General features: G+C 45.1%; 1 protein-coding gene across 1 annotated transcript; it reads left to right on the plus strand.

Annotated features, from left to right (window-relative positions):
* The first annotated feature begins 13,420 nt into the window (after positions 1-13,420).
* JCAD (junctional cadherin 5 associated) lies at positions 13,421-59,879 on the plus strand. The gene is made up of 4 exons (XM_030941218.1): positions 13,421-13,522; positions 25,252-25,591; positions 42,885-46,642; positions 54,759-59,879. Exons 2-4 carry the CDS (start codon positions 25,311-25,313, stop codon positions 54,791-54,793), a joined length of 4,074 nt encoding a protein of 1,357 aa, XP_030797078.1. The 5' UTR covers positions 13,421-13,522; positions 25,252-25,310; the 3' UTR covers positions 54,794-59,879.
* The last annotated feature ends 11,978 nt before the right edge of the window (positions 59,880-71,857 follow it).

Below are 71,857 nucleotides of genomic sequence, written 5' to 3' on the forward strand. Positions count from 1 at the left end.
GATAAATCATGTAATCTGGAAAATAGGGATGTTACGTAAATACAAATTACTGAAGAGCAGAGAGTGTTAATTATGAACTAAAGGAATTTCATGGCCTCTCATCTTTTTCTTTCATTTCTTAGCTTCAGATGGCTTCTAATTTACATGCCTCTAATTTACATCCCTCTCCTCTCCTCCCTTCTTCCCTGCCCTGCCCTGCCCTTCCTTCTTTCCTTCCTTCCGGAATAGTATTACAAACAGCATGTGCCTTTCCAGGTTTCTAAAAAAGCATTTAGACTTAAAACTATTGAAATACCATAAAGTGTTCCGTCAAGATTTCCTGAGGTTAGGATTATAATCTCAGGTGAACAGAGTATTGAATGAATGGAGCTTATAATATTAACCTCTGTTCACCTGCCTTTATGAGGAAGAGGAGCATATTTTGTTTTCCCAAAGCAATAATGTATTAGTGTCAGAATTCCTTTTTATTGTGTTCATATCAATGTAGTTAGTGTTTCAAATCTACACGTAAAATACTTGTCCTTTAACTTTATTTATTTATTTATTTATTTTTGAGACAGAACCTCACTCTGTCTCCCAGGCTGGAGTTCAGCGGCGCGATCTTGGCTCACTGCAACCTCTGCCCCCCAGGTTCAAGCAATTCTCCTGCCTCAGCCTCCAGAGTAGCTGGACTAATTTTTGTATTTTTAGTAGAGACTGGATTTTACCATGTTGTCTAGGCTGGTCGCTAACTCCTGACCTTAGCTGATCTGCCCACCTCAGCCTCCCAAAGTGCTGGGAATACAGCTGTGAGCCACGGCACCTGGCCTTAACTTTTAAGTATATTTTCTTAAACATAGTCATTAAGCCCTTAAAATTGTACATCACGTGGCTTGAAATCAGATTTACCATCCTGCAATGACTTCAACATTAGAAGATTTTTGTCCTCACAGTCCGCAGTCTGTCACCATTTCCAGAGGTTTCCCACGTGCTAGTGCCTCGTTGATACTACTCTTCACTGGGAAGGGAGCCGGGAAAAGTAAAAACAACAATAATGATAATATTAGGACAATTTGTCATGTGAGGTCACAGCAAAGAATTAGAAGAACTAAGAAATGTTCTTCTACATTTTTATTAATACTTTAGGTCGGGGCGTGGTGGTTCATGCCTGTAATTCCAGCACTTTGGGAGGCCGAGGCAAATGGATCACTTGAGGCCAGGAGTTCAAGACTAGCCTGGCCAATTATGGTGAAATCTGATCTCTACTAAAAACACAAAAATTAGCCAGATGTGGTGGCGCATGCCTGTAATCTCAGCTACTCAGGAGGCTGAGGCAGGATAATTGCGTGAACTTGGGAGGGGGAGTGCAGTGATCTGAGATCGCGCCACTGCACTTCAGCCTGGGTGATTTTTTTGAGACTCCGTCTCAAAAAAAAAAGAAACTGTATTAATACTTTAATATATAAAATCCACCATAACCCCATATTTAGTTGTGCCTACTGATATACAGGCCCCTGGAAAATAAATAGGTAGCCCCTGACCCCAAATAAGGTATTGGTTTTGTTTCTGAATAGCGTCTGTTCCAAGATGTATAAAACTATGGCTCCAGCATATGCTGTAGCTGCAGGGAAAAAAGTTGGGGTGGATTTAATGCTACATCTGTGACCAGTTAGTTATAGCAACCTACAGGTATTTGGTGGTTTCAACAAAAGTTCTAATACACATTCCATGCATCCAGAACTATATGGAAGACTGTAAAAAGATGAGGACAAATAATTCATACATCCACTAATTTGAGAAAACTAAAAAGTGCACGTAGTTCCCTGCTGACTTGAAAGTAGTGCTCAATTTATTCTTTTACAAGGAAGTTGCTGTGGGTACCCACGCAAGGATGGAGCCTCTAGGGATGGCAAGTGCAGATGACACAGGACATCCTGCTGGATCTTATCAGCGCCGACTGGGAAAAATGCATTAAATTAGCAGGGCAGGGAGGGAGGGGGTCGGGGAAAGGAAACATTGCAACAGTTACCAGGGCCTCAGAGACACTGACCAATTGTTCCAGCTAGATAAGACACTGGCTTTGGACTTTCACAGTTATTTTTCAACTGTGGCTGATAAGCTGACTTTCATTTGATTTATTTTCTTTTCTCGGACTTATATTTCATGTGTACGGGTGGCTTTCCTACAAACCACTAATTATCCTCTGTAGTCGGTCTTATTTGCACGGTTTGATTGATTTGCTTTAGAAGTTTTGATTTTTGTGAGATTAAACAAAACACACAAATAGCATGCCATCTGCTTGATATACATGTCATTCAGGTCCATAAGAGGCTAACCAATGAGTTTTAGGATGGTTAGCTGGGTTTAAGTTAGAACACAGAAAAAGCAAAAACTCCCAGCAGATTTAAAACAAATTGACAAAGAATTCAAGAGAGCCTAGACATTTTCTAACATTTTCTGGCCATTTTCTTTTTCTTCAGACAGGGTCTCACTCTGTTGCCCAGGTTGGAGTGCATTGGTGCAATCACAGCTCACTGCAACCTTGACGTCCCAGGCTCAAGCAATCCTCCTTCCTTGGCCTCTTGAGTAGCTGGGACTACAGGTGCCTGCCACCACGCCTATAGGCACATCTAAATATGGGGTTGTGGTGGATTTTATATATTAAAGAATTAATACAGTGTTTTTGGGGGGTTTTTCTAGTTGTTGTTTATTTGAGACGGAGTCTCGCTCTGTCGCCCAGGCTGGAGTGCAGTGGTGTGATCTCGGCTCATGGCAACCTCTGACTCCCGGGTTGAAGCCATTCTCCTGCCTCAGAATTAGCAGTGGCTAATTTTTTTTTTTTTTTTTTTTGTAAATTTTCTGTAGAGCTGGGGGTTTTGCTATGTTGCCCAGACTGGTCTCGAACTCCTGGACTCAAGCAATCCTCTTGCCTCATCCTCCCAAAGTGTTGGGATTACATGTATGAGCCACTGCGCCTGGCTGTTCTGGTCATTTTGCCTCATTCCTTTGGTCACCGCCAGTTCTCAGTTAATGCTTTGGCCCCCATTCCTATGGTGAAGAGTCCCCACTCACGATTTCCACAATGTGAGCTGAAGGGACCATTTCCACTTCAGAGGTATTCAAAAATTCTATTCAACAGACATGTTTCATCTACCTGTCCAAAGGTATGGTGCTAGGCTGTGGTCAACGGAGAAGTTGATTTGTGCCTGGGTTGTAGTTTATAAAGCTGACTAAGTGACATCTGAAAGGTCAATGCTACTGAAAGCAAAGATTAAAGTTACTCACAGTTGACCTATAAACAAGAGGCATCTCAGGCCATGCAAAGCCTAGGATAAGCACCAGTACTGGTCAGGAGGCAGAAAGGAGTGAGAAGGCCTTGGCCACAGCCATTACTGGGATTTTCACAGGAAAGGCAAGGAGAGACAAGGGAAAGAGCCTAGAAATGGCCAGTTGGAATAATTCCAGTGGCTTTGGGACACAGTTATCCCTAGTTGTCTGGGACCTGGCCCTGGGTTGATTCAGGGCTGGGAAAATATTGGCTTGCGTGAGAGTCAGATAAGGAGGTGGTTGAGAGAGCAGGCTCTGGATCACAGGGGAGGTGTGAGTAACCTTGGCTGTTAGTTTGGTCCTGTGATTAATGAAGGCCAAATAAACAAACTAAGTCTAAACTAATGAAACACAGTTAAGGCAGGGATGAACAGTGTCTTCTAACAGGTATTCGGAATCCAGTAGCTGAACCAAGTATCATGTAAGCAAATCCAAGATGCATCCTGAGAAATGCAGTACTGCACCAGCAGCTTCAATGTGTGATGGGAGTTTGAGGGAGGCAGGTGACTAATGAAATGGAAAGTTTTCTTTCATGGGAGATTTACATTCTTTTTTTTTCGAGACAGAGTTTTGCTCTTTCACCCAGGCTGGAGTGAAGTGGCATAGTCTTGGCTCACTGCAACCTCCGCTTCCTGGTTTCAAGAGATTCTCCTGCCTCAGTCTCCCAAGTAGCTGGGATTATAGACACTCGCCACCATGCCCGGCTAACGTTTTGTATTTTTAGTAGAGATGGGGTTTTGCCATGTTGGCCAGGCTGGTCTCAAACTCCTGACCTCAAGTGATCCACCTGCCTCGGCCTCCCAAAGTACTAGGATTACAGGCCTGAGCCATCATGCCCAGCCGTACATCCTCTTTTACACTTAACTAGAAGAACCACCATCATGCACTGCATAATACTTCAGCCAACCATGGACCACATCTACGGTGGTGGTCTCATAAGATTATAATATTGTATTTTTACTGTACCTTCTCTATGTTTAGGTACACAGATAACACTGTGTTACAATTGCCTGCAGTATTGAGTAGAGTCACTTGCTGTATGGTTTGCAGCCTAGGAGCAATAGGCTACAGCATGTAGCCTAGGTATGTAGTAGGCTACACCACCTAGGTTTGTGTAAGTGCACTCTAGGATGTTTGCACAACAATAAAATCACCTACCACCACAATTCTCAGAATGTATTCTCATCATTAAGTGTGCGTGACTGTACTTCAAAACCATACAACCCTGCTAATAAGTGCTACCCTTTTGTACATGGAAGGATGTAAGTCAAGGCCTAGCCCAGTGCCTGGTACATAAGAAACGTTAAAACAAAGGTAGTTCTCAGCCAGTTGCGGTGGCTCAGGTCTGTAATCCCAGCACTTTGGGAAGCCAAAGTGTGAGGATCACCTGAGGTCAGGAGTTCGAGACCAGCCTGGCCAATATGGTGAAGCCCTATCTCTACTAAAAATACAAAAAATTAGCTGGGTGTGGTGGCACACGCCTCTAAACCCAGCTACTAGGGAGGCTGAGGCAGGAGGATCGCATGATCCTGGGAGGTGGAGGTTGCAGTGAGCCAAGATTGTGCCACTGCACTCCAGCCTGGGCAACAGAGCAAGACCTTGTTTCAAAAAAAAAAAAAAGTAGTTCTCATCTCTCCCTCCCACCTTGATGTCATGTTTGTATTGCTAGACATCCCTGACTTAATAAAAGCATGATACACCATTCTCTCCCCAAATGGAAGCATTCTTTTCACAATTAATGTAGTTCATAGTTATCTGCATTGTTCTTTTTTTTTTTTTTTTTTTTTTTTTTTTTTTGAGACAGAGTCTTTCTGTTTTGCCCAGGTTGGAGTGCAGTGGCATGATCATGGCTCACTGCAGCCTTGAACTATTAGGCCTAAGCAATCCTCCCACCTCAGCCTCCTGAGTAACCAGAACCATAGGCATGTACCACTATACCTGGCTATTTTTATTTTTTAGTTTTTTGGAAACAGGGTCTCACTCCGTTGCCCAGGCTGGAGTGCAGTGATGCCATCTTGGCTCACTACAACCTCTGCCCCCTGGGTTCAAGTAGTTCTTGTGCCTCAACCTCCTGAGTAGCTGGGACTACAAGCATGTATTTTTTAGTAGAGAAGGGATTTCACCATGTTGGCCAGGCTGCTCTCGGATTCCTGACCACAAGTGATCTGCCTGCCTCGGTCTCTCAAAGTGCTGCAATTACAGGTGTGAGCTACGGAGCTCGGCCTATTTCCCATTTTAAAAACAAAAAGTCATATGGGGTTAAAAAATGCTTGGGTTAATTTTGATTCATTCTTGATTAGCAGGTGTGTAATGGTGGGAGAGGCAGCCCAGGGGGTGCCCACGTCTGGACCACTCTGGTGCTGGCCACACCCCTGTCTGCTTGAAGTCACATTGGCATCCCCCCGGTACCAGCGGGATCCCTGACAGCCACTGCCATTCCTTGGAGGGCACAATGAAATCACCTAACAACACAATTCTCAGAACGTATTCTCATCATTAAGTGATGCATGACTGTGCTTCAAAACCATACAACCCTGCTAATAAGTGCTACCCTTTTGTACATGGACGGACATAAGTCAAGGCTCATTCCAGGGGTTTCCTTATGAATTTGGCAAAAAATTTTATAAACTGCAGGCAGGGGAAAGGTTGGAATGTCTGTCTACCACTAGTAAATAGCAGCTCTTTGCTACGGTGAGCATGACAGAGAAGTTGTTTTCCATTAATAGGTGGCTTTATGTGAGAACAAGCTGACATGAGGAGAGCAATCAATTAGAAATGATTTTTCTCATGCAGTAACTATGCAGATTCAATCTCCTCACAGTGGAGGTATAGGATTGAAAAACTGTCACTCTCTTCTTGGTCCCCAGCGTTGTAGGTTTTGTTTCAGTTAGTGTCAAATCTTCTAAGCCAACAGTAAACATCTAATGCACTTGATTCGTGAAGGACGTTGCTATGTGACTCCCCATCATCATACAATGATGTCAACGGCTGCTGTCTTTGCACTGTATACTATGTGTCAATCAATCCATTCCTCTCTTGACACACATCATTTCTATTTATTGTGCTCCATCCCTGCTTCGCACACTGTACTGTATGTGAGAATCACCTGGGCATTTCCTTAAAGTACACATTCCAGGATCTCAATGGTGGAACTTAGAAATTCTGATTGCACCGGTTTGATGAGGTCCAGGAATTTGGCCTTTAGTCAACTCTCCCTCCCCCAGCTGGTCCTGGTGTAGGTGGTCCATGGAGCAGACTTTGAGAAACAGATTTCTAGTTCTTGGTTAAAAATAATTATGCAGGCCTGGGCATGGTAGCTCCTGCCTCTAATCCCACTACTTTGGGAGGCCAAGGTGGTAACTTTGCTTGAGCCCAGGAGTTCAAGACCAGACTGGGCAACACAGGGCGAGCCCATCTCTACAGAAGATACAAAAATTAGCTGGCATGGTGGTGTGTGTCTATAGTCCCAGTTACTTAGGAGGCTGAGGGAGGAAGATGGCTTGAGCCCAGGAGGTCAAGGCTGCAGTGAGCTGTGATCATACCACTGCCCTCCAGCCTCAATGACAGAGTGAGAGCTCAAGTCAAAAAAAAAAAAAAAAAAAAAATATATATATATATATATATGCAATATAGTCTGTGAATTAATATAAAGCATAGCAATAACTACAAACAAGTTTTATTAGCACTTGTTGACATAAAATCTTTTCTAGATTTTTTTCAGTTTGACATCTTTTTATTTAGTTAGTTAATACATATTAGATGTAGATATTTTCAGGATCCATGTAATAATTTGATAAATTCATATAATCAAATCAGGGTAATAGGGACGTCCATCACTTTAAATATTTATCTTTTCTTTTCCTTATGCTAAGGACATTCAAAGTATTCTCTTCCAGCTATTTTGAAATGAACAATTGGTTAATGTTAACATAGATACCTATTGATGTATCAAATGCCAGGTCTTAATTCTTCTAAGTGTGTATTTCTACCCATTAATCAGTTTCTCTTTATCCAAACCCTTCCTGGCCTCTGGTACCCACCAATCTACTCTCTATCCTCACGAGATCCTTGACAGTTTCCATGTAACCACCATTGCCCGACTTTCTAAAACAAGCCAACAAAAGAGACCTCAAGGTTTTATCAAGAATGTAGGGCTTTGGCTGGGCACGGTGGCTCACGTCTGTGATCCCAGCACCCTGGGAGGATGAGGTGGGTGGATCACGAGGTCAGGAGTTCGAGACCAGCCTGACCAACATGGTGAAACCCCGTCTCTACTAAAAATACAAAAATTATCCGGGTGCGGTGGTGCGTGCCTGTAATTCCAGCTACTCAGGAGGCCAAGGCAGGAGAACTGCTTGAACCCGGGAGATGGAGGTTGCAGTGAGCCGAAATTGCACCACTGCACTCCAGAAGAAAATGTGGGTTTTTTTGGTCAATGGGTACAAAGTTTCATTTAGGAGGAATAAGTTCTGGTGTTCTATCACACAGAAGGGTAACTGCAGCTAAGAAGTGTATTGTATATTTCAAAATTGCTAGAAGAGAGGATTTTGAATGTTCTCAACACAAAGAAATGGTAAATGTATAAGGTGATGGTGTATTAGTCCTTCCATTGTTTATAACAGAATACCCGCAGATGGGTCATTTATAGAGAAAAGAAATTTCTTGCAGTTACAGAAATTTATTTCTTACAGCTGAGAAGTCCAAGGTCAAGGGGCTGCCTCAGGTAAGAGCTTTCTTGCAGGTGGGGGCTCTGCAGAGTCAACCTAAGGTGGCACAGGGCATCATATGGTGAGGGGCTGAGCGTGCTCACGTGCTAGCTCATGTCTCTCTTCTTCTTCTTATAAAGCCACCAGTTCCCCGCCATGATAACCCATTAATCCATTAACCCATTAATCTATTAATCCATGAATAGATTAATCCATTCATGAAGGCAGAACCTTCATGATCCAATGATCTCTTAAAGATCCCATTTCTTGGGCCAGGTGCAGTGGCTCATGCCTGTAATCCCAGCACTTTGGGAGGCTGAGGCAGGCAGATCACGAGGTCAGGAGTTCGAGACCAGCCTGACCAACATGGTGAAAACCCATCTCTACTAAAAATGCAAAACATCTCTGGGCGCGATGGCGCTTGTCTGTAATCCCAGCTATTCAGGAGCCTGAGGCAGGAGAATTGCTTGAACCCTGGGCACAGAGGTTGCAGTGAGCCGAGATGACCACACTGCACTCCAGGCTGGGCGACAGAGCAAGACTCCGTCTTGAAAAAAAAAAAAAGATCCCATCTCTCAGCACTGCCACATTGGGAATTAAGTTTCAACATGAGTTTTGGAGGAAACAAATATTCAAACTATAGCAGATGGATATGCTAAACACCCTGATTTAACTATTACACAATGTATACAAGTATCAAAACATCACACTGTACCCCATAAATATGTACAATTATTATATGTCAATGAAGACAACAAATTAATTTTTTTTTAAAAAAAGAGCATTTATCTTTTTAAAAATGAGAACTGGTAGTGTCTTTACAGACTAAGAAAAACAAAATCAATATCTAAATCAGTTAAAGGAAATCTTACAGTCTACAGAGAAGGGCCCTAAAGTAGGGAGGGAGGAGGGTTGCTCTAGGTCCTTGAACAGGCAGTAAGTTAGAGAAACAAGATCTTGGCTTTTATTTTTTTTCTTTCTTTAAGCAGGCTGTTAAGCATTATTTCTCTGGTTACTGCACATCTGCCCAGTGACTCAGTAATCCAAGTTCCTTCCTGAGTCTGTGAAATCCCTTCTCCAGGACTCAAGAAAGGCGGGGACATTGGGCATCCGGGGCTGGCTCCTGGCACATGCTCCTAGGACTGTGCCAGACTTCTAACAGCTTCATGTTAAATGCTGTTTTCAATCATAGTTTATATTTTACATCACATAAGCGATAGGTATTTTTTTCCTGTGTTTATGTCTCCCAAGATCAAGTAGGCGGAAGCAAGAGACCCAAATTGCAGGAAAGCGGGAGTGGGTAGGGATAAGGGGCAGGAGGTTACGCTGGTTTCTCTCATGTCTTACCCACCATCCCTTGTCCATGTACTGGCGACTGGTGTGGAAACTGGTCCAGTGGAGTTTCCTCACTACCTTTTATCTTTATTATCTTCCTACATTTATAATTAATCACCTGTTCATACTTATGCATCTTTTCAACCTTACTCTCTGATATAGTTTGGCTCTGTGTCCCCACCCAAATCTCACCTTGGGTTGTAATAGTCCTTATGTGTTGTGGGAGAGACTCAGTGGGAGGTAATTGAATCATGGGGGCAGGTTTTTCCCATGCTGTTCTTGTGATAGTGAATAAGTCTCATGAGATCTGATGGTTTTATAAAGGGGAGTTCTGCACATGCCCTCTTGCCTGCTGCCACGAAAGACGTGTGTTTGCTTCTCCGTTGCCTTCCACCATGACTGTGATGCTCCCACCATGATTGTGATGCCTCCCCAGCCATGTGAAACTGTGAGTCCATTAAACCTCTTTCCTTAATGAATTACCCAGTCTTGGGTATGTCTTTATTAGCAGCATGGGAACAGATGAATACACCCTCTTTCCTGTTTGTTAATTCTATTCCCAGATCTTTAGAAAAACTTTCCACCTTTCTGCTTGCCCCTCTCCCCACATCCCCAGCCTCACCACCATCTCCTCTTCCCATCTTTTCATTCTGCTTCTTCATTTGAAATGATTTTAGTCATGCCAGGAAAACATTAGAGCAGGGCTAGGGATACATCAGTACTGAGGAAAGACGGAAGCCAAACATTTTGAAATGAGGATGTTAGGATAAAGAGCAGGGTCAAGAAACCACAAGCATCTTGAAATTGTGAAGTCATCTTCTCTAGAATCTCCAGTATTTCAATCCCATTACATTCCCCTAATCGAATCTGCCTTTGCCAGCCTTTCTGCTAAAATACAATTTCTTATTAAACTTGATTTGGTTTGGTTTAGCTTAGTTCCTAGCATTGAATCAACGTTGTTTTCTGATTTACTGCAACTCTTCTCTGTTTTTTTTTTTTTTTTTGCAACTCTGCAGCACTTAGATACATTATAAAACTTCCATGGGGTTGACCCAGAAACCCAACAATACGATATTGTTCTATGGGAAAACACATCCTAATATCAATTCACTGGCTGATAAATGTTCTAGCAGGAATACTTGGCTCCCTAGGTGTCTGCACCATGCTGGGCACATAGAGGTGCTCCACCCCAGCACAAAGTTATTTCATTGAGTTGGCAAATTGAGGAGAAACAGGAATTCTATAAGTCACTGAAGCAATCCATCATTGAATGATGCTTTTTTGACAAGAAGTAATATCACTGCTGTTAATAACTGTGATTCTCCGGAAAAAAAAAGAAAAAAAAAAAAACTTCTGCATTTCCTTTTTTATCTTTTACATTTTATTGAATCCTATTTCCCCAGTCTTTGTGTCTCCCCCTAGCCACAACCCACTTGTCCTTCAAAGTCTTCCCTGGTGGCTCCAACCCAAATAGCAGTAGCAGTGCAAGTGCTACTGGTAGTAGCTACTATTTTCTCTTTCTTTCTTTCCTTCTTTCTTTCTTTCTTTCTTTCTTTCTTTCTTTCTTTCTTTCTTTCTTTCTTTCTTTCTTTCTTTCTTTCTTTCTTTCTTTCTTTCTTTCTTTCTTCTTTCTTTCTTCTTCCTTCCTTCCTTCCTTCCTTCCTTCCTTCCTTCCTTCCTTCCTTCCTTCCTTCCTTCCTTCCTCCCTCCCTCCCTCCCTCCCTCCCTTCCTCTTTCTCTCTTTCTTTCCCTTTTTTTCTTTTCTTTTTTTTTTTTTTGAGACGCAGTCTTGCTCTGTCACCCAGGCTGGAGTGCAGTGGCCAGATCTCAGCTCACTGCAAGCTCCGCCTCCCGAGTTTATGCCATTCTCCTGCCTCAGCCCCCCCAGAGTAGCTGGGACTGCAGGCGCCCACCACCTCGCCTGGCTAGTTTTTTGTATTGTTTAGTAGAGATGGGGTTTCACAGGGTTAGCCAGGATGGTCTCGATCTCCTGACCTTGTGATCCGCCCGTCTCGGCCTCCCAAAGTGCTGGGATTATAGGCTTGAGCCACCGCGCCCGGCCTTCCTTTTTTTTTCTTGAGACAATCTCACTCTATTGCCCAGGCTAGAGTGCAGTGGCACAATCCTGGCTCACTGCAACCTCCACCTCCTGGGTTCATGTGATTCTCCTGCCTCAGCATCCCTAGTAGCTGGGATTACAGGCACCTGCCACCACTCCCGGCTAATTCTGTATTTTTAGTAGAGATGGGGTTTCACCATCTTACCCAGACTGGTCTCAAACTCCTGACCTCAGGTGATCTGCCTGCCTTGGCCTCCCAAAGTGCTGGGATTACAGGCGTGAGCCACCGTGCCTGGCCACCATTTTCTTCACTGCTACATGTACCTGAACTAAGTGATAAGAAGGCATCATCTCATTGAATTTTCATGACTCTCCTATGAGATGCAAACCATCATTACCCCCACTTTGTTAGAGAGGAAAGTGAGGCTAACAGAAGTAAAGTATCACACCTAGAAAGTAGCAGAGAAGCCAAGCCCAGGACCCGAGCTACCTGGCTCTCGAGTCCCTGATCACGCTGCCTGCTCCCATCACCACCATCTGGTTTCCTCCCATGCACTCCTGATAATGCACAATACAACACTCAATTACATTGTTCATTATTTTCCAGCAATAGTGTGTTTAGCTTTTATGCTCTGTTAGATTATATGTTGCTACTAACCATGAGGAACATATGATTCAAGAGAACAAAGAAACGACCTTGCTCTGGTGGTTCAGAGCAAGGGTCTTGGGCTAGATTCTGCAGCTTGCCATCTGTGTCCTTCCCTGAGCCCGTTCCTCATTTGTAAAGTGGTGCCCACATCATCAAACTGTGATGAGGATTAAAAGAAATAGTGCATAGGAAGGGCTCAGACATGGTGATAGAGCCAAAAACGTTAGTTATTGGTGTTTTGACAGCAAATACAGTCCTAAAATCATGATGTGGCTAAGTAGTTTTCTGAAAACTCATTTGGCAAGGTCACCAGTCCGCTATGCCATCCATGTTTTGTCTAGGTGGACTTAACTAATATTCCCTGTCTCTCCCCAATGCATCAGCAATATTTCACATTTTTTGTCTTCTGTCTGCCTTCCAAAATTATGAAAACGTTTGCCCTGAGCAGACCCAGGCAACAGTCTAATCTTTCTGCCCCTTCCCGCTGTAACAGAAACATGGAGTGGGTTTGGTGTCAGGAAATGTTCATTCTGGTCTGAACTCTCCCACTGACCTCCTCCTATCTCCCCTCCTACCTCTGCCCTGTAGGCAAATCCTACTCCTGGCATTGGTTTCCTCCTCTGCCACAGGAGAGGACGGGCCAGCTGATCTGAAGGTGGCTTCCAGCGCATTAGTTGACTCGAAGACTTTTTTTTAAAAGAAGTAAATCCCAAGCTGTTGTCACCATCACTGTTTCCTTCTCTTCATAATATCAATGTGTTATGTGGGTGCATTTGTGTGTGTGTGTGTGTGTAGCTGTACTGTGTTCCTGCGTATGTATGTATATGTGTCATTGTGTTTGGCTCCATCTGTGTGTGACTGTGTATGGGTGTGTTTGTGTGCACTTGTGTCTGACTGTATATGACTGTGTCTGTGTGCAGTTGTCTGTGACTGTGTGTTTGTGTGCATCTGTGTGTCCTGTATCTGTGTTTGTGTGTGCCTGTTTCCTGTGAGTGTGTTTGTGTGCATCTGTGTGTGGGTGTATATGAGTGTGTTTGCATACATATTTGTGTGTTTGTGTGTAACTGAGAGTGTATATGAATATGTTTGCTTTGTGTGTATCTGTGAGAGTGTGTGTGTCTTTGGACATTTCCACAGGGTTGACGTGGCCCAAACCCAAGTGACAAGAAAAGAGGGGAGGGTGGTCAGCCCACTTACGCTTTCCGCGTGACCCACGCGGGCGGACCCCCGAAAGCCTAGGAAGATCCTGGCCTGGATACAGCCCTCAGCGCAGAGGAGGCAGCCCCGGGCGGTGGGGGGGGGGGGCGGATCCCGGCGGTGGGCGGGGCGGGCCCGGGCGGTGGGCGGGGCGGACGGCGGTGCTCCGGGCATGCTCGGCCTCGGCGGCTGCAGGCGGTGCGGGTCGCGCTGGTCCCCGGCCGGCCGGAGCGGCGGCGGCGGCGCGAGGCGGCTTGAGGGAGCCGCTCGGTAAGTCCCAGCGTCTAACCCTCCTGGCTCCCACCGTCCATTAGGGCCGCTCCCACGGCGCTTCGCTGGCCTCACCCACAGCCTCCCGCACTCCCCCCAACTTCTCAAGCTGGGACGTCGCTCCGGTCCCAGCCACCCCGGCGGTGGGGGGTGTCCGCACCCGCAGTCGCAGCCCAGCCCGGGCCCCCCGCGCGGTGCCTGGCCCCGCAGCCTCGGGGTGGAGGGCGCCTGCCAGCCCGGGAGGGGTGTCCCCTCCCCTCAGGTGCCCTGCTCTGGGCGCGGGAGTCCCGGGGCGGGCACTGCGGGCCGCGGCTGGCGTTAGCGCTCGCGTCGCCCCTCGGCGCGCGGAAGGCCTGGGGGGCCGGGGTCACTCACTTCCCTCTCGAAGTCGCCCTCCCCAGCCTGTGTCCAACCCCTCCCGCGCCCTCGCGCCCCGACCTCGCGGACCTCACCCCGGAGCTGACAGCCGCCGCGCTGGGTCCTCGAGGTCCCAGTTCCCACGCTGCCCGGGCAGTCTGGACTGCCCGGGACGGTGGAGGCTCCTGCGGCGGCCCGGCTCCCGCTCCTGCTCCTGCTCCCGCTCCCGCTCCGGTCTCTGCGCGGTCTGCGCTGGGGATTAGGGTGCTAATCGCGGCTGCCTCCCAGCGAGTGCGGCTCTGGGCTGCGCGTGGGGTGGGAGAAGGGCAGGAGCCCTGCCTAAGAGTGCTGTAAATCCCGTTAATCAGCTCATTTATGGGATCTGGAGCCCGCCCACCCAGGGTCTCTGCGCTCAGATCTCCGCGGGCACCCTCTGTTTCCCCCATCTCCAGTCGGGGTCCGTTCACCCCCAAAACGCCAGGGTTTACCTCGATGCCCTGGCCACAGTGGGGCCCAGCACTAGCAGCTAAAAGGGCCCCTCTCGCTTGCTATCAAGAAGCGGAGCGCCTGGGATTCTTTTGGACGTTTGTAAAGAAGCTGTGATTTCACTACTGAAGAAAAAAATAAAAACGAGAACTTTAGGCCAGCGCTACCTGGGCATGCCCTGGTGTTTGGTTATCCACGCGCTTCAGAAGTAGAGGCCTTGGTGAAATTAGCTTGGGCACATCACCTCCCCACACCCACACCCACTCTCCCACCCCCGCACTCACTCCACCCGCCTCCGGTGTCCTCATTCCCTCCCCAAATCCAGTAGCTTGGTCTTAGTCTTGGGGAGAGGGGTGGGGCGGTGCAGACCACACAACTCCCAGGGTTTCCTGTCCTGACAGTTTAATGTGATGTTTCTCCCACAACTTGTTTTCCTTCTCTGGCCTTTTGTCTTTTCAGATTTACAAGGAATAGACATCCCAGAGATTGAGGACTAGGGTTGCAAAATACAGAGATTTGGGGGAAGGGGCCTGACGGGTAGGATTCAGGCAGCCAGAAATGCTCTGGCAAAGAAAGGCAGTCTGCATGGTGTAAACTGAGGGTCATGGGCTTTACAGGTAAAACTTTGGGAATGTCAGTTCATTTTAGAATTTTAAGACCACCCAGCAAAGCAGGAATGCATACAGGCTTTTTTGGAAATCATATGCAGATTCTATTTCATGGGACTTGTGTTGGTTTTCGTGTGAAATTGGGAGTTTGGTAAAGTCGTTTGGTTTTCCGTAAGGTTCTGTGGATTGGGACTTAATTATTTACCTTGACATTAGGTGTCTGATTCTTAGTCACCAGCTTAACAAGCTTCCTAAAGTCTCTAAGTGTCACTCTGGGCATGCAGCATGTAGGAAACTGTTAGTCCGCCTGGAGTGGGCGAGCAAATATTTGTTGAACAGAGGCCTTTAATCTGCTGGGCCTTCCTCCTGTAAAACTTCACCCTTTGCTGCAGAGACTGGAAGGTCAGGCCCTTGGCAGGCCCAGGAGAATTAGGGGATTTGGGTGGGTGGAGAAAGCCTGTTTCAGGAAAAAAGAAGTTTGGCCTGAGTGTCCACATGCTCTGGACGACTTGGCAAAGTCATCAGGGTTATCTAATAACTCATCTGAGTGGTCACAGATTCCAGAAGCCTGTGGTCTATTGTTCGGCAGCTATAAAATGTAACAGGGTTGGAGGTATACAAGGAAAATAAATAAGGACCAGTTTTTTCACTTAAAAAAAGTAAATATGAAAAGATTATTGTAGACTAATTTTTAACATGCAATTTAAAAATAAATCCTAGAAATGTTATCAGTACAAAAAGCCCAGAAGTCTGTGGCTCCCCCAAGTTCTCACTGGCCAGTTTGGGAGGACAGTAAACACCAATCATCCTTAGGAGTCCGGAGTTTTTCTTTTAATGAGCTTGGCGAAACTCCATGCTAATTAATCTGGAGAGAGTTTAGAACACAGAGCGTTGGAGTGAAACAATTGTTCTATTGTGGTTTTTATTTTGATAAGCAAAGACTCAGTCTCTGAAGTCCTCTGGGCCTATTGCTGAACCCATTACTGCAGTTTACTTGGGTTTTTAACAGATGTTGTTTTTACCCCTTTGGATGAGAAGGGTTATCTCTCTCATTAAAACCTTGCTCTTGTGCTTTGTTTCAAGGGCCTGCTGATTGAAGGAATGTTGGGGTCCACTGACTTACAAATGCCAGCAGCCCAGGAAGGGGAGAGGTTGGGCTTTGATATATTCTTTAAACACTAAATGGTGTTTAGAAAAATACGGGAACCGCTCCCCCAGATACTAAAACCTTAGTTATCTTTATTTGAATTGAAGGTATCTTGTTAAAAATTCGGATTATCTAGAACTAAATATCTTTCCCAACAACTTTCTATACATACGCTTGGGAATAGCCTGGCTAAATAAATAGCCCGGCAGATTTATTATCAGATCGTGAAGTATTCTTATAGTTTTGTGCTTATTGGTTATCTTTATAGTTTACCTGTAAAGCTTGTTTTTTCTGTATGTAAATGAAAGAATTTAGATACTGTTAGGAAGAAGCACCAAGATATATTCCAAAGAAGGAAAGAAAAAAAAAAAAAAAAACAAGCAACTTGTCTGTGTAGGAAGAATAGTTGGAGAAACAGAAACCAGATTGTTGCTACTGGTTATCTCTTGGCACAGTGGGGTTACTAGGAACGTTTCCTTTTTACTTAAGCACTGAATTTTGCAGTGTTTACTTTTGAAATCACTTTACATGGCTTTTGTACATAGAAAATAAATAAAAATGTAAAGATTATATGAAATAATTTAAGTCGAACATTTTGATAAAGACTTGGTTTTTTTTTTATTCTGAAGATACTTAAAAACAAAACCAAAAGTAGGGTAAGTTTAATGGAATATTTAAGGTATCTTTACACGTGGAGCTTGACATCTATGATGATAAGGGAATAAAATTCTATCCTATGATAATGTTTTACAGCTATTTTTGCAAACAGCCAAAAATTCCAAAAGATTTAAAAATCTTACCCAGTTTGAGTCCTTTCTTAATGACGTCTAATCTTTCAGAAATGTTCATGAGGTACTTAGGGTCTCATAAAAAATATTGCTAGCCAAAGCAATAATTGTGTGACACAGAATTTAGAGATGAAAGAGAAGACAGGAGAAAGAGTGTGTGTTTAAGTGCATGTGTATGTGTATTCACATTAGTTGTGGAAAGAAAAGAAAAGAGGAGTCAGAAGAGATAATAGGAAAAAAATTCAGTGCATAATGTTGGGGACATTTTTCTTTTTCTTTCTCTTTTTCTGAACAAATGCCTTAATACCAATCCACCCCAGCGAGATTAACGTTCCGAGATCCTTTTGATCTTAGACCCAAGTTTTCCAACTCATTTGTTTTTTTGTCACCTTAAAGAAAGCTAAGGTTGTCCTTCCTAAAATGATTACTTCACAGATTAAATATGACTTTTTACATCTTGTGAGATTTTAACAACTTGAGTGCCTTGGCAGAATTGGTCATCACACGTGTGGCATGGTAACAGCAGTCTGTGAGAACTTGGTGTCCCAGGACTTCAGCTGGAACTGTTGCGTTATTTAATAATTAAGACTGGAAAGGGAAATAGCAATTCTATTGTTCATAGGAAAATACACAATTCTACCCTTAGGAAAAAATCTGTGGAAAGCATTAAAAACCTACGTGTCAGTTAGCAACATACTCCATTCTGGTTTGTTTTATGTCTTGGTGATTTACCTCTTGTTTAAAGAAAGTACTTTGTTATATATTAATCATAGCATTAGACCTAAATGTTGTCAGTTGAAAAGATATTTACACTGAACTGCCACCAATTTGAAGGACCAATTACATCTTAAGCATGGAATGTCAGTGAATACAACTGAAAAGTTTTAGGTCTTTTAGAGGAGTAACAATGTCTAATTAAGACCTTTTTACAATGCTGGTTGTAACCTTGTATTAGATTTCTTCGGCAGCACATGTGATTTTGGCTTCCTGAAAACAGGTTAAGAGTCTCTCTGGCAGATAAGACACATGTACCATATCCTAGAGCCTTATGTAATTTACTATTCATTTATTCTTTTCTTTTCTTCAATGTTTCTTTTATTGTCATTGAGTCTTCCAATTACATAACATATTTTTAAAGATGCATTTTCCTAATCTAACCTAAGCAGCATTTCGTTTATGAAAGTGTTTTTCGGATGATGAAATAGTTATATATAACTTAAGTTATGTAATATGTTAGTAATATATTAAGTTATGAATAATGATGATTGATGATGAAACAATATTGTTATATTAACATTATATAATAATGTGTATATTATGTATGTTGTTATATATACTTAAGTTAATATTAAGTATATGAAGTTAATATTAAGTATAGTAAGTATATGAAATTGCCAATATTTGACTATTTTTGACATGCAAAATGACAATTTCATATGATTGGACCTAATACATTTCATGACAGAATATCATAAGATTCAGTAAAGTATAAATCAAGAAATTTTTTAAAAACTCAGAGTCCAGCTGGGCGCGGTGGCTCACGCCTGTAATCCCAGCACTTTGGGAGGCCGAGGTGGGCAGATCACGAGGTCAGGAGATTGAGACCATCCTGGCTAACACGGTGAAACCCCGTCTCTAATAAAAATACAAAAAATTTAGCTGGGCGTGGTGGCGGGCACCTGTAGTCCCAACTACTCGGGAGGCTGAGGTAGGAGAATGGCATGAACCCAGGAGGTGGAGCTTGCAGTGAGCCGAGATCGCGCCACTGCACTCCAGCCTGGACGACAAAGCAAGACTCCATCTCAAAAAAAAAAAAAAAAAAAAAAGCAAACAAACAAAACTCAGAGTCCAATACCTCTGCTGATATTTTGGTATGTTTCCTTTCAGTGATTTTTCCCCTTTCAAGTACATATGTATATAAACAAATTTGGTATGACATTGAATATAGGGTTCTGTATCCTGTCTTTATTATTTAGTATGGTATTACAAGCATTTCCCTGTGCTGTTGTATACCTGAAAACATAATTTTATGCATGTGTATACATATTATAGTCCACCATATGAATGCACCAGAATTTTTTTTTTTTTTTTCTGAAATGGAGTCTGATTGTCGCCCAGGATGAGGTGCAATGACAAGATCTCCGCTCACTGCAAGCTCCGCCTCCCAAGTTCGAGCGATTCTCCCACCTCAGCCTACCGAGTAGCTGGGACTACAGGCGCATGCCACCACACCTGACTAAGTTTTCTTGTCTTTTTAGTAGAGACGGAGTTTAACTGCATTGACCAGGCTGGTCTCGAACTCCTGACCTTGGGTGATCTGCCCACCTCAGCCTCCCAAAGTGGTGGGATTACAAGTGTGAGCCACTGCACCTGGCCCAGAAGTTATTTTTCTTCTTTTTTTTTTTTTTACTAAATTAGACATTTAGTCTAATTTTGTTATTATAATTAAAACTTGGATAAACATCCTCATATACAACTATGTGTATCTCTGATTATTTCATTAGGATGAATCCTAAGAAGTGAGATTATTTCATAGGGTTTCAGATGTTTAAATATTTTGTTACATGTTAATAATTTTTCTTCTTTCTTTTTTTTTTTTTTTTTCTTGAGACAGAGTATCTGCTCTGTCACCCAGGCTGGAGTGTGGTGGCACAATCTCTGCTCACTGCAATTTCTGCCTCGGTTTCAAAGGATCCTGCCACCTCAGCCTGCTAGGTACCTAGGACCACAGGTGAGCGCCACCATGCATGGCTAATTTTTTGTATTTTTAGTAGAGATGGGGTTTCACCATGTTGGCCAGGCTGGTCTCGAACTCCTGACCTCAAGTGATACGCCTGCCTCGGCCTCCCAAAGTGCTGGGATCAAAGGTGTGAGACAGCAAATCTGGCTAATCACTTTTAAGAAGGGAAATACTCATTTTCATTTACATAGAGCCTGCACCTCCCACCCCCCCCCCCCCCCCCCGCCATTTATACACACACAAACAGGAGAACCCTTGTAGCTCCTCATGCCCTTACCAACAACAAGCATTGCTTTTTAAAAGCTTTAATCTCGTAAGTGAATGATGGCATTTTGGTTTAATTTGCACTTCTTTGATTACAGGTGAGGATGACCATGCTTTTCATCTTTTTAATAGTATATTTGTCTCTCTTTTTAAAGTTAATTTTTAGTTTGTGTTCTAGGCCAATTTTAAAAAGGAAAAACAGCTCTGGTTGATTTCATGAGTTCCTTAATGTTTTGTTTCCTTTCACTGTCTTGAGCGTTGTAACTGTAAATATGAGAATTAAAATGTTTATTTTCATAAATGGAAAGGGAGAAGATGGTACCTGTTAAATGGCATTCATTCGCCAGTCTCAACCTTTAGTGATGAGAGGATCCATAATTGAAATAATACCATGTAGACCATAGCATTGCAAGAGAGGGTGCTGATGGGGTCTTATTTGTCTTTATATTCTTCAGCCCAGTGCCTGGCACTTCCAATGTAAAACAAGTGCCCTGATGAATTTACATTGGCGTAAGTGTGAAGCACCCGCACTCTGGGATGGAGAATTGCTGGATGTTTCGCTCCTGGCCTGCCTACCCCAACCCACTCCTTTCCTCAGTGGGTGGCTATTTATCTCTGCTCTTTTGGGTGGCCTCTGCATAGGTGCTAATAAGGCCAAGGTCAGAGGTTCTGTCTTCAGATGACCTATTTAGCCCTGCCTGTGTCATGGTCACAAGCTGTACTCTTTTTTCCTGGGGCAGCTGACTTCGATGACTGCTGCTCATCACAGGCAAGAATAGGCTAGAGAAAGGGGGCTGCTCCCTAAAGCTAGAAGGACTCTAAAGAACCTCTAGTTCAGCCTTCTCATTTTACTCTTTCAGGAGAAGACTGAGACCCAAAGGGTTCTCTCCTTTCCTCCTGTGCAGTGACTCAGGCTTGATTCAGCTCACAGATAAATACCATGCACCACTGAGAAACAGACACTCATCCCAACAGCAAAGCGGGAGGTAACCCAGCTCCATGCCCAATGTCAGTGGATGGTTAACAGCAACTTCCTAATTTTATAATCCCTTCCATTTGAATAGACACCATAGAGCTAATATTTAAAGAACTTTGAAAAGGTGCCATGCAATAAGATCGCTGCACAAGTGGTCTTATTCAGGTTCTTTGGAAGGACACAAATTAATCTTTGATGAAAATCCACTTGATGATGATTTGGGGAAAAGAGAATTTTGTGAGACTAGGTTGGTTAAATCAAAATCAAATGAGCTGTCATCTTCTCAAACCAACAATTATTTCCAGTTTCTATATTTCTATTAATGGAATGATCATTATCCTCGTCACTGAGGCTAAAATCCATTGTACTTCTTCTCCTGAAAATTACTCTTATTATTCCTTTTTTTTCTTATCCCCTCTGCCAGCCCCCCGTGCATGTTACAATAGAAAGGACTTGTAACTACAGGTCCCCCATCTGTTCTCGCTCTATCCACTTTAGTCCTCTGCTTTCCTGCCAGATTTCCCTTGCCCAAACCCATTTGTGGTTTGCTGTTGTCTACTCAAATTAAGTCCAAATTCTATTAATGTTGCAGATAAGAATGGCTATTTCTATATAGGACTTTTTTTTTTCTTTAAGAATTTTTTTTTAAAGTTACTCATCTCCCACTTATTATATATGCATTTCAGTTTCATACAGCATGCTTTATGATAGCCCCATGTTATTTATGAAAAGCTCAAAACCCCAAATGATGAAAGAGGTCTGTTAAGGTCACAAGGCAATTGCATGGTGTATTCAAGAATGAATCATATTACTGAGCATTTAAACATTAACACCAGCATTGCCATCAAGACATTATAGTCAAGTGAGGCATCAACTCGTGTGTGTGTGTGTGTGTGCGCGCGCGTGTGTGTATGTGCATTTGTGTGTGGTGTGTGAGAAGAGTCATCTAGAAGAGCCATCCTGCTCCTAGAGAATAAAGGATAATTTTCTTCCTTTTAAATACATGAATTTTAATGCCATTATGCCTTCTATCTTTCCTTATTTATGTTTATGGATTATTTGGTAAATTAGGAAACTTTTTTGATGTTAAGGAAGAAAATATAGATGGGTGAACCTAAATTAGTAGCCTGAACTTTGAAGCTAGACAGATGTAGTTCAAACCTTGGATCTAACACAAGCTGTGTAACCTTGGACTGTCAGCCTCAGTTGTCTTGTGAAAATGGAGACGTTTCTGTCTACATCAAGAAGTTTACTGGAAGCATAGAATGAATGAAAGTGTGCCAGTACAGAATCTAGCACATTATGGATGGTCATTAATAGTTGATGTTATTAGATTTCATGTGTGCTGCAATCCTGGGTTTATAGTTTAGGTTTTTCCTTGGAGTTTGTAGAGGAAGAGTTTATTGGGCTGCGGGGGAGGGAAGAATCAATTAACTACGATTGAAAGATATTCTTACTAAATATAATTACCATGCAAACACATAGCCATATTGGACCAACCTATCCAGCCCCAGGAAGAAAATGCCCCACATCTGTGTTTTGTGAGGGTTATGTCTTCTCTGCCATTCTGACAAATGGACTGTAGCACAACCAGCTGTGTGCTGCACATGCCTGTTCCTCAGTGTGTTTGGTGGCCACTTGGAGTACAGTGCAATTTGCTTTTATTTTAAAGAGCCCAGCAGAGTAAGAGATAGAAACTGAGTGTCATGAGACCTAATGCTAACTTTAACTGTGATGCTGACCCTGTGTGTGATGTTGAACCAGTGAGCCTGGGGACTTTGTTATAGGTTGCCAGGATTCTGTTACTAAGCCATTAATTTCCTTCTTTCTTTCCCTTTCTTTCCTTCCTTCCCTTCCTTCCTTCCTTCCTTCCTTCCTTCCTTCCTTCCTTCCTTCCTTCCTTCCTTCCTTCCTTCCTGACAGCGTCTTGCTTTGTCACTCAAGCTGGAGTACAGTGGCATGATCTTGGCTCATGGCCACCTCCGTCTTCCGGGTTCAAGCGATTGTCCTCCTTCAGGCTCTTGAGTAACTGGGATTACCGGTGTTTGCCATCATGCCTGGCTAGTTTTTGTATTTTTAGTAGAGACAGGGTCTCACCATGTTGTCCAGGCTTGTCTCAAACTCCTGGCCTCAAGTGATTCACCCACCTAGCCTCCTAAAGTGCTGGGATTACAGGCATGAACCACTGTGCCCAGCCTCATTTCTTTACCCTTGGGATAATTCTACTCATAATGTATTTTAAATGCCAGTTCCCCTTCTCATACACATACACATGCTCTTTGCCTAATGAACTCCTAACCATTCTTCAAAACCTAGCTCAAACAGTTCTGTCTCTCATTTGTGCATTTTCTCAACAAGTATTTATTGAGTGCATACTGTGTGCAAGTTGCTGGGGATAAAGCGTCAAACAAACCAAAGACCCTGCCCTAAAGCCTGACTCTGTGTTCCTGAAGCCCTTTGCTTGTGATGGGATCTCATTCCTCTATAATCCCTCACATGGTGGAACTTGCTCTGTTGAGTCGAAGAACAAACTCTTGCTTCTCTGGTCCTTCCTTGTCTGTTGAAGCAAATGACCCAAGTTGTACAACTCCCCGAAAGACATGCAGTAGGAGTGTCAGGAGTGGCAGAGTTGCTATGGAGATTTTTCTACTAGTACAGTAGCTGCCAGAGCTTGTCAGCTTCCATAAAATGTAAGGACATAATGGAAAATTATCAACTTCCAAAGTTTGATACTCTCCATGCTGACAGACGAGACTTTCCCTACTGTAATCTAGCAGGTGATGAAGAGTGAGGACAGGCACAGCAGAATTGTGCAACGGACCCAAGTAAGAGTTCCCAGTGACAGGAAGCACATGCTGCAGGCACCTTCCTTTCACCTGCACATGGACCAGCAGGCGTTTCCTGGCCATTGTTCGCCATGGCTGCAGCAACTCTATTTCCGTCCACCAGCAAAGTGGGGCTGGAGCTGGCTGAGCTTTCTGGTGGGGCTGGCTTTTGTGGCTTTTGTGTGCCTCTCACCCAGGCCAGCATTACCATCAGCCCTCGTGGAAGCAGTGGTGGGTGGATCCGGCTGACCAATCTGCCTTACGCCTTATCATCAAAGGGAAGACTTAGGAAGAAAGATGTTCTCATGTAGGAGTAAGCAGGGCGGCTCTACCTCTTTTGCTCTCAGGTAGCTTTCTGCCCATTTTTATTCTTTGTGGGTCCTGTCATTTTGTGCAGCTTACACTGGAGGAAGTTGCTGCTGTTGATTCAGGTACTATAGCAGGATTTGGGTGTGGACATCCTTGGCTGAGAGATGCAAAAACTTTTCCCCAAGATCTACTAGAAAGAAATTTGATTCATAAAAGTTTAATAAGGAGGCCGGGTGTGGTGGCTCATGCCTGTAATCCCAACACTTTGGAAGGCAGAGGTGGGTGGATTACCTGAGTTCAGGAGTTCGAGACCAGCCTGGCCAACAGGGTGAAACCCTGTCTCTATGAAAAATACAAAAAATTAGCCAGGCGTGGTGGCGCATGCCTGTATTCTCAGCAACTCGAGAGGCTGAGGCAGGAGAATTGCTTGAACCCAGGAGACGGAGGTTGCAGGGTGTCGAGATCATGCCACTGCACTCCAGCCTGGGCAACAAGAGTGAAACTCTATCTCAAAAAAAAAAAAAGAAAAACTTTCATAAGGAAAAGAGAACTTTGGTATTGTGTAGTGAGTTGGGTGTGTATGATTGATCAGTGTGTTGTTTGTTTTCTCATCATGAACCCAAAGAGTTAAAATCTATTTTTGGTTGCTAGTTAACTGCCGTGGAGGGGCTGCCCTGGCAGTTGCTGCTTCAGTCGCTTCCGCTGAAGCATATCATGACTGTGTTGATTAAAGATCTCACTCTCTCGTACAGCAAAGGTATGTCTACAGGATGAAAGCAGGGGCATGTCCTAAGATTAAGCTGAATATTGGTAGTTTCTCTTTTTAGAAACATGAAGGAGTCATTGCAGCTCCCAGATCTGTATTTTTTTTTGTCCACACTCTTTCCGCCTGCTCTTTGTAGGTGAGTGGGACAAGGGGAAGGTGGACAGTGTTGATGTCACTGCTTAAGCGCCATGCCACATGCTCTTCTACCAGAGGCAGCCATCAAAGGGTGAGGTCCTCAGGGTTCCACCACATCCTCTAGAGCCAGAGCCACACCCACTTTCTACGTGAATAGAATGGAGAGCAATTTCAGGCAGAGCCATCCCTGTGTCTCCTCTTTCTGTGCAGGTTCTGTGTTGTGTCCATCGCTGTGGCCTGGTTTGGTGGGGGGACCACGGGAGGAGGAGGTGTAAGACTGACCCCCAGGGAGACCTGGTCACAAATAGAGCTCTCTGTTGTTCTGCAGTGCTGGGTCCTGCCACCACCATGGTTCCAGCGGTTGAGCTTTGCTGAAGCCTGGGCATCATGTACAGTGTAGAAGACCTCCTGATCTCTCATGGATACAAACTGTCCAGAGACCTCCCGGCACCGCGTGAGGATAACCCCAAGGGGCGCCAGGCAGCGAGGACTGGGACACGAGCAGGCCAGGGCCTGCAGAATGGGCATGAGGATGGCCCTGCGGCCCTCGCACCTCATAAGACGTCCGCGGGGAAAGGACACGTGAGTGACTCCGAAAGCCGCCGCAGCACACCGAGAGGCCCTGGGGAGCCCCAGAGCACTTCTGCTTCCAGAACCTCAGAGGCGGGGTAAGTTTCACTGTGAACCCACCATTCTCTTTTGACTCAGGAGTTAGCAGTGGGTGATGTGTAGGCAAACTCTTTCAACTCTATATTCGGCCGGGGCCAATGAGGGATAAATGGTATTAGACACAAGAACACTTTTTGTTTTGTTTTGTTTTGTTTTTGAGACCAAGTCTTGCTCTGTTGCCCAGGTTGGAGTGCAGTGGCACAATCTCGGCTCACTGCAACCACCTCCAGGGTTCAAGTGATTCTCCTGCCTCAGCCTTCTGAGTAGCTGGGATTATAGGCATGTGCCACCATGCCTGGCTAATTTTTGTATTAGTAGAGACAGGGTTTCACCATGTTAGTCAGGCTGATCTCGAACTCCTGACCTTGTGATCTGCCCGCCTTGGCCTCCCAAAGTGCTGGGATTAGTGAGCCACTGTGCCTGGCCACTTCTTTTTGTTTTTTTTAGAGACAAGGTCTCACTGTGTTGCCCAGGCTGGAGTGCAGTGGTGCAGTCATAACTCACTGTAGCCTTGGCCTCCTGGGCTCAAGTGATTCTCCCACCTCAGCCTCTCGAATAGCTGGGCCAGGTACACACAACCACACCTGGCTAATTTTTATTTTTTGTAGAGACACAGTCTCACTGTGTTGCCCAGGCTGATCTCTAACTCCTGGCCTCATGCAATCCTCCCACCTCAGTCTCCCAGAGCACTGGGATTAGAGGCATGAGCCACCACGCCCAGCCCAAGATCACTTGTTTCCACTGAGATATTCAAGGTGTTCCAGCAGTACTTAGCACAGGGCTTTGCCATAATAGGCCTTCAATAAATAGCAGTGAGTAAACACGTTCTATCATGCTAAATGCCATGTGTTAGGACTCTGCTTCTTGGTTCCCTTGTAATCTCTTCATCTTGCCTCAGTTAGGAGTCATTTTAGAACGTTATAAAAGCTAGTTCACAACCACGCACCCATTCACAGTATATTTGGCTTTCTTATTGATACAATTCAATATTTTGCAGGTTACAGGGAGTTGAAAAGGGGTCTGTATTCCCCTCAGTTTGTAAGACAAAACCTTTCTTCTGATATATTCATATCATTCCATTGGCTTCTGACCTATCTTTTCCTTGCACACACACTGGCCCTAATGTGGGATCCCATCTGAATACAGCTGCATCTGTGGGTGTTTCCTTACAACAAAAAGAGAGGGCGGGTTGGCTAGGGGAACAGGATGGTTAGAAAAAGAAGAATTTTGGCAGCTTGCCACAGAGCCAGGCTGGGAGAGGAGCCCTGAAGCCCTCTCCCGGGCAGTTTCCACCTGGAGGAAACCTTTGTCATCCCTTCCTAACACTGCATTTGCCTTTAGTGCTGCACTGGGACCAGGCACAGACTGGGGAGGAAGAGCTGTGAGTCTACAGAGTGTGTTATGTAACTGCATGTCAGCAGTTAGATATGGACGAAGGACAGAGACAGAATCAAGGACCTTCCTTTAAGAGAAACAAACACACAAAATGGGCAAGTCTGATGGGAATGAACTCGCCTCCCATGGTTAGAGGTCACCCTTGCGGAGAAAGGACCTTCTTTGTTGGTTGACAGTTTTCAGGCAAAAATCGGAAGGATTTTGTTTTTAGAGTCAGAGCACTTAACACCTTATTGGAGAAAAGCAAAGGTGAGAGCCCTCGTTTTTTGCCCAGCATAGTGAAAGCAGGTTTAAGTTGCCGAGTCAGATTGCTTCTCCAGCGAGGGGCCAGAGGAGTTAGCACTGATGGAGCCAGGCTCAGGGGGAAAAGTCACAATGAAGAAGGGGCTGGAAGCTGTTTCTGTTTCACCTTGTGCTTCAGAACTCACACTTCAGTCAACTACTGTCAAGGCCTTCACTTTCTTGACCCCCATTTTCCAGCACGGAGCTGGAAGAGGGAGCTTATGGTGAGATGGCTGAGGGTTCAGATAACCTTAATGACTACCACACAAACTGGTGCTTGTTTTTTTTTTTTTTTTTTTTTTTCATTTAGTTTTGTGCTGAGTATATCTGTATCTTCCAACCTGGATTTCAAGGTACTGAGACGGTACCTTGTCTCCTATTTCTTTTGTTTCTTGTACAGAGTCTTACAGTACTGGGCATATATGGTTATTTAATACATGCTCATGAGTTCAATTTATTCTTTCCCCCATTGTAGCAACTGCTGAAAAGCAGAACGGTCGGTTTCTAATGAAGTAAAGACAGGGCTGTGGAATCCCTGCAGATGGACCATGTAGGTTATGTGGGGTCTCCCTCAAATTTGAGGGGCTGGATCAGAGTTGAGCCCCACGGTGGGAGGCAGGAGAACCCCTTTAGAGTTCTGTGTGGGCAGTGTGGCTGCCAACCTCATCCACAACTCGCTCAGTACTTTCTAGCCGTAGCAGGTTCCTGAGGACTATGGTATAATCAGATCTGCAAGCTGCCTTCCTTTCCATCCTGAGTGAAGGGCTCAGATAAGTGGCTTTGTGTAGCCCTGGGATGTTTTCATACAGATGACAGGGTTCTCGACAGATCTGGCCTCTTGTCCATGTTGCTGAGATTGGCCGATTCACTTAGGTGATGTAGAATAGCTTTTGGATTGAAGGTTGGTCCTAGGGTAGAAACAGCAAATGCATACATGTTTGCAAACATCCCTCCCAGTGCCCCAAGCCTCAGAGACTGGCTGCAAGGTTCCCTGGGTTGAAATGACTTTATTTTTTAGGTGCCCAATAGAGAACTGAATATTGGAGGGAAACAGAAAGGTAGGTATGAAGGAGAATTGTTTTTCCCCATCAGAAACAAAGTGCTTTGGGAAGAAGTAAATAGGTGTCAATAGTAAACCGCTTAAATTAAAAACATAATAAGAGAAGCCAATATACTACTATGGCTTTTGTGAATTCTGAATCTGATGGATAAATGGTGCTGTCAGATCCCAGTCTTTGGTTACTCAAAAGCGCAGCTGTGGTCTTGCTGCCTCCTCCATCCCACACAGTGACCTCTGCTGGGCTGGTCTCCCGGTCTAGGGGGTGCCTGGAGCCCAGGAGAGCCCTGTCCAACTTGAAGCCATCAGTATGGTTGGGAAGGGCCACGAGGGTTCCTCTTCTGCAGTTTCTTGGTTGAGGGCTGCCTTAAAGTGTGTCCCCACACTTTGGGCCAGTCCTCAGCACCCCACTGATGTCCTGGGAAAGATGGAGGTCAAGGTCGTTTGGAAGGCCACAGGGACTGATTGAAAATTCGTTTTATTCTGACAGGATAGTGGCGACCTAGGCATGTTGGCAATGTTATTGTCTTATAACTGAAGAACATTGCATTCATCCAATGTGTGCTGCTGTTAACAGGCCAGGTAATTTATGATGAATGGAAATTTATCAGTTCACTGTTCTAGAGGCTGGAAAGTCCAAGGTCAAGGTGCTGGTATCTCATGAGGACCTTCTTGCTGTGTCATCTCATGGTGGAAGGTGAGAGTGTGAGAGTGAGATCAAACAAGAGAGGGCTGAACTCATCCTTTTATAAGGGCACCAGTCCCACCCAGGAGGGTGGAACTCTCATGACCTCATCTCCTCTTAAAGGCCCCGCCTCTTAATACTGTTACAATAGCAATTAAATTTCAACAGGAGTTTTAGATGGAATAAACATTTAAACCATAGCAAACACAAAGTCCAGAGGATGTCTGGCCACTCAGTGCAGCAGTAGAGGGAGCCCAGCTTGGGCCACAACTCCCCCACCCACCCCGGGCTGCCAGAGGCCTTGGGGCTGCCACCCTGCAGCAGCGCTGGGCCTGGCTGAGCTCTCTCCAGGTGAGGCCTGTTTTCGTTTGAAAGGAGCACTTGATTCTGTGAGCTCCTGGGGTTACCATCACTGGATGGTCTTTTCTCAGTCCCTTGTCCTCCACCCTCTCCCTGGCATGCATGGACGTGTGACAGCTCCCAGAGCCCAGCTGTGTCCCTTTCCTGTCTGGAGAGGCCTATAAAGACTGCATCCTGACCTGTCTACATGAGATAATGCACATAACACTGCTCTTCTGTGGATGTTGTAAAGGGAGCATACATGGAAGGCAGGATTATCCATCATCTGGAGCTTAGCTGGAATATCAGCATTGTCTAGTAAGAATGGTCAGGACTGTTCCTTACCCTCTAATGATTAGTATTAGTTTAGAACAGAGTTTCTGATTTAAGGACCAGCTCTATCTAGTAAAACTTTTTTTTTGTCTTTTTCCCTTTCTACTCGAGGGACATCTAGTAAAACTTAAAAAAAGAAAAGAAAAAAAACCACAAATATGAAGCTTTGATGAGCTTTTCGAGCATTCAGGATACTTGTTTCCTAATGTGCTGAGGGCGCTGTTGCTTTGAGCTTTCACTATTAGCAGATCAAGTAGTATTGAGCATCTAGGACAGGAGAAGAATGACAATTCTGTTGTGAAGAAAGGCAAAGGAGCATGTGAACTTGCTAAAAATCTCTTAGGTGTAAGTAGTGGAGAAGGACCAAGAGTTGGTTCTCCTTGTACATAGTTTATCTAAATTGATGAGTAGACAGTAATTGTTTTTGGAAGCTACATGTTAATGTGTTGGGCCATTGTTCGTATGACTGGTAATTTTACCAGCGTTTAAAGCACAGCAGATGGATTGTGAAGCCTGACTGTGGGACTCCTGGCTCAGGGGCCTTCCTTGCCCCTGGGCTGAAGACTTCCTAGCAGTAGAGTTTCCCTCCTTGGTAGATCCTTTGGGAGGTAAGAAGTGGAACCTACCTGAAAGGAAAGGGAGGGGTTGTTGTAAGGATTCGTGGAGAGATTCAGGACCATTCATAGGAAATGGAGAAAGACTGGCTGGCCTCATTATACGTGGAATGAGAAGGCGTCCCCCTGGACTGTGGGTTGTTCCCCTGGGGACTCATTCATCTCTGTCCCCCATTGCCACCCATCTCTGCGTCTCCAGGTACTTGTTTATGCTCCTCTTCCCTTCCCTGACAGCTTCTGCTTCCCCCTACCTCTGGCTGGCAGACTTAGACTCCACCCTTGCTCCTCTTGATGGCTTAGCTTCAGAACCCACTGCTGACAACTACCCACATCCCTTAGTTGAAACTTTTGAAAAAATTGAGTTTTGGACAGCCAGTGGATGCTTGAGTCTGGGTTAGGGTGTCTGCCCCCTCAGATCAGAGGGGAGGGGCTGGACAAGGGAGTGGGAGGTTGGATGGGGAGGAGGGAATGACCAGGCATGGATGCCTGAGCTTTCCCCGCTGCAGGGGCTGCGGGTGAGGACAGTTTCCAGGCCACAGAGACTGCCTGTGTACCCCAAAACATGTTCTCTTCACAGACCATTTGACAAGTAACACTAAAGACTTGGCATTTCCCCCTTTTTAAGTCATTGACTCCACGGAGAGCTCATCTAGATGCTAGCCCACTCCTAAATGGTCTCAGTTAACAGAGTGTAGTGATGAAACTGGCTGTAGGCTTTGCATGAAAGTCGCTTACGTGGTCCAGGAAAAGACCCACAGGCCATGTCCAAAGCTTGCCTGCTGACACACACACACACACACACACAGATTAAGAGGAAGTGGGCAAAGAGGAAAAACTGTGTTATCTGCACATGGAGGAAACTGCATGCTTAAAATACAAGTAGCCAAAACTAAATAATACTTAACGATCATTAAAATATGTAAAAGGCTGTTATCAGGCACTCAGGGTTTCCTTAATGTGTTTCCTTTGAAATATTATAATCAGAGGAAGCTGTAAAATACTCTTAACATAGCAGAGGTTTGAAGCTGAAAGTTATACCATAATTGGCTCTTCTCTGCATAGCCCCAGGAATTCGGGTAAGATTTTTTTGTTAGTTACCCATGAGAATAACTTGTAATTATCTCCTGTCATCAGCGGCAGTCGTAACTAATGAGAGACTTAGCAACCTAGGGAGAGTCTCTGATGTGGTGGTCTGGGGCCCTCATCTTGGGAGGTTTCTATTTGATCAGTAAACATCCATTCTAGATAGTGCTACTGGATATGGTAAACAGTTCATTTTCAGGGTCTTTTAAAGCTTCTCTTAAATCATATCCTGCTTATAAGGGTTTTCCAAAAACAGAGAATGCTTCAAGTTTAACATCTGTTTCTATGTTCCTCTTTCTTTTACAAACTTATAAATCCACAAACACGATTTGCCTTTTCACCGCTTGTTTCCCATCCTAAGCATTAGCCATTGGTATTTTGACCTTGTTATGGGGCAAAGCCTGTTTTTTCTTGAGGGCTTGCATGCTCATGAACACCAGGAAGAGGCAGGCCGCCTCTTCCCCTACTGTCTTCTGTATGCCCTTCTCCTTGGTCTCACTCGTAAGTGTGGAAACTTCCAGAAGGGCCTGGAAACTGGTCCTCTCTCCCACATGCGCCCCATGTGGCTTTTACCAGCACCAGTTTCCCCACTAAAAAGCAGGTTGTGTCCCTTGAACGTGAGGCTTCTGGAAGTGCAGTGGTGTGGAGGCGCAGGCTTCTGGAATGACAAGGAAGATCCAGCGGCAGCACCACCGAGGGTCTCATGCGTCTTGGTGGTTATGCCATCCCCAAGAGGACAGTTGTTCATGTGGAATTCTGCCTTCAGCTAGAGAACCGGATGAGTCCAAGAGCTAGGAAATGCCCCACGGAGAGACACTGAGAGTGGGAATGTGAGACGGGGTCCAAAAGAGACCCGAGTGGGTCTTCCAGTCCAGCCCCTTTGCCTCAAAGATGACTGTGCCTCTGCATTCTCGATAAAGGACAGGGTGTGGACTGGGGGTGTCACTGGCGGGCCACTGTGCACCAGCTCTGGGCCTAGGGGCCTTTAGGCAGCCTCCCTAGGGTGTCATCACCAGAGACCCAGCTGCAGGGTCCTTCAGGCTCTCAGGAACCCACGCATAGTGACTGCCTTTTCTGCCTCTCATAGCCCTCATCTTGCCTTCTGAAGAACCGTGGGTCAGAGGCACCGTAAATACTCCATAAATATTTGTTGAATAAACGAATAAATAAATGAAAGCGAGAGTGGTGCTAGAAAAAGGCAAAGGAGAAACGAGGCTGGTCTTTCTCTGTGTCAGTGATGGCATTGTGGGGTTCACACTGGTGTACGTGGTAAAAATCTGACATGCCCTTATTAAAGAGAAAATATGAAAATACTGAAATAATCTGCCTTACCTATTAGATATGCATGAGAGAGAATGGATTAGAGCTTCTCTTCCTGCCTTGTTTTAATAAATGAAATACTGGTTTGTTCTACATCCATATTGTGGAAATGGGTGTAGCTTCTTCGTCAGAGACCAGCCATCCCAAGGAGGAGCAGCGTCTCGTGATGACAGTCGGCTCTGTCACTCTTTCCTGGCATTGTGAAGGCCTGTTGATTACAACTTAGACAAAGACAATGCCGATCTGAAATAATCATCACCTTCAGACAGACACTTGGTTCTTCACCCTTTCCTGTGTGCCACCCGCACCCCTTCCCCAGGAGATCAAGCAAACAGAGCTTCAAGATAACCTGCTCCATTGAGAATGTATTTTAATTGAGTTAATACTAAATGAAACAGGGCTTCTTACGTGTCAGGCACTGTGCTAAACACTCTGAATGTATCATCTCATTTAATTCCTCCCAGAATACAAAAAGGAAGGCTTAGTCCATCCCTGCAGTACAGATGAGACATCAGAGGCAGGGGCAGTTAAGGACGCTGCTGACAGCGTTCTGCTGGACAGCCGTGGTATTGGCCTTTAAACCCACACTGCCCCTCCAGTGCCCAGGGCAGCTGCTCACACTCTCCTGGCAATGTTCCAACACTGCTCCCTGATGGTGTGGTGAGAAGCCAGAAACCACCCATCTGCAGGTACCCTAAGCCTGGACTATTCCATTGACCCCGGGCAGCTGTCTTTGGGTGTCAACTGCAGGTTCATCGGGCTCCCCAAGGCTGGGCCACAGACATTGTCTTCTCAGCCTACTTTTCTCCATCTGTACCTTTTCTTCCTCAAGTTAGGGAATCCACAAGAAAGTGATGAATAACACTTTGAAGGTATTATCTCATTTCATCCCTCCCAGAAAACTCAAAAGGAAGGCTTCTGTCCCTGCAGTACAGATGAGGCATCAGAAGCCGAGGCCGGTCCGGCTACCCAGCCATCAGGTGGGAAGGGCCTCACATTGTGGGAGGGAACAGTGTCTGTGCTGCGTGCAGTCACCAGGACTTCTCCTAGTCACTCGGGTGGGGAACCATATCTCTAGTGCTTCCTGTCCCTGCCTGTGAAGACACCCTCAGGGGTGGCTTCCAGTAGGCCCTGGGATGCTCCCAGGGTGATCATTGATGTGGAGGGACAGGGTCCTCTATCAGTGGGACCCTAGTGTGGGAGGAGCGTCAGCGTATGGCCCTGTAGGGAGTCTGCCGCTGACTAAGGGCCACCCAGTGTGGCTTCTTGCCTTTACATTGATTAGAAGGCATCCGTGTGTCCTTGCCATGTTAATCAGTAAAAGGAGTGGGCTCATTTGAATAGCTGGTGTGAGTCAGAGGTTAGGGGTTCGTGACCCAGCTTTTTTCCCTCAGAAGTGCAGTTGCAGGAAGGATGTTGTTCAGAGATGCCCCGACTCACAGTGAGAGGTTCTAGCACCTTCATCAGGGACATGTTACTGCACACAGCTGGCGGCTGCCCCAGGAACCCTCACCAGCTCCACCTACCTTTTCTCCAGGGTATTGTTTTCCTTCTTCCACGTGGACCTATGCCCTTCTTTCTTCATTTGCATCCCTTTGCTCCATCCTGCTTCTCTCTTCTCTCTTTTCTTCTCTCTTTCTCTTTTCTTTTCTTTTCTTTTTTTTGAGACAGGGTCTCTCTCTGTCACCCAGGCTAGAGTGCAGTGGTGCCATCTCAGTTCACTGTAGCCTTGACCTCCCAGGCTCAAGCAATCCTCCCGCCTCATCTTGAGTAGCTAGGACTACAGGCACTCACCATCACATCTAGCTAATTTTTCTTTTTAAATTTTTTTGTTGAGATGGGGTCTCCTTATGTTTCCCAGGCTGGTCTCTAACTCCTGGGCTCAAGCGATGCTCCTACCTCAGCCCCTCAAAGTGCTGGGATTACAGGCGTGAACCTCCATGCCTGGTCTCTCTTTGTCTTCTCTACCTGTAGGTTGGTCAGTGGTCCACATCAACGAGGCACCCCCTTCCACGAGCGATCTCCCAGCCCCTGATTTTGTTACGTGCATTAAAAAGATATACTACTAGAATTACCATGACAGTTTCCAAGCTGGCTCCATCCTTCACATCAGCACCCGCTGTGAATTTACTCATTTATGAAAAGGAAGCAACAACCCAAACCCCAGTCCCAGGGGCGGGGCCCGTGGACCGTGGTCTCCGACTTACCTTGCGTGTATAAAAGTTCTTTACTAGACCTTGCAAAATCAAAAGTCTGCTGAAGCCCTAACCCAAAGATGATTCCGAAACCTGCTGGCAACCACAGAAGAGCAATTTGTGTCCATTTCTAGCCATCAGAGTTTAAAAAATATTATGGTCTTGTGGCTGACCAGGTTGGCACTGTAGTGGCGATGGCTTCCAACTTCTTTTTTTTTTCTTTTTTTTAATTTTTCCATTCTGAGCTCATATTTGTGGAAGCCAGACCCAAGCACAGGAGTTCAAAGCCCATGCAGTGGAGGAACTGTGACTTCAAGGGCTTCCATCCAGGTCGATATCAGTGGGTGCCTTTCCAAAATGCCTCCTACTTAATTTCCTCTGTGCACGTTGATAACTCAAGTGCCTTTGAATTGCTTTCCTGTGCCCCTTCTTCAAATGTCCAAATTTAGCATCACTTCTAAGTCCTCAAATTTATCATGCTTCCTCTTCCAGACCCATTATTTGTGTATGTTTTTTTTTTTTTTTTTTTTTAAATAAAAAAACTGTAACCTCCGGAAATAGTCTGCCAGGTACTTTATGTTTTAACTGAATCTGCACTGTCTGTCATCTAGAGTCATTCATTGTGACATCATAAAAAGCAGGCCTGACAATGCATTAGCAGTCCGACTCGGCATTTGTGGATTTTCTGGTTACAATTCTGCCAGTGCAACCTACAATTCTTGTTCAAATTGAACTTTGCTGAAGACTGATATTTATCCATTATATTTTCAGAGCAGTTTTCTCTTTTCTGACTGACCTTTAATTTTATGCTAACCTCTATACTTCAGTCTTCATCTTCTCTGGACCCCAGATTTCCCCTTTCCAAAATTAGCCCATTCGTTACCCTGCGTCAGAGGGACGTTTGCGCAGGGTGGTACTGAGTAGACCAAGGCATGCCGAAAAATGAAATTGCAGGCTTGCAGACCCAGACAGCTTTCAGAGCAAATTCTGGAATGGAACATGGCTGAGGCCATCGCAGAAGCATGTTAGGCACCTGACACTGGGGTTGGTGAATATGAGTCACTCTAAAGAGATGCCCAAAGCCCCTTCTGCCAACCAGAAGAGAACGCTGCTCCTGGCTCTTTCAGTGAGACCTACAGCCTTGGTGCTCGGTTTCTGCATCTAGATACCAATGGCTAGATACAGATGCCTGTGGAAGGGGAGTGGCTTTTGAAGGAACAGGCTAGGCCAACATGCCATGACCATCCACTGGTCCAGAACATGACACTAGGGTTGGAAAGCAATGGAAAGCAGTAGGCATCTGCTAGACTGCAGATTTGGGAACCAGGAAGGGATCGTTGGATAAAGGCATGGCTTTAGTGGGGCCTCCCCAGCCCCACCCCAATGACCACAGCAAAGCACAGCTGACTGGACTTTGAGGGCCCCCATGGGAGGACAAGGCTCAGGATTTTGTTCATGCAGGAGGGAAGGGTAACTGTCTGTCTCACTTCCCACAGAACCCCCAGTTCATCAGGCGGGCAGCAAGCCTCTAGCTGATTTTTTAAGTTAATCCACACATCTATCCCGTGCTGCTGGGTATCAGGCCCAGTGCCAGGCTGTAGCTGCCCCAGTGATAACAAGTCAGTGTGGCTCATGAAGGACCTTGGAGGCCCCTGAGAAGATGGAGAATGTAAGCCAATGGTTACAGGCATTCCAAATGTTGCTATTTTTTTCTTTTCTTTTTTTTTGTTTGAGACGGAGTCTTGCTCTCTACTGCCCAGGCTGGAGTGCAGTGGCACGATCTCGGCTCACTGCAACCTCTACCTCCTGGGTTCAAGCCATTCTTCTGCCTCAGTCTCCCAAGTAGCTGAGAGTACAGGCGCCTGCTACCGCGCCCGGCTAATTTTTTGTATTTTTAGTAGAGACAGGGTTTCATTCACGATGTTGGTCAGGCTGCTCTCGAACTGCTGACCTCGGGTGATCCGCCCGCATCAACCTCCCAGAGTGCTGGGATTACAGGTGTGAGCCACTGTGCCCGGTGCAAATGTTGCTATTCTAAGGAGACTTTCACTTTTTAAAAGAAGGGTATCATTTTCCATTGTGGTTGAGAAGGAGTTGTGTGAACGAACAGAACTGTCTCCTAATTTTTCTCATAATTAGCTGCTGCATATGCAGTGAGTAGATTTGCTCATTTTCCGTTAAACATGTTGTTTTCCACATGCTCATATTTCAGATATTTCCCAAGCAGTTGCTAGCGGTTGTTTCGTTGGTCTCATCTCTCCTGAGATGAGAGATGGGGCTGTTGGCAAGAGTAACTTCTGTTTCACCTCCGTCCTCTTCGCTCGGGAATTCTGTGTAAAGACCCTGCCTGTCCCATTGAACTCGTGGACACAATTTGTCTGGGCGATCACATTCCACTTTGCTTTCCTTATCTTTTTCCCACCCTGTGTTAATGTGTTCAGCATGTTTTCTTAAAAGTGCCATTGTTAATGTCTTTTAAAATGTAAGATAATTAGTTTCATTTTTCTAAAAAGAAAAATTTGATCTCATTTCCTTAAACATATCAGAAAATATATTTTTGGCTTTGAAACCATATGCAGCAGTGCACATTTTAACTGGTAATGGGCATCTTATAGCGAAGCTACTACAAGAGCCATTCTTGCTAACTTGTCTGAAGGAGAAATCTACCAGAGCAATTCCCATGGTGAGTGCGCTTGCACCTGTCAGAGCCTGGCCCTTGCTAGGTACAAAATAGATGTTTATTAATTAAATGGTTTATAGTTTTCTATGATATGTGGACTGCGTTGTAAAGTGGATAATTTAAAATTTCCCAGATGACCTGGGTTTTTATTAAATTGGAATTTTGGCACCTTGTGCAAACAGAAGGAAGTTTAACCCAAAATTCTTAGTTATTTTGGTTTGTTATATATGGCAGTTTTGACAAAGTTAAAGTGATAATGTAACATTTTTGGGTGGAGAAGAAAACCAACCACGCTCCCTCTGTAGGAAGTGACGAGCTGTTTGTATTCTTGTCCTATTTCTGTCATTTTTTATCTGTCTTCTGATTATGCTTGTGGCATGTACTTGCACAAGTAGCACCTTAGGATTTTAGCCCCTTCTCTAAGCACACTGTGAAACCCAAATATCAATTGAGAAAATGCATCAAAGCCATACGGTATGGTTTCCTCCCTAAAGTCAGGCAATCCAGGAAAGCGTTCACAGGACTGTCAGGAATGAGAATGGTGCTTAATACAAGCCCACTCACCATCAGCCTAAGAGCAGAGGTAAGAGGGTAGATTGTTTCTGGTGCAAAGCACCAACCACGTACTTCCTAATGATTTCTTTTCGCCTTTCACAGTGGGGTGTAACAATTGTAATGCCTTCTTACATTGTAGTTTTTAAGTCTTGACCTTGGATTTTCTATAGAGTCTGAGAGCCTAGAGACAGTAGGTGCTGAAGACTTTTCAGTGGTTCATGTTCTACAGCATTTCACAGGCTACTGATGGGCGGTCACACGGGAGTCCCCAAGGGCGGACTCTGCAGCTTCTGGAGCTGCAAGCCTGGCTCAGCTAAAGTGGGGAGAGAGGGAGGAAAGGGATGTGGAGGGGGGCCAGTGGTGATGGCTTTCAAAATGAATAATCTGCATAGAACCTGACCAGGAAGCCCCCTTCTCAGCACTCAAAACTCAAATGCTCAAAACATAATTTCAGTGCCAACAAAAGAAAATGATCTCCTACTACTGTGCCCGGTGTTAAGACAGCTTATACCACGTACAGGTTGTTAACACAGAAGCATTGAGGCTGTTCAGTGGCAAATGCCTTACCTCAGATTGATTTTGGATATTTTCTGGTTTGCCAGCCCATAATTAAGCTTTGCTGTAAGTGGCTGCCTAACAAGTTATCAGGGGGTAGAAGCAGATACAGAATTATATTATTATTATTATTATTATTATTGAGGTTCAGTCTTGCTCTGTCGCCTAGGCTAGAGTGCAGTGGCATGGTCTCAGCTCACTGCAACCTCCGCCTCCCAGGTTCAAGCGATTCTCCCACCTCAGCCTCCCGGGTAGCTGGTAGCTAGGATTACAGGCGCCCACCACCACACCCGGCTGATTTTTATATTTTTAGTAGAGACGGGGTTTCACTGTGTTGGCCAGGCTGGTCTCGAACTTCTGACCTCAGGTGATCCACCCACCTCAGCCTCCCAGAGTGCTGGGATTACAGGCATGAGCCACTGCACCCGGCCTTGGATAGAGTTTGAGGGTCTGTCTTTACCTTTTAAGGCAGAGAGGTAATTCCAAAATAAGAATAGTAGCAATAAAAATAGAAGTTTTTACCAGGGCTCCTGCCCACAGCCTTCTGCTTCTGTGATTGGAAGGGCTCTCCTGCAGCCCAGTCCCCAGCAGGGACTCTTCCCAGGCTTCATGCACTGTTGCTGCATAGAACTGGTGGCCTTGCACCTCCCGGTTTCATGTTGTGTTCGCTCGCTGTGCCACCAGCTGAAAAGCAGACTGTGTTGCCGGAATCATTTGAAACCACAAAATGTATAATAACACCTAAGCACACGGGGAAAAAGAAATTGACCTCACTAGTAATCAAAGAAATGCAAATTAAAGTAGTGAGAAGTTATGGGGAAAAATAGCTGTAATAACTGGGGATGAAAAGGTTCAACAAGACCGGCTGTCCTCTGCACGACAGGAGGGCCTATAAATTGGGTAGTTTATCTAAGGTCATTTTGACAATATGTGTCACACAACACCCCATGATCTACTCACTTCTTTTCTAAGGACTTACTCTAAATGATCTGAGATCTGCATCCCGTGTTTGTGAACAATGGTGTGTCTCAAAGTGTTTTAGAATAGAATCCGTATCAATGTCCAACATTGGTGAAGGGTTAAGTAACTCCCGTGTGTGTGAGGGAATACAACTCATCCACGAACATTAAGCACCTGAGGGGGTTTGCATGACACTAGAAGAAGTGAAACGTGGGGTTAATTGAGCACTTTAGGTTCCCATTTCTTGGCTTAGAACTCTTTCCCAAATCCTTGCAAGCTGTGCAACTTGGGGAAATCATTTAACCTACCTGTGCCTCAGTTTTCTTATCTGTAAAAGTGGGGAATAGTGGTAATTATAACGTTGAAATGAAATAATTTACTTGGCATGCTTAGCACCATGCATGGTACAGCATGAGTGCCCAGTAAATGTTAGTACTAAGCAAGTTACTGAACACTTGTGCCTCAGTTTCCTCCTCTGTAAAATGGTAATGACTGTAGCTCCTACCTCAGAAGGATGTTGGTGAAGCTTAAATGAGTAGGCAGAAAGCATGTGGCATGTACCTAGCACACAGCAACCACTGTGTAAGTGGCTTCTGTTGTTTGTGCTACAAGTGTCAGGAAATGTTGAAATGTTCACATAATGCCAGATACCTAGTAGAATACTCAGGCTGTTCAAAAATTCACATCCTCATACACACAGGCGAGAAGATACGTATCAAAGTAACCATGTCTGAGTAGAAAGAATATAAGCAATTTTTGTTTTTTGTACTTTTTTATATTCTTCCAACATTCATTTTCAACAATGAATCCATTACTGTAATAATTTAAAAAGCAAACAGCTATCTCAGACTTGAAACATTTTTCAGTGTCAGCCCAGCCCATGGTTAATCGAAACTATTGAGTCCCCTGAACTTCCTTCCAGTTAATGGTTTTTGCCTATTATATGGCCCTAATCTCTGATCATTCATGGGTAGTAGCTTAATATTTCTGCACATTATGTTCTTCAGATACTTTCCTTTGGTTGCATTAGAACTGTGATTCTGAACTCTCCAGGCATGCTGGAGTCAGTTGGGAGATTTTGAAATATACTGGCTTCTCATTAGACCAATTAAATCCAAATATTTGGAGACGGGCCCTGAGCATTGGTATTTTTTAAAGGCTCACAAGGAAATCCTAATGTGTGGCCCAGTGGTGAACAACACCCTGCATTTGATACTACCATTTCCTGCCTTGCAGAGAGTTTCACCCCATGAACAGGGCTCCCCTCTTCCTCTAGTCAATCTCAATGTGAGCCCTAGCAGTGTTTCCCAAAATTCAGGGGATAAGAATCCTCTGAAGTGCTTGTTAAAAATACAGATGGGGCCGGGTGCAGTGGCTCACTCCTATAATCCCAGCACTTTGGGAGGCCGAGGTGGGCAGAAGACTTGAGGTCAGGAGTTGGAGACCAGCCTGGCCAACATGGAGAAACCTCGTCTCTACTAAAAATACAAAAATTAGCGGGGTGTGGCGGCAGGCGCCTGTAATCCCAGCTACTCGGGAGGCTGAGGCACAAGAATTGCTTACACCCAGGAGGTGGAGGTTGCAGTGAGCTGAGATTGTGCCACTGCACTCTAGCCTGGGCGAAAGAGCGAGACTCAGTCTCAAAAAAACAAAACAAAACAAAACAAAAAACAAACAGATGGGCCAGGTGTGATGCTTCATGTCTGTAATCCCAATGCATGAGGAGGCTGAGGTGGGAGGATTTCTTGAGGCCAGGAGATCAAGGCCAAACTGGACAACACAGCAAAACCCCATGTCTACAAAAACATCTTAAAAATTAGCAAGGCATGGTGAAGTATGTGTAGTCAGTCCCAGCTACTTGGGAGGCTGAAGTGGAAGGATTGCTTGAGCCCAGGAGTTTGAGGCTGCAGTGAGCCATGATTACACCACTGCACCCAGCCTGGGTGATAGAGTAAGACCCTGTCTCAAAAATAAAAATATAAATACAAATGCCTGGGCCCTAACCCAGACCTACCAAGTCTGAACTTTCAGAGGGAGAGACTTGGTAATGTGTATATTTTACAAGCTCACTGGGTGATGCTTACCATCAGAGAGATGAGGGGACTCTGCTAGAGACATCTTTCTTAGTCTTGGCTGCACACTGGGAATCCCTGGGGACACTTGGAGAATATCAGATGCCTGGTTGCCTCCCCCTGCATTTACCACCCACACGTCTTAAGATTGTAATGTAATGTGTCTAGGATACAGCCTGGCATCTGGATTTTTGAAGTCCTCCTGGATTCTAATGTGCAGTCAGAGTGAACAACCACCAGCAATGATGATTCTCAAAGTAAGGCCCTGGGACCAGCAGCATCAGCATCACCTGGGAACTTGTAGATTATAGAGCCCCTCTCCAGCCCCTTTCCAGATGAGAAGCTGGGGATGGGACCCAGCAATCTGTGTGTTAGCAATTCCAGTACTCAGTGATTCTGATTCTCACTAAAAGTTTCAGAACCCCTGCTGAAAAGCAGTGTTTTTAAAAGCAGGTTCCCAGATTCCCTCCCAGAGATTGCACAGAATGTCTGGACTGAGCCAGCAATATGCTGCAAGTGGTCCAAGACCACACCTTGAAAAATGCTGCTGTATGGTTAACCCTCATTCCCTTGGGCATTTTTTTGGTCTTCTTATGAGGCAGGGTCTCACTGTTGCCCAGGATGGAGTGCAGTGATGCCATCACAGCTCACTGCAGCCTCCATCTCCTGGGCTCTAGCAATTCTTCTACCTCATCCTCTGGAGTTGCTGAGATAGGTGGGCACTACCATACCTGGCTGATTTTTAAATTTTGTGTAGAGACAGGGTCTTACTATGTTGCACAGGCTGGTCTCGAACTCCTGGCCTCAAGAGATTCTCCCACCTTGGCCTCCCAAAGTGTTGGGATTACAAGCATGAACCATGGTGCCCAGCCTCCCACCGAACATTTTAATGTTTATAAGGACCTTGACATCTCTGGAGTATGCCCAACATCCCTGTATTCTTGTGGGTTGCCCACTGCTGCCCCTTCTTGGCCCTTGATGCCAAAACATGTGGCTGTCTTCCAACCATAATTAATGGGATATGTTTTCTTTCAAGCTGGCAAGTACTGTGGCTGGGAACCAAGTTTTCCAAGTTGCTGACCTGAGTTTGACTTCGAATGCCAGTCACAGAAGCAGATGAAGACATATTTCTTCTGTGCCTAACGTCTGTGACTCTTTGTTTTGTAGGTTTTATAATCAACCCACCTCAGCATGGTCCTCTCATCCCCCCACTGGTAACGACCAAGCCTACCGGAGGAGAGGACGGCAAGAAGCCAGGAGCCAGAAGCCGAGGGAGCATGAAAACCTGGAGGCCAGAGGAATGGCCCAAGCTCACAGCCTGCCTGTCCACATGAGGGAGGGTCCGTGGGAAGTTGGAGGAAGGTCAGAGCATGTGATGAAGAAGCCAGTTTGGGAAGAAGAATTGAGAATGTCGGGTCCTGCCAAGTGGCAGAATGTCAGCCTGGAAAGTTGGAACCAGTCAAGGAAATTAGGGAGGCAGATGTCTGATGGGGATGGGGAGAGACTGTTTCAAGACCTGTACCCATTCATTCAAGGAGAACACGTGTTGAATTCTCAAAACAAAGGGAAATCCCGCTCACTGCCTAGAGTTCTTTCCCCCGAGAGTCTGAGTTGCACCGACATTCCCATTCCATTCAATGAAAGACATTCACCTAAAATGCCACCATATCCTCCCACTTGCACACCGAATTTGGACTCCACGAGGAATTCTGAGAAGGGTGGCAGCTCAGCCCCATTTCCCCGGCCTAAGTTTGGGAGGCCCCTCAAGCCCCCATCTTACAGCTCGCACCAGCAGTCTAGGGGAGGAGCGGACAGCAGTGACTCTCAGGACAGCCAGCAGATGGACGCCTATGTCCCCAGGCATGAGCTCTGCCTGTCCGACCCTGGATTGGAACCTCCAGTGTATGTGCCTCCGCCCTCATACAGATCGCCCCCACAGAACATCCCAAACCCCTACCTGGAAGACACAGTGCCCATAAATGTATGTGGTGATCACAGTCAACAGCAGTCTCCGACCGAGAAGGCTGGGGCCAGCGGTCAGCCTCCTTCGGGCCCCCCTGGAACTGGGAATGAGTATGGTGCGAGCACCCGCTCGCCTCAGGGGCTCCCTGCACACCCCCGACCCGTCACTGCCTACGATGGCTTCGTTCAGTACATTCCCTTTGATGATCCACGGTTACGACATTTTAAACTAGCTCAGCCCCAGGGTTTCTGTGAAGACATAAAGCTTGACGATAAATCATATAACTCCAGTCCTGTCACTGCCCAAGAGCTGGCTCATGGAGGAATGCAGCCTGATGGTGCCATTTGGAATCCACAGAGCTTAATACCCCTGTCGGGGGATCAGAGAGGCCCGGTCTTGGCCAATCCCAGCCCCCGGTGGCTGTGGGGCCAGCTCCCCGGGGATGGGGAAAACAGTGGCCTCCCTGACCAGAGAGGCCACTGTGTGGCGAGGGGACAGTGGCCTGATGTGAGAGGCAGCCAGCACGGGCACACTGGGAGACAAGTTTCCTCCCCATACTCACAGGGCGAGAGCACCTGCGAAACTCAAACCAAGCTCAAAAAGTTCCAAACTGGGACTCGTACCAAGAACAGTTCAAAGACAAAAATGAATGAGACTATATTTTGTTTGGTTTCTATCCCAGTGAAATCAGAATCACATCTGCCAGATAGAGATATGGACAACAATGACTTAAAGCCCAGTGCTGATCAAAAGAATGGGTCTGATAAGAGCCCGGCTCTGCAAGAACAGAGTCTGCTGAGCATGTCTTCCACCGACCTGGAGTTGCAGGCCCTCACAGGAAGCATGGGTGGGAGAACGGAGTTCCAAAAACAAGATCTAGGGGAACCAGAAGAAGACAGACAAACAAATGACCTCAGTCTCATCCACCTTACAAAGCACAGAGAACTCAAGCATTCTGGCTCTTGGCCAGGGCACCGGTACAGAGATCAGCAAACACAAACCAGTTTCTCCGAGGAACCCCAAAGTTCACAGCTGCTCCCTGGTGCAAAGCCAGGAGGGCCGAGTTATGCCGCTTTGAGTCCAAAACGTTCGGACCCTGCTGCCTCCGAAGCTCAGACGCACACAGCGTTCCCTTCTAGTGATCACAAACAGAGGCCAAGTGCCCGTAACCTGAAAGGCCACAGGTCCCTCAGCCCATCCAGCAACAGTGCTTTCTCAAGGACTTCCTTGTCCGTAGATCAGGCACCGGTGCCAAAAGCAGGCCAAAGTCAGCCCTGCGCGGATGTCCACGGGCGTGGAGCCCACCCTGGGCCTAAGCGGGAGGTGGTGAAGGGGGAGCCCACAGGCCCGTGCAACAGTAAACAACTCTTTGGGCAGTTTCTCCTGAAACCGGTCAGCCGTCGTCCCTGGGATTTGATCAGTCAGTTAGAAAGTTTTAACAAGGAGCTCCAGGAAGAGGAAGAAAGCAGCAGTAGCAGCAGCAGTAGCAGCAGTGAGGAAAGTGAGGCAGAGCCACAGCAGGAGAACCGTGCTCACTGCAGACAGGAGGATGTGGGCTTCCGCAGAAACAGCCTGGAAATGAGGGTTGAGCCACAGCCGAGGGTGTGGGTGCCGGAGAGCCCTGTGTGCAGGTCGGGAAGAGGTAAGAATAAGTCTGAGAGCTGGAGTGAGGAGCTGCAGCCTGGCCACCCACGTGCCTGGCCTCCATCCCCAGGCCGCTTTTGCATGGAAGACGGTGGCGATGCACCTTTGTGGTCAGCAGACGGAAGCATGAGTGCAGAGAAGAGACACCTGGAGGTTAGCAATGGAATGGATGAGCTGGCAGATAGCCCATTTCCTGTGATGAGAATGTCTTCAAGATCAAGTGATGCAAAACCACTGCCCCCATCCTATCCAGCTAAACCTAGGGAGCCCCAGGAAAGTCAGAAAATCACCAGTGCTTTCAGCTCTGTGAAACCAAGTGAAACGGTCCCTCGGAAGGTTGACAGTGGTGGAGAGAGGAGCACAGGGCTCCCGCTGTCCCTGTCTAACAAGAACCGAGGGCTCTCAGCTCCAGACTTACGGTCTGTGGGGCTCACCCCTGGGCAAGAGCAGGGTGCCAGCGAGCTAGAGGGGTCTTTGGGTGAAGCGAGCACAATAGAAATCCCCCCAGGTGAGTCCTTGCAAGCCAGGGCTGCAAGGATCCTGGGCATTGAGGTAGCAGTGGAGTCCCTCCTGCCGGGCACCCGTATAGTGGGACAGAACCAGCCTGCTGAGCCCGATGCAAGTGCCTACACCCCAGAGTCCCCCCAGGAAGAGTTGCCATCTCGCCCAGCACCGGCAGATGTCCCCAGGGTGTCCACTGATGCCTTTTATGGCAGGAGGAAGTGTGGCTGGACTAAGAGCCCTCTCTTTGTAGGGGACAGGGACAGTGCCAGACGGGCTCCTCAGGCTTTCGAGCACTCAGATGTGGACGGGATTGTCACCAGCACAGACCCCATCCCTGAGCCTGAGCCCAGCCCCTTGGAGTCCAAGTTCTTCGAACGAAAGGATGTGGAGACAAAACCACCCTTCAGGTCCACTTTGTTCCATTTTGTAGAAAGAACTCCAAGTGTGGCAGGCTCAGAAAAGAGACTCAGAAGCCCTTCCAAAGTGATTGAAAGTTTACAAGAGAAACTGGCCTCCCCGCCTAGGAGAGCAGACCCTGACCGCCTGATGAGAATGAAAGAGGTGAGCTCAGTGTCACGGATGAGATTCCTGAGCTTCAGGAATGCCGACTCCCAGGAAGAGGCCGAGGAATTGAAGGCCACCACAAGGGGCCAGGCTGGGCTCCCGGGAGGCCTTGTGTCTCCTGGCAGTGGGGACCGGGCTCAGAGAGTGGACCACTCACTCTCTGTCTCTAAGGGCAGCATCTCCAGGGAAGAGAAGGAGCATCCGGCAGCACAAAAGGAGAAGAGCGTGGATCAAGACTTCTGGTGCCCAGGTGAGAAATCAGGCAGGCAGGCAGGTGCTCGGTATGCATTTGGAGTTTTTAGTCAGTACAGAATACCAGGGTGGTGGATAATGTAAATCTGCATATTCAGAAAAGATCAAGTTGACCCTGGGAATTGTTTTATCAAAAGATTCCTCATTTTTGAATAATTATCCAGAAGCCATCTTTAAACTTCAACATCTTGCAGCATATTTATTTTATTTTTTTGAGATAGCATCTCACTCTTGTCGCCTGGCTGGAGTGCAGTTGTGCAATCTCTGCTCACTGCAACCTCCGCTGCTTCCTGGGCTCATGCGATCCTCCCACCTCAGTCTCCTGAGTAGCTGGGGCCACAGGCGTGCGCCACCATTTCCAGCTAATTTTTTAACTTTTTTGTAGAGACGAGATCCCACTATGTTACTCAGGCTAGTCTCAAACTCTTGAGCTCAGGTGATCAGAAGAAGAGTTGAGATAAATGTCGAAAGATCCACATCATAAGCCATGGACTGGATGGGACCTTCTGTCATTTAGTCCAAGCCTGCTCCCCCTCCCTTCCCCTCCCCTTCCCTTCCCTCCCCTTCTCCTCCCCTTCCCTTCCCCACCTCTCCTTTCCCCTCCCCTCCCTTTCCCTCCCCTCCCCCTCCCCCCTCTTCTCCCCTGTCTCCTCCCCTCCTCCCCTCCTCCCCTCCTTTCCTCCTCTCCTCCCCCCTCCACCTCCCCTACTCTTCCCCTTCCCCTCTCCTTCCCCTTCCCCTTCCCCTTCCCTTCCCCTCCCCTCCCCTCCCTTCCCCTTGTCTCTCCTTCCCTTTTTTTTCTTTTTGAGACAGAGTCTCACTCTGTTACCCAGGCTGGAATGCAGTGGCACGATCTTGGCTCACTGCATCCTCAGCCTCCTGGGTGCAAGCGATTCTCCTACCTCAGCCTCCCAAGTAGCTGGGACTACAGGCGTGTGTCACCATGCCCAGTTTATTTTTGTATTTTTAGTAGAGACGGGGTTTTGCCATATTGGCCAAGCTGGTCTTGAACTCTTGACCTCAGGTAATCTGCCCTCCTTGGCCTCCCAAAGTGCCAGGATTATGGCGTGAGCCACTGAGCCTGGACCAGTCCAAGCCTTTTTACAGTAAGGGAAAAAGAAAAACTTGGCCCCACAAGTTGAGTTAGAGGAATGCTCTCTCCTGAGCTAGGCCCTTCCGTCTTCCTACCCAGTCTTCAACAGGTGGTTCCGCTCCTCCTACCCCTTTCTATTTTCTGTTTTGAAACCCAAGAATATTGAAGCAGATAGAAAAGAGCCATTGTTTCAGTTGGAAGTAGTCAGAGATTTCTATTGAACAAAAAAATGTACATGGGCACTCTCAAGTTTTCCCCAAATACAGTGGGATTCTTAGGGGTGTTAGCCAGTGTTGTTCCTCTGCTCCTTATGCAAAATACATGATTGAAAAAGTCCTTCATCGGGGCTCTTTGGATCCTCTAGTTGGACAAGTTGGGGCTTTGCAGTGGTAGAGAATACTGAGAATGTGAAGGCTTTGCCATTGTGGTGGAGAAGAGTTACCTGCCCATTTTTTGAGCAGTCAGGATTTATTGTAGTCTTCAGTGTAATTCCTCTGCAGTCCCCCTTCCTCCTCAAAAAATCTGCCCACTAGACTTTAAGGCTAGTTAAAACTTGTCATAGACTTCTAAAGCAAATTTCTTCATCTATAAAATCAGGATGATTTTCTCAGTCCTACATCTTCCTGAAAATTTTAAGGAGTTTAAAATAAGACAAATAAATCCTGTTATAATAAAATAGCAGTTGGTAAATATTTCTATGTCTCAGTTCATGGACACCTATTTCAGGGAGGTTTTTGATTGTTTTGAGATACAGTCTCAATTTGTTGCCCACGCTGGAGTGCAGTGGCATGATTGTAGCTCGCTGTAGCCTTGAACTCCTAGGCCCAAGCCATTGTCCTGCCTCAGCCTCCCAAGTAGCTGGGACTATAGGCATGCACCATCACACTCAGCTATTTTTTTAGTTATTTGTAGAGATGAGGTCTTGCTACATTGCTCAGGCTGGTCTTGAATTCTTGGCCTCAGGCAATCCTCCTGCCTCAGTTATGGTGCCCAGTCCAGCGAGTATTTGATAACACAGAATTTCCAGTGCAGAAAAGCACTCCCTCATTTTTAGCTTGACTGTTTAGCATGAGAAGGTCCAGTAGGTATCTAAAAACACCCAGGTAATGCAGACTTTCATTTTAGCCAGTTATTAACAACACCTCCCTCATGACCTTTTTGGTTTTTTTTTTTTTTTATTTTAACCATCGCTACTAACAAGCAGAGCATTTAATTATTTTTTTCTCTTCTCCATCTGATGCATTTGCTAATACACAATAAAATGGCCAAAAATCTGCAGCTAGAGAGCTACTCATGTTGACAGCTTCCTCGGGCATTTTCAAGTACAGTCATGTGTCGCTTAATGGGGCTACACTCTGAGAAATGCATCATTAGTAGTTTCATCATTGTGTGAACGCCATAGAGAGTGCACTTCCACAAACCTAGATGGTAGAATCTACTAAACACCTAGTCTTCCTGGTGGAGCCTATTGGTCCCATGCTGCAAACCTGTACAGGCTGTTACTGTGTAAAATACTGCAGGCAATTGTAACCCAATGGTAAGCATTTGTGTATCTAAATGTATCTAAAGAAAAGGTAGAGGCCGAGCGTGGTGGCTCATGCCTGTAATCCCAGCATTCTGGGAGGCCGAGGCGGGTGGATCACTTGAGGTCAGGAGTTCGAGACTGGTGTGGCCAACATGGTGAAAACCCGTTTCTAACTAAAAACAAAAAAATTAGCCAGGTGTAGTGGCAGTCACCTGTAATCCCAATTACTTGGGAGGCTGAGGCAGGAGAATTGCTTAAACCCGCGAGGCAGAGGTTATAGTGAGCTGAGATTGCACCATTGCACTCCAGCCTCAGCAACAAGAGTGAAACTCCATCTCAAAAAAAAATGCACAGCAAAAATATGGTATAAAATATTAAAAAAAGAAAGGACTACTTTTATAGGACACTCACCATGCATGGAGCTTGCAGAACTGGAAGTTGCTCTGGGCAAGTCAGTGAGTCAGTGGTAACCGAATGTGAAGGCCCAGAGAGTTCCTCTACACTACTGTAGACTTTATAAACCCTGTACACTTAGGCTATACCACATTTGTTTAGAAATTGATTGCACTATGATATGACATCACTAGATGATAGGAATGTTTCAGCTTATTATTGTCTTATGGGACCACTGTCATCTATGTGGCCCGTCGTTGACCAAAACATTGTTCTGTGGTGTATGACCATAATTGGAGGGGAGAGCACCATTAGGGACGATTTCTCACATTTGTTTTGCTCAGGTGGCCCTCTATGGGCCTTTCATGTGATGGTCACCAGGCCTCAATATTCAAAATCACTCCTTTTTGAGAACAGCTGAGGTCATGTGATGGAGGTGGTAATACTTTTGACATATGTCCACTTTTCCGCTCACTGTTGCTTCACAAGTTAGAGTAAAGCCTTGTTGTTACGTCACTGATAAGCGCTTGGACTTTGCTTTCCTTTTGATGTATTTAATCATTGTAAACATAAGAATCCTCATCTTTTCCCCACCCCACTGCTGCCCCCGTGACCCCAGCATGCTAGAACTGCTTCATTGCTCCTAAATTTGTAGCCCACTTAAATTCAAGCATCTGTTCTGGAACTGTAACACAAGGCCATGCCATGTCTATTCGCACCACCCCACCCTACACACACACTCTTGTGCCGTGCCTGTTGTATCATCAGGTGTCTTTATTTTAGACTAAAGTTGATGGTTTCAGCTCACATGTCTTTAGTGGTCTTTCATGCCTCTGGCTACGAAATCAGCAGCCCAAAACCAATTCGGGTCACAGATTCCCATCTTTGCTGGAAGACTGATGCTCCAATTCGGAAGTGTCATCCCAGGCATTGATCGTACACAGAACCTCCCGGTTCCATCATCCTCTGTTGCAAACCCTGTTAATATGAGTCCAGGGGAAGAATGAGAAGAGATATCTGTGTGAGGCCCAAAATGAGAGAAATCGGGGAAGGCTTCATGATGCCAGATCACGCCATGAGAAGGCTGGACATTAGCACCTCTCCGAGGGCATTAATATGTGAAATGCCCACCAGGGCAGTCCTCAATAAGTTGTCCTCAGCTGAAATGGAACCCACAGGAAACAGGATTCTAAATTCTCCAGGTAACCACCCTACCCTCTAGACCTTTGTTGTCCAATATCGTAGCCCCTCGTCACATACAGCTACTGGGCACTTGAAATATGGCTCATGCAAATTGAGATGTGCTGTTAAGTGTAAGATACACACCAGATTCCAAAGATTTAGTGCAAAAAAAGAATCTAAAATGTCTCAATCATTTTTATATATTTTGAATATATTTGGTGAAATATAGTATTTAAATTAATTTTACCTGTTTACTTTTATTTGTTTTAACATAGCTACTAGAAAATTTAAAATAATGATGGTTGGGTGTGGCGTTTCATGATTGTAATCCCAGTACTTTGAGAGGCAGAGGGAGGAGGATCATTTGCGCCCCAACCCAGCCTGGGCAACCTAGCAAGACCCCCATCTCTACACAAAATGAAAAACAAAATTAGGCATGGTAGTGCATGTCTGTAGTCTCAACTACTTGCGAGGCTGAGGCAGGAGGATCGCTTGAGTCCAGGAGTTTAAGGCTGCAGTGAGCTGTGATTGTGCCCCTGCACTCTAACCCAGGTGACAGAGTGAGACCCTGTCTCTAAAAAATAAAGTAATGTTTTGTGGCCCACATTATAATTTTATTGGACCTGGACAGTCCATGAGCTGAAGAAAGAGCCCAGGGGACTGTGGGCAGCAGGCATGTCCCGTGGAGGTGTCTCTAGGGTGCCTGGCACAGAAGACCACGGAAAAGATGTGAGCTGAAATGACCATCTGTAATCTAAAGACACTCGATGGTGGGTACAACACAGCACAGATAATAAGGGTCTTGAAGGGTGTGTGTGTGTGTGTTGGGTGGGATGGTACAGACAGACATGGCATGGCCTGTTCAGTGCCTAATGTTATGTAATGTGAGGCTTAGCCTAGAAGAAACTAAGCATCTTAATAACAGATGCTCCCACTAGCCGGAAGTGTGACTTCCACACATTCTCATAATTTCGTGACCGCACACCTTATTCTCAATGGAGAAAAAGACACCTTTGCTCACAGGCGGACCCTCTCAGAATGTGAGCACTCTGAGGCTGATTGAGCACAGAAATGAAGCACCCAGCTATTAATGTCTTATATTGTCTCATGGATGTTGTTAAGCATCAACAGTCAGGAAGAACTTATGTGAACTCCCCTTCCTTTTAGCCAGATTATCCCTGCGTGCAGCTGATGATGTTTTAGCAGGTGCAAACTTCTTTTCCTAAATGCAGAGACTATCCCATCTGGTTAGTAATGTAGGGCTTAAAGTACTCTGAACGCTGTCTCCGTCATCACAGTCGTGATACCTGTTGTATCATACATCTGTCTCAGCCAGGTTGTAAAGGAGTGAGGAGGATGTGTAAGACGTTTTGCTGCTGGAGAAACTGGAATGTCTATGGCCTTTTTAATGCACGGTTGTCCAGATAGATTTCAGAAAAGATTGTTTTTCGTTTTTCTTTTTTTTTTTTTGAGACTGAGTCTCACTCTGTTGCCCAAGCTGGAGTGCGGTGGTGCGATCTCAGCTCACTGCCACCTCCACCTCCCAGGTTCAAGTGATTCTCGTGCCTCAGCCTCCCGAGTAGCTGGAACTACAGGCATGTACCACCACACCTGGCTAATTTTTGTATATTTAGTATTTTAGTAGAGATGGGGTTTCGCCATGTCAGCCAGGCTGGTCTCCAACGCGACCTCAGGTGATTTACCTGTTGCAGCTTCCCAAGGTGTTGGGATTACAGGCATGAGCCACCTCGTTTGGCCAAAAGATTGTTTTTCTAACTTTTCAGATACTTCCAGATTTCCTTTTTTTTTTTTCTTTGTTAAGTGAATCACCTTTTTTGACCATGCTGAGGCTTGCTGTTTTTTTTTTCCTTTTTCTTTTTTTCCCAGCTTTATTGAGGCATGATTGACAAAAATTGCATATATTTAAGGTATAGAACACGGTGTTTTGATTCATCTATAGATTGTGAAATGAGTACCCCAGTCAAGGCAGTTAACATAGTCATCTTCTCTCATAGTTACCAGTTTTTGAAGTGTGTTGAGAACATTTGAGATGTAACTCTATTAGCAAATTCCAAGTGTACATGATGGCATTAGTAACTAAAGTCACCATCCTATGCACTCAGTCTCCAGTACTTACTCATCTTATCGCTTAGGGTTTGTAGCCTTTGGCCAGTATTTCCCCTTTTCCTTTACCCCAGCCCCTGGCAACCACCCTTCTAATCTCTGTTACTGTGATTTCAGCTTTTTTAAAAAAAAAAAAAAAGATTCCACATATAGGTGAGATCATGCAGTATTTGTCTTTCTGTGTCTGGCTTTTTTGACTTACCATAATGGCCTTAAGTTTCATCCATGTTGTTGTAAAATGGCAGGATTTGCCTATTTTTTAGGGCTGAATAATATCCCATTGCGTGTGTATATACAATTTCTTTTTTTCTTTTCTTCTTCTTTTTTTTTTTTTTTTTGAGATGGAGTTTCACTCTTGTTGCCTAGGCTGGAGTGCAATGGCACGATCTCGGCTCACAGCAACCTCCGCCTCCTCGATTCAAGCAATTCTCTTGCCTCAGCCTCCCGAGTAGCTGGGATTACAGGCATGCGCCACCATGCCCGGCTAATTTTTTGTATTTTTAGTAGAGATGGGGTTTTTGCATGTTGGTCAGGCTGGTCTCGAACTCCCAACCTCAGGTTATCTGCCTGTCTCGGCCTCCCAAAGTGCTGGGATTACGGGCGTGAGCCACCATGCCCAGCTATACAATTTCTTTATCCGTACTTCCAGTGATGAAAACCTCGATGATTAGGTAGTTTCCTATCTTGGCCATTGTAAATAATGCTGCAGTGAACTTGGCTATTGTAAATAATGCTGTAGTGCAGGTATCTCTTCCATACTGATGTCCTTTCCTTTGGATACATACCCAGTCATGGGATTGCTGGATCATATGGTAGTTCTATTTTTAATTTTTTTTGAGGAACTTCCATAATGTTTCCATAATGGTTGTACTCCTTCCAGATTGCTTAAACATTTTTTCTTTAAAAATTAAGAAGCCTTTGAGCTGCTATGGCAGGAAAATCTTACCACAGGAGGTGCACGCATGAGCCTTAGGTTTGTCTGGATTCCAGACAGACATCTGTGAATTGGAGGTTGTGGGACTTGGCAGCGCCCAGCAGCAGCAGTAGTGGCAGTTTAGGATGATTGCTCTTTTGCATGGTGTCCCGTTTTAGAAATCCAGGTCATCTGGGCACAGATTGGGATTTTTCCATTGCCGGCAGTAGAATGGATCAGTGTGAGGGCCCAGACTGGTACACACCTGTGTTAGAAGGCTCTAGAAGCCTTCCACTGACAGGTGAGCATCCAGCCCTGGGGCTGCCTGCTGGTCAGTGGTGATGAGAGACAGAAAGCCTCTCTTTGCCAGCCAGGCAGTCAGGATTTGAGGATCCTCACGCCTTCAAGGGACAGCGTTTGATCACAAAGATGCATATTCTAAAGCAAGCTTTCTTTTGAGCTGTAACTTACCAAAAAAAAAAAAAAAAAAGAAGAAGAAGAAAGAAAGATAAGACTTCTACCTTAATATCAGCCAGATAAGATATCTACCTTAATATCAGCCAAACACATCACTGCCAGTTTGGAAACACTGCGTTTAAAGTGACGTATATTCCACGGTGAACAGGAAGGAGCCGCCGAAGTATTAAGCAGTTCATATTTTCCCATCTGTGTTTGGGTAATGACTATGCACATTCCTTGAAAACAGGCCTTTTTGGCAAATTTGTTTTACTCCTTAGTGAAAACATTATTGTTAAAATGTCCAAAAATTAACCTTTATACATTTGTAGCTTTTGTTCCCTAGACAAATTTGTGGTCTAAGGATTAAACAGAAAATAGAGCAGTTGAATATACCGCTGATTTTCTTTTCTCTTCTTTTTTTACAGATTCCTATGACCCTAGCAGAGTGGAGAGGGTGTGAGGAAATGCTGGCGGAGCTTGCATTCCGTTGCTAATTGAGTATTCTCAAGGAGCTGAGAAATGTAGTCTATCAGCCCACTTCCCCATGTAGAAGCTGGAAGCTGCTGGGTTTTTAGCATCCTGATAACATTCTTTACCACTGCCACTAGGAAACTTGCCATCCTCTCAGAATTGCTTTGTGGCGATAAAGCGATCGTCCGTTGAAACCATCTGTTTTTATAGCATGAAGATTTAATGCCTATAATTAGGAAGGAGTTTTCACAGAAACCCTCCCTCATGACAGATTTGACCAAGCTGGTAAATAGTTGGTGTTGCTCTCGTTCTGGGTGAAGATTTCAACATGGAAGATCTAGCAAATGCTTTGGAAAGGCCTGTGAATGGTGTGCTCCCCTCTGTGTCTCCATGGCCTGCAGTACATGCTCTTGTGAAGGAGTTTGGAACACAGGCTATTGCCTGGCGTTTCAGCACTTCCAGTTTAGGGGAAATGTGAATCAATAGGTATGATCCATTTCTAATCAATTTGACCTTCTGCTGCTGGAAGTCACTTTACTTATAAGTAACTTGCCAACAGAGAATAAAAGCAATATCTTTTAAGTTCCTGAGAAATTAAAACTTGTATTGTAATATACTAAGAGTATTATTTATCTGGCAGTGAAATATTTTGATCAGTTGCAAACATGCCATTGTCTGCTTTGCACTCAGTATTATCTATTTTTATTTTCTGTATGGGTATTTAGAAATTCTTTATATGAAAAATAATTGCTGGTTTAAAATAGACCATTTTAACAAAGTGACTATTTCTTTTTACGAAAATGCTATTTTTCTATGATGTAAACAATTGTTAGGCGGCAGATTTTTAAGGAAGTATTATTTTATTTAAGAGTCTGTATCCCTTTGTGTGAGAGGAACCCAAAGAGGGTTCACTTTTGCTTTAAAGCTCTGTCTCTTACCCACTGACAACTCTGCTACTTTTATTTTATCTTAGAAAATGTCAATATAGACATATCACAGGGTTAATAAAATAAACTTTTCACAAAGATTTTTGTACAAATGTAGCTATCAGGTTATATTTGAAAATAACCCTCTCAAAACCAGCCAACATTGTTATGACAATTTTTGCTGCCATATCAACTAGAATTACCAAAAAACATAGTTTTATCTTTGTATGTGTGTGGGGATCTGCCCTGAAACCATGCTTTTCTCCCCACCCCGCCATGCCACCCCTTTAAAGAAATACGTATTTTTTATCTAGAATGATCTTGAATTAGTCTCTGCATATTTTTAGAAAGTGCTTGGGGACGTTATATATATGCCATTACAAAAGTATTATGAGGCCTATGTATTCTACTGTGTTTAATATTGCATTAACCTGCACAAAGTTTATGCATTTTTTCCTTCTTTCTAAGTAAGGTATTCTTGATAGCTAACATTCCCTAAATCATTGCCCTTCCCTCCCTGCCTTCCTTCCTTCCTTCCTTCCTTCTTTCCTTTCTTCCTTCCTCCCTCCCTCCCTCCCTCCTTCCCTTACTACCTCTTGCCCTCCTTCCTTACCCCGTCCTCCTTTTCCTTTTTATTTTTTTTCCCCTTCTCTTTCATTTTATTTTCTTTTAGAGAAACCACCTTATCTATTTTTAGACATTTCAAATTCCTAAAATGTGAACCGTTGGGTGATCTCTCCTTTGGCCCTAAAACGGCTGGCCTGGCTCTCCCGGCCTGTTCTCATCTGCACCGTATGATTTTATTTCATAACAACTTTATGTATTTGGACTGTAACAAACAAAACAGAATCTAAGTCGCCCCAAAAAATCTTTCCAAATCTTTTCAAAATACTTATCTGCAGTCCAGAATTCAGCTCTTATGAAAAGTTAGAGTGCACTCCAGCTTTCACAGCAGCAGTATGCGGAGGAAAGAAAAAGCTCCTCTTCCCAGGAAAAATTGAGTGGGGAAGAGTTCAGACACTGTTGTCGTTGGTGAATCATTCAAGTCACCTGGTAGTACCAAGTAAGGGCTGAGGCGCCTGGAGGTCTTTGTGGGGTCTTACTTCCCTCTTTAAATGCAAACGTAAGAAGGTATATGTGTATATACATTTAGGTACGTGCACATGTATACATGTACGTGTACGCATACATACCCATACATGTATATGAACTCCATTCTGACTTCCTCTGAAATTTTGTTGATACCATCTAAATACCTCTTTGAATCAAAATAACTGAATTTTAGTTCATTCCTCAAGAGAAAGAGAAGGATCCCCGAGGAAAAAAAACTGTTGTACCTTCTGTGATTCTCAAACCAAACTGCAATGCCCTTCTGTTTTGTTATCTTAAACTGTTACATCTTTCTGAAACCATTCTGAATTAAGTTGAAATTATCAACATTTATACTTTAACTGTTCTAAACTTAAGCCTACATGTAAATCTTTTTGGGGGAAAGGTAACTTTAAAAGTTTAACTTGAAAATTTGACCTTTAAACTTTCATATTCTAAGGTAAATAATAGCCTATAACCAGCAACAGCTTTCCCAGAGGTCTTGAATTTAACACTAATTATTCAGTTGCTTCTATTTCTCGTACATACATAACTTTGTTATTTTTTTGTGGCTGGAAGAAAAAGTTTCTATATTTTGTATTTGTCTTTGTTGTTCTCATGCACACAGTTTACTGTTGGTGTTTAATAATTTGGAGCTCATAAAATTAAAAGTTGTAATTTTGACCATTTGGACTAAAAATTATATGAGGGATTACATGTGCAATGGATTAGTATTTCTTGATTTGCAAAAGAAGGGATAAATGATGGTAATTTAGCTCAAATTGCCTTTCTGTGAAGAAAATTTCTGAATGACTGAAAACCAAATATCTATATTATCACTTTCAACCTCATGTTTCTGCAAACTACAGAAAAACTCCTCACTGACAATGCACCCAGCCGCTGATTGGGTTTTCAGGATTATGTCCATGTGCATAACTGCTTGGATTTCTTCTTTTAAAGTCCCTAAAACATGAATCTGTTCTTCGAGATCCTGGTTTCCTTAGCAGAGTTCCTTGCTGGTTTCATTCATGTGGAAATTCTAAGTAGAACTTTGGCTGCCCCATTTTACTGTTGGTGAAGGGCCATTGTTAATGGAAGTTTGTGTTTTAAAACTCAGATGACTCTGAAACCAGACCCTGATCATTTTTTTTGTGGTAGCAAAATGACTTATTCTGACAGCATCTCGGTTTAGGGCTTCTGAAGAAAAAGGATGAAGCTGATCAGTTGAAACAACTACTTTCTCAACTCAGAGGCAGAAGGGTCTGATGGAAGACAGCATTCACCTACCTTTCATCCTGTGACTCCCAAAGATCATGTTTGTGTGTTCTGGCTGAGTTTTTTATTATCGTTTGTTTTGAATGATTAAATAATACACGATTAAATGTCAGGATAGCATCTCTTGCAAAGGGACCAGTGCAGCAGAATTGTCTCTCTCTCCATATTTGAGCTTAGAGAAACATTTCCCATGTCGTAAGTTCTTAGAAGCAATTAGTTTAGCGTTTAGGAGCATTGTTCTACCAGACCCATTTGTGCAGGGGAGATGAAGCTTAAAAGATGGGATGTTGGGTGGGAGTGTGTTTCTTAAGCCAAAGCTGTTGCAGGCCTGGGGGATTTTTGCTTTTTCTTTTTGTTTTGTTTTTGACTGCAGATTCTGTACATCTGTCTGTGGGAGGAGAGTTGCTACTCAGGACAGGATTTAAGAGACACATTCCAGTGACCTTTAAGAATCTGCATGGCGGGAGGTCCTTCTCCAGGAGTGTGGGTTGGTCCACTTTGGGACCCACCACACTAAGAAGGGGGAGATGATAAAATAACATTAAAGGAAGAATGGCCTCCAGCCTGCAGGTTTTGTTGGAAAGAAATAAAAAGGGAGTCATTAAGACCATAAATTCAGATTGAGGCCTCTTGAAAAGGTTGATGTGGGCTAGCAACCTGCCCGTCGAAACAGTCCTTGGTTCATCAGCCGTGTGAGGAGGCAGCCAAGGCTCCTGCAGATTCCTGACTGACCTCGGAAAGCCTCTGTGATACTTGTGTGTACAAATACAGCAGAGGACCGGGAGGTCCTTGTTCTGTGGTCTCTGCTTAGTGACTGAAACTTAAACCCAAAGGCAAGTCCAGATTGTCTGGCCGTTCATCCCCATGCCTTGAAGCAAGTGAGGAGGAACCCTTTCCGTATGAAAAGCAGGCCCTGCTAGGGCTTACAACCAAGCCAAAGGACCATCTCTTCTTTCTTCCACCTTCCTTCACCCCTGCCCTGCAGCAGAGCCGAGATGTGAGACATTCATTGCCATGGAGCAAGGAGACAAAGGCAAGTTCAAGTTGAGAAGCATATGGCAGCAAACAAAAATGAAAACAATATGTCCCAGCCAGGAGGAAAAGCAGTCATTTCCAGATTATAAAAATCAATGAAATACTCTCCACCTGGGTCAGCTGAAATTTGAGCCCTCACAGGCCTGTAAGAGAAGTTAAGCAGAAACATCTCAGGGGGACTTCTAAAATTTGGTGAAGACAAGGCCTTGCAACCCCAAAGAAACTTTTTTTCCCCCCCTTGAAACACGGTCTTGCTCTGTTGCCCAGCCTGGAGTGCAGCGGTGCGGTCATGGCTCACTGCAGCCTCAAGCTCCTGGGCTCAAGCACTATCCCCACCTCAACCTCCTCAGTAGCTGGGACTACAGGTGTGCACCACCGTGCCCAGCTAACCACAGAAACTTTCATCTGTTTATTCTTTCTTTGGGCACCATTAATACCTAAGACAGGTGGAAAGGGTCCCAGAAAGACACAATTGGTAATGGCCGATTGCTGGCTGCAGTCACCGCCCCCAGATCAGGCTGGTACAGGATGCCTTAAGGTGATGAGAAGTGAGGGTGCATGAAGAATAATGAGTACAGGGAAGAGAGAAACAGGACAAAGCAACACATAAAATGCCGGCAAAGCACAGATGAATGTCTTCAAGAAGCTCTTGTATTTCTCTGCACAATGTAAATATCCTTGCTGTTTCAGGATGGTGGCTGGCCTGCTCAGTAACATACATGTTCCAAATAAAGATTTTGCATGAAAGTACCTATGTCTGTTGTCTTTTACTGTGGGTGCAAGAGCTGCCCTAGAGACTGGTTCCTGAAGGGCAGCAGCTCAGATGGTGTGGGTAATGCAGGGACAGGTAGCCCACAGGATTCCAGCACCTTTGGTCTCCACCAGGATTTCCTGGGAGTTAAAGCTCCTCTTTACATCTCCCCCAAGGCTTACTGACATTGTGGAAAGAGGCCAAGAGTTAATTTGGGGACTGGGTGTGAATATTGACTCTCAATAACCATGTGGCCTTGTACATATCACATCCCTGGCTTCTGTGTCCTCCCCAGCCTCTCCTACCAAAAGGACATCAGAATCCAATATACAGAGAACCTCCAGCACATTGTGGGTGTCGAGTGCATGGAAAATGAAGCTAGAGCAGTGCCTTCTGGGTAAAATACTTGCCTGGCAGTGTTGTAGGTTTTACCCTCCAGGCTTCTGTCTTCTTGTAGGGCAGTTCTGGAAGGGAGGGAGACTCGGTGCAACATCATACTCTCCAATCGTTTCTATTGTCAGACCAATAAACCTCTAAGCTGTTGTTTCTGAGTTTTTAAAAACATGGTCCTTCTTTCCAGTGTAGGCTTCCTCTCTCTCCCGTAAGCTTTTGTAAGCTGTTTTCCTCATTTCTTCCTTGGCTCCACGTGTGCAGAGCCCCAAAGCTTGAGGATCCCAGGGCCCTCTAGGTAGTCTGAAATTTCAGATCACATTGAGATGTGGGTTTTAAAGTAAGGACTATCCCCTAGTTGGTTGATAATTGAATCCACATATTAAAATATAACTGAAAAAATCCCTAGACCACATTCATGCTAGAAGATGAAACACACAACCCAGGAATTGGGGGACTCATCCTGGGCCTGGCTCTGCCATTAACTAGCTGTGACATTGACGCCGTTTCCCTGGAACACTTCATCCTGTAAGTGGAGAGGGGAATTGAGCTAAGTTAGCTGGTTTATTCCAACTCTAAGCTTATATAACTATTTTCTGGCAAACCTGAAAGTCCATAGGGTCTTTTGTCCTGCCAGAAGGGTTCAAGAGTAAAACAATTGGAAAACTACGTCTGTACGTGACTGCGGACTGGGTCATGGCCAGGGTGGGAGTCCTGCCATTTCTCTCACCAGGGTGGTCCACTTCCCCCATTCCAGTAACTTATCATGCGTCTCCCCATCACCGTCGCTATGGCCCAGCCAAGGGACTGACACTATTGAATTCTCCCGACATGTTTTTCTTACGTTAGGGCAGGGCACTGGGGTGTTTATAAACTGGGCAGTCAGCCCAAGGCATTAATCTGCAGTCACCCACATAGACTGCTTTTCTCACTATTTGGCTGCTGGGGTCCTTTTAAATGTACTTAGTTTTGGAGATATTTGTGTCTCACCAGCTAAATCGCCTTTCTGCTTCTACCCCACACACCAGTGTTTCCCCAAGTGGTCAGCTTGCAATTGACTGGCTGGAAAAGCTGCCAGTCCTACATTGCTTAGGGTTTGGGGGACCAAAACTCCATGGGAAACTGAGTGCTAACCCATATGAGCTCCAGGGGGCCTCTGGTTTGGTTTCTGCTGGAAAGCCCAGCTTTTCTTGGAGTTAGAGGAGATTTATTCTGGAGACCCTGGTCACTGTTTCTTCTCTTGACTTCCCCACTCTGTCCTGTACATTAACCATGGTTGTTTGTTTGTTTTAATTTTTTTTAATTTTAGAGATGGAGTTTTGCCATCTTTCCCAGCCTAGTCTCAAACTCCTGGGCTCAGGGGATCTGCCTGCCTTAGCCTTCCTGAAGGGCTGAAATTGCAGGTGCGAGCTACCACACCGGGGCCAACCATGGAACCATGGGTATTTCTACCTAATCTAACTCCACTGGTATATATATATATATTTATATATATATATAATATATTTATGTGTGTATATATATTTATATATATATATATTTATGTGTGTATATATATTTATATATATATATATTTATGTGTGTATATATATATATTTATGTGTGTGTGTATATATATATATATATATTTTGAAACAAACGTTCACTCTGTCACAAAGGCTGTAGTGCTGTGGTGCAATCTCAGCTCACTGCAACCTCCACCTCCTGGGTTCAAGTGATTCTCCTGCCTCAGCCTCCCAAGTAGCTGGGATTATAGGCATGCGCCACCACACCCAGCTGATTTTGTATTTTTAGTAGAAACAGGGTTTCACCATGTTGGTCAGGCTAGTCTCGAACTCCTGACCTCAAGTGGTCCATCTGCCTCAGCCTCCCAAAGTGCTGGATTAGAGGCATGACCACCACACCCGGCCCCACTGGTATATTTCTAAGATTATGATAACAGGGTCAGCTTGTGTGGAAATAAACCCAAATCTGCATTTACAGGGTTGAGCACCCCTAATCCAATATGCTCCACAATCCAAAACCCTTTTTTTTTCTCGAGACGGAGTCTCGCTCTGTCACCCAGGATGGAGTGCAGTGGTGCCATCTCGGCTCACTGCAAGCTCCACATCCCGGGTTCATGCCATTCTCCTGCCTCAGCCTCCCGAGTAGCTGGGACTACAGGCGCTTGCCACCTCACCTGGCTAATTTTTTGTATATTTAGTAGAGACGGGGTTTCACTGTGTTAGCCAGGATGGTCTCGATCTCCTGACCTCGTGATCTGCCTGCCTCGGCCTCCCAAAGTGCTGGGATTACAGGTGTGAGCCACCGCGCCCAGCCATTCCCAAACTCTTTGAATGCCATGATGTCACAAGTGGAAAATTTCACACCTGACCACATGTGATGAGTACACAAAATTATTTAAGATGTTATATAAAGTGTATGAAACATAAATGAATTTCGTGTTTTGACCAGTCACCGTGGCTCATGCCTGTAATCCCAGCACTTTGGGAGGCCAAGGTGGGCAGATCACTTGAGATCAGGAGTTTGATACCAGCCTGTCCAGCATGGTGAAACCCCCATCTCTACTAAAAATACAACAATTAGCTGGGTGTGGTGGTGCACACCTGTAATTCCAGCTACTCAGGAGCCTGAGGCAGGAGAATTGCTTGAACATGGAAGGCGGAGGTTGCAGTGAGCTGAGATTACGCCACTGCACTCCAGTCGGCATGACAGGGTGAGACACATCTCAAAAAAAAAAAAAAAAAAAAAAAAAAAAAAAAAAATCTTGTTCGGGCTTACATTCCATATCTCATTATGTATATGCAGATATCCCAAAGTCCAAAAAATTCCAAAATCCAAAACTCCTTAGTTCCCAAACATTTTGGATACGGGATCCTCAATCTATACCTAGAATTTTTAAGTATTTAAAATAAAATGCACAACATGTTGGTTCCTTACTGTGGGCATCGCATATTATATGCATTAATTAATTTAATGCACACCATTTTGTGGGAGACAAAACAGGTACAGAGAGGCTGAATTATTGCCTGCAGCACACAGCTAGCAGCCAAGCAGGGATTCAGACCTACTCACAGTAACCCCAACATCCATGCTGTTCCTTTTAGCTTGTTGCATCCTAGGAGGATGACAGAATGATCTTCTATTTAGTCATGAAATTCAATGGTAATATTCTTACAATACAAAATGCATTTGTTAGGATTGGGTTAAGCTGCCTATGCCAGAAAATTGAAAATAGCAGTGGTTTAAGTGAAGTGAAAGTTTATTTGTCTCACACTTCAAAGGAGCCCAGAGACAGGCAGTCCAGGGCCAGCGAGCACAGAAGCTCCTTGGCAATCAGGGACTGGGCTCTTTGTATCTTTCTTTTCCAGCATCCTTGCAGTGGCTTCCATCCTGAAGGTAAGTAACCTCATGGTCCAAGATGGCTGCTATAGTGCCGGCTATCTTGGACACTTTCTAGGCAGCTGACAAGAGGAAGAATTATCCTCCCAGATGAGTTAGCTTCCTTTAAAGAGACTTCCAGGAAGTCCTACACTCTTCTGCATATACAGTCAGCCCTCTATATTCACAGGTTCTGCATCGACAAATTCAACCAACTGCAGATCAAAAATATCAAGAAAAAGAAACAAAATAACAATACAACAACTTAAAAATACAACTGTTACAATATAATAACTACATAGCATTTATATTGCATTAACTATCATAAGTTATCTAGAGATGACTTAAAGTTTACAGAAGGACATATAAATGTTATATGCAAACACTGCATCATTTTATATAAAGGACTTATGCATCCATGGATTTTGGTGTCCTTTGGGAACCTGGAACCAATACCCTGCATACCCCAGAAGGACTGTATTCCATTTGCAAGAATTCAGTCACATGATCAAGCTGCAAGGAAGTCTTGGAAATGTAGTCCACTTAACTGGGCATCACTGTGGTTCTAAATAAAATCAAAGTTCTGTTGCTAATAAAGAGAGTTACAATAGTTATTCATTGGCAACCGGCAGGCCCTGACACAGTTAAACCATCAATGAGCTGAGCATTAGCCCCAGGGCAGATGGAAGCTCACTAGATGGCAATACCAAGCAGCTAGTGTGCATCCTGTGTCTCTGCGACTAGCTGATGTGACCGGAACCTCAAAGGCAGCAGGATGATTTTGTCTCACCAAAAAACGAAACATACTACCACGAAGAAAGGGGTGGTTCATACTTTTAATCCCCCCACTTTGGGATGCCTAGGAAGGAGGATCGCTTGAGGCCAAGGGTTTGAGGCTGCAGTGAGCCAATATCATGCCACTGCACTCCAGCCTAGGCAACAGGGAGACTTTGTCTCAAAAAAAAAAAAAAAAAAATGTTGGGGGCGGGTTAGTAGTGCCTTCAGTTTAATAAAGGAGCAACCACAAGGCCAAGAGGGTTATCTGTAAGCAGTTGCCTGTGTAATTTAGTTCCAGGGTCTGTCAAGTGCAAACTCTCACATTCCTGGGAGAGGCCCCTTCCATAGAGGAAATGACTTTGCCTGCACAGTGGCCCTTGCTGTTTATAACAGGGATACCTGAGAAGAGGTGAATGGCAAATACAGGGGTCTAGATGCCAAGTGTCTGGGTTCTAGGAACAGCAGACCTCATCCATCCTTGTGTGCTCTACAGAGGAGACCCTTCCCGTTTTCTGCAGAGGCAGAGGCTGTACATGAGGGTCCTAACATCTTCAGGAGAAAACCATCAGGGCAGCGGGGGCAGGGGCAGCTGGTGGGTGAGACTGGGGCCGGGAAAGAGGAAAGGTTAGGACTAGATGACACAGAGAGGGATGGAACGACACAGCCCCCCGCATCCTACTAGAAAGTCCCCAGGAAGGGCCTTGGTCGCTGCCTTCCTGCCTGAGATGGAGCCCAGAACCTTGGAAACCCCAGAACAGACCTCTCTGTTCAGATATTAAGTTTTACTGCTGAATGCTCTGCCTTTCTGTGTCATTCTTTCAGCTGGTCTCAGTTGCAGAGGAAGCGTTCTGAACTCACTTTCCTGGTTGTTGAGATTTTTATTTATAGAGATACCTCTATAAATCCAGAGGATGCACCCAGAACAGATTTCAATTTTTTTTTTTTTTTTTAATCAGACTCTGTGACTAAAGGCAAAAATGAAACAGGTGCCAGAAGAAAGTGATGAAAGATATCAGGGGCAAAATTGTGTCCAGGGAGAAAGTTCATGCAATACAAATTAACATGGCAGCAAATATTCCAAAGGGTGTAGACTATCCCCTCAGGTGGGTCTTCTAGATGAGGGAGGAGACGCTGGGGGAGTATGGGAGAAGAGAACTGCTGTATTTCAACACACGCAGGAGAGACGCCATTTTATTTGCTTCATTCCAAAAAAGGAAGAAAAGGCTATTGATGAAATTACTACTTGCCATTGATTATAAGTGCATCCCAATTTCAGAGAAATTAAAATGTGAAAAAAAGTGCCCGTGCAGTTGATGAAATACGGTAACTAACCTTCATTCATTTGCTTTTTATGATTCAGCAAATATGCCTGTCCCCCATGCCTCCTGTGGAGTCCCTTGCTGAGCTGGTTCTGGAAGACCCTGTAAGATTTGCACTGCAAGAGCTCCCTGGCCATCACACACAAGCCATGGAGACTCTAGGGCTTTGGCTATCAAACTTGAATGTGTATTCCAGTGCCTGGAATGTGTTAAAAGAGAAGACGCTGATTTAGTGCATCCGGCATGGGGGCCAGAACACTTCATTTTTAACTAGTACATACGTGATTTTAATGCTAGCGGTCCCATAGCCACCTGAGGTGTCTTCAGACACAGTACAATAGACCATCCACCAGCTCTTCTCTCGGTCCTTTATCTTGGTGCCTGTGTGTGCCACTCATTTGTGCTGGTTGGCCTTCGCCTTCTCTTCTGTCAATTTCCATTCACCCACCATGTCTGTTTGAGCCTCATGGTCCACAGCAGCTCCCCTGACCTGGCCAGGTGAGGTTAGGCAGTTCTGGTTTAGGCTTCCCCTTCATACCATTATAAGGACTGTAATGGAGAGTGCTGAAAGTATCAGATGTCACTGTCCCCTCCTCCTAGGCAACAGTGTCATGAGGGTTTGGACTGTGTCTGTCTCACAAATCCACAGGGGCTAATACAATTCCTGGCACATATCAATAATGTGAGTTATCAATAAATATTTATTTTGAAGCAAAGTTGTGTCTAGATATTAGACAAAACAGGGAGGCAGAGTACACCAGGTCCGCTATTTTATTTTGGTAGAGCAGGAAGTCAATACCATAGTACAACAAAAGTTTAGAAAAAACCTGGACATGTTTTCACCAAAATGTTAACAATAATCACTTCTGGAATTGGGGTTATGGGTATGTAGGTATGAATGGATTGCTTATCTGTATTTACTATAAAAAACAAGTACTGCATGAAAAAAGTTGGACATGTGGGATCACAGCAAGTTAAAAAGCCTCTGCATAACAAAGGAAACAATCAACAAAGTGGAGGCAACCCACAGAATGGGAGAAAATATTTGCAAACTAACCATCTGACAAGGGATTAATAACCAGAATATATAAGGAGCTCAAACAACTCTATAGGAAAAAATCTAATGAGCTGATTTCAAAATGGGCAAAAGATCTGTATAGACATTTCTCAAAAGAAGGCATAGAAATGTCAAACAAGTATATGAAAAGGTGCTCAGTGTCACTGACCATTAGGGATACGCAAATCAAAACTACAGTGAGATATCATCTCATCTCAGTTAAAATAGCTTTTATCCAAAAGACAGGCAGTAACAAATGCTGGCAAGGATGTGGAGAAACAGAATCCACATACACTGTTGGTGGGAATATAAATTAGTACAATCATTATGGAGAACAGTTTGGGGGTTCCTCAAAAAACTAAAAATAAAGCTAACACTTGATCCAGCAATTCCACTACTGGGTATATACCTGAAAGAAAGGAAATCAGTGTATCAAAGAGATATCTGCACTCCCATGTTTATCGCAGCACTATTCACACTAGCCAAGATCTGGAAACAATCTAAGTATTCATCAGAGAACAAATGGATAAAGAAAACGTACATGTACACAATGGAATACTATTCAGCCATAAAAAATAATGAGATCTTTTCATTTGCAATAACGTGGATGGAACTGGAGGTCATTATGTTAAGTGAAATAAGTCAGGCACAGGAAGAGAAACTTGGCATGTCCTCACATGAAATTTCTGAGAGCTAAAAATAAAAATTGAACTCATGGAGATGGAGAGCAGAAGGATGGTTAAAGGCTGGGGAGGACAGAAGGGAGCAGGAAGTGAGGATGGTTAATGGGTACAAAAAAATAGGAAGTATGAATAAGAGCTAGTATTTGATGGCAGAACCAGGTGACTATAGTTAATAATAATTTAATTGTGCAATTAAAAATAACTAAAAGAGTATAATTGGATCTTTTGTAACACAAAGGATAAATGTGGGCCAGGCAAAGTGGCTCATATCTGTAATCCAAGCACTTTGGGAGGCCACAGTGGGTGATTCATTTGAGGTCAGGAGTTCGAGACCAGCCTGGCCAACACGGTGAAACACCATTTCTACTAAAAATACAACAGCAACAAAATAGCCAGGCATGGTGGCTCATGCCTATAGTCCCAGCTACTTGGGAGGCTGAGGTGGGAGGATGGTTTGAGCCCAGGAGGCAGAGGTTGCAGTGAGCTGAGATGGTGCCACTGCACTCCAGCCTAGGTGACAGAGCCAGGCTCTGTCTCAAAAAAAAAAAAAAAAAAGAAAAGAAAAAGAAAAACCCAAAAGAAAACCTGCTGAGTGTAGAAGCAATTGTTTTGCAGAAATAGAAAACTTATTAGGAGGTTTGACCTTGAACCTGAGAAGGTCAGAAAACAAAAGAACAACTTGTAATTGTTGTAGAGAAAAGAAGAAGTACGAAGTGTGGGGCTTGGAGCATTGATTTTGATGGCCTCATAATGTTGCCATAGAACCTGTCTTCTTTGTCTTCAACTATGGAAGTACAAAAAGAAGCCATCGAAAGAGTTATTTCTGCCTGCGGGAAACGCCACATGCATGAACTTAGACGGCATGCTATGCTTGAGTTCTGCCAACCTTGTGGGGCACGATTTATACGAAATTTTTAAAATGGCTGTCTTTATTATAAAGATAAGATCTGTTACTCTGAGGAGATTTCCTGCAGAGTTATAACTGTACCCATATTATATCTGGTTCAAATCCATCCCACATATATAAGGCTGTACCATGAAGAAAAATAAGCTAAACCCAGCAGAAAATGTATTGCATTTACAATAGATCATCTTTATTGAGTGCTTCCAATGAATGATGCCTACAAAGAGTTTCATTTTTCTCTTGATCCAGAGAGGTTTCAAGTTACAGAACCATTGCATAGACCCTGGAATCACATATTATACAATGGAGAGAAGATGCCTTCTGGTGAAAATAAAACGTGGTTGTCAACGGGCAGGTTTCTTTGATATGCCTTGCTCATGGCAGCTCTAGGAATCTCGGGGCGACAGGGAGGCACCGACTTCACAGACTGAGCTCTGCAATCAGGTGAATCTCTTTTGATGTAGTTTTGATTTCTAAAGGAATACTGACATGGGAGAGAATAGAAAATATATGTGAGGTTTTTGAAATCCAAGTTGAAAATCCTGTCAAGTATCAATATTTATGACTGGCCATTGAAATAAATGGCTTCAGAGATGACAGATCATAATAAATGGTGTACAGAAGTCACTTTCAGAGGAAAAAGCTGCTTGTAGAGTGAAGCCTGCTGAAAGTGGCCAGCTGCCCCAGGCAGCACAAAAATGCTCGGGACATTTTCATGCGGGGTTCCTTGCCCTTTGTGTAGGAAAGGCCACTCAGTGGGAAGTGGCCCATTCTTCAGAGTGGGAAATGCCGGGCTCTGTTCTGCTACCCATGAGAAGGCGAGGGGCTGACCTCTTGTGCAAGCTGAGCAGAGGTAGCAGCCTGCTGGCGTTTCAACACTAGAGGGCAGTGTACATGCACGCCAACGAAGGACATGTTCTCTGAGCCCCACATCCAGGCGGCTTGTGCTACTTGCTTGCTGTTTTTCCTACAAGCAGAACCTGCAGACCTGTCTACCTAAAGATCTAGTTGGAAGTGCTTTGTTGCGACAGGGTGGCACAAAAGAGAGGCTTTCAGGGGCTCTGCTCCCTGGACCCCAACTTTATTTCTAAAAATGTGAAGATAACTCACAAGTCCTTTGTTGGAAGCATATCTGGGCCTCAGAGCCAGATAAGATCTGCAATGAGTTGGAGCTTTGTCACTTACCATGCGATACAAGCATGTCACCTATAGAAAGGATTGTTGTGAGGATTAAATAAGATGATGTGTGCGAGGATCTTGGCATAGCACAGCGCCTAGCACTTGCTAAGTATTCAGTGAGTGTCGATCAGCAGTCATACTGTGCACCAGGAAAGAGGTCCAAGCCAAGCTGGAGCCCCGTAGGAGACAGTGTAGGAACTGGGGATTCTACATGTCCCACTTCCACAGGAGCTCAGTGAGAGCCCCTCCAGGGCCAGAGGCCCTTGCTGACACTTGCTGAACAACAGGGAGACCTCAAGCCCCAGGCCACAGAACTTTTGCGCCTGTCCCTCCTTCTGGCACAAAAAGAACGGGTATGAACCCTCTTATGCAAAGCAGAAGAGCAGCAACATCAGTGCGGGTGTGAGGGTCAGCGACTTCCCACTCCCGTACGCCTCAGTCCCGCTCACCACTCTGCAGCTCATGGGGTCTCAACTGCTTCCGAGTGCCCGCAAACTCCCTCGTAACCCCTTGACACCCACGTTGGCATGTTGGGTGAATTTTGAGAACCCGGAACAAAGCCTGGTTATTTAACACACATCACCTGCTTTCAAATGAACTCAGCCTTGGAAGCTGCAGAGTTTTCTAATGGTGCTGACTGCTCACTGTTGATGGCCTGTCACAATTTGTAGATTCTAGTGGGAATGAGTGAGACTTGAGGGGTATTAAAGATGATCTTGCCAGTGGTGTAGTAGAAATAGCAGAGGGCCTAGAGCCTAGATTTCTCAGTGCTAGACATGGTGATTCACCAAATAGCTGGGTGATTTTGGACACGTGCTGAACCTCTTATGCCTGACTCTCTTTCCACATAAGCATCATGATAGGGTCATTTTTACCCCCTCCCACCTCACAGGGCAATTGTCAGGGTAAATGAGGTTCAAGTACCTTACACATACGTAGCACTTGCACTTTCTCAATAGTGCTTTGGTGGGGAGAAAATTCTCCATGGGTCTCTTGCCTGGAAAGGCAGAAGCCTGTTTTGCCAAGAGAGGCACAGACTGCTTTTGTTCCGGACTAGCTTTCCAAGGGTGTTTGTGCAGAGAGCAGCCTGGGAAGATCGAGTCAGTGTCTCTCTCCAGAGGAAAGGGTAGGTTTGTTTACTGCCCAGAATAAAGATAATGTCTCTCTCAGGGACAAAGGTCAGGCAGGCTTCCTACCCATTCTAAAAATAAGTGACTTTCCTAAACTCAGGGTTCCTGCCTGGTGTGACCATCTCACCGGGCCTCTTCACATCGCACTCTGGGTATCGGAGTCTACAGATCCCACGCAAGAAAATGCGTGGCTACTGCTGTTGCAGTGAGTAATAAATGCCCTTAGCTCTGACCCAGGAGTTTTGTGTCTTCTATCCCCATTCATGAAACTGGCAGGCCCAGTTGTAACCTGACAAATGGGGTAAAAACCTCAGCCCTGTCACAGTCCTTGACAATGCTCAGCTGCTGTTTTCTTTCCGTTTTCACAACAACCCTGAGAGCCAGGCACATCAGGTATTCCTATTTTGCAGATGAGGTAACAGAGGCTTGGGAAAGTTAGGGACGCTTCCAAGGACAGCTAATACCATGGCAGAGTAGACGCTTAGGTCTAGAAAATAAATGCTACATAACACTAGTGTCTCCAAACTTCTCTTCCCCAACATGGATAGGGTAACTAGGAGTTACTTTGCTCATTTGCTTTTTTTTACCATTAATCTGCAGCTCCCTACAGAGAAAAAGTGATGTCAATGGGATTTTGAACAATTATCCTCTTATCCTGGGGTCCCAAAGTACATGGGGTTTTCCCTCAGCCCCTCATCCTGCATGGAATTTCCCCAGAAAGGCGATGACTGCTGGAACTGAAGCAGCCACACACCTGGGCACCTGTGTGTGGAGGCAGCTGGTGGCCTCCAGACATCCCCCTCAGGAAGGCTGTCAGCCCATGCCAATCAGCAGCATCTGCCAACCAAAAGGACTGCAGGCAAGGATCCCGGAGGGTCCTTGTCCCAGGCCTGTGAATGGAAGGTGACAAGGAGGAGCAGAGAGAGGGAGGGCAGAGGCTGAGCTCCGTGTTCCGCCCAGAGAGGAAAGGGCCATTGCTCCCGGGATCACAGCTTCCTCACTAACAAAGGAACCGGCTCTGCCAGGCCTGGAGGGACAGTGACAAGAGGAGGGGCCCTTCCTGGGCTTGGCATCTGCTGGGAGCAGGAGGACAAAGTGACGGAGCTTCTCTGAGGGATGTCAGCAAAGGTTGTGGGATGTACAAGGTCCAGCAACCA

The sequence above is a fragment of the Rhinopithecus roxellana genome, chromosome 11 (assembly GCF_007565055.1).
Source record: "Rhinopithecus roxellana isolate Shanxi Qingling chromosome 11, ASM756505v1, whole genome shotgun sequence".
In the NCBI taxonomy this organism is placed as follows: Eukaryota; Metazoa; Chordata; class Mammalia; order Primates; family Cercopithecidae; genus Rhinopithecus; species Rhinopithecus roxellana.

Bases quoted from the DNA above. Each gene is read 5' to 3' on its own strand.
- JCAD (XM_030941218.1), top strand. From the start codon at position 25,311: ATGTACAGTGTAGAAGACCTCCTGATCTCTCATGGATACAAACTGTCC. The intron at 25,592-42,884 runs GTAAGTTTCACT...TTTGTTTTGTAG, and splicing joins TCCAGAACCTCAGAGGCGGG to GTTTTATAATCAACCCACCT. The intron at 46,643-54,758 runs GTGAGAAATCAG...CTTTTTTTACAG, and splicing joins TCAAGACTTCTGGTGCCCAG to ATTCCTATGACCCTAGCAGA.